Genomic DNA, 72,089 nt, shown 5'->3' with positions numbered 1-72,089 from the left:
AGTCGTGGCTGACTCTGGGGTTGTGGCGCTAATCTCACTTTATTGGCCGAGGGAGCCGGCGTACAGCTTCCGGGTCATGTGGCCAGCATGACTAAGTTGTTTTCTGAAAATCGAAAAGTATGCGTTGGATTTCACAGATAGCCAGACATGTAGATATCAGGGGGCATTCTAAGAAAATAAAATATGAGCTCCAGCAACATTTCCCCCAAATCAGCTCTGCTGTTACCACCACAGAAAGATAAGTCCAGCCATTCATACGAAACTTACTATAGACGTGAATGACGAAAGAGTTTCTTATTTCAGAACCAATGGAAACTGAATAGAATGGTTCCTATTTGACTCGATTTTTCATTCATGTCAAACAAACACCTCCAAATGTAGGACAAACTCCTTGACTGTTGCATCACACTGGAATACACTTGATTTACAACACGCCTGCCCAATTTGAATCCATACATGCTGGCTCAGTAGGGGCTTGATAAACTTCCTGTTTTTCATGTCTGCCTTGAATGGTAGAAATCCAAGTGTTTTCAAGCACCTGGTCGGCTACGCTCCATGGCTGTAAAGTCACAAGTTGTTCAGGAGCAGATTACAGTCTTTAAATTACAGTCTTTATATAAAGTTTCGCCAAACCCCTGCTCCTCTGCACTAGCTTACCAGCAGGACATTTTCCATCTCTTCTTTCCATTCATTTATACCTGTAAAGTGTGCGTGCAAAAACTGTGAATATCATGACTTGGTATTCTGATTTGAATCCACATGCTGCAAGAAAAGAGGCACAAAAACAAAGGGTTTGATAGAATGATTTTTTAAATGATATTTGTTGTTAAACATTTTGCTGCCCTGGGCTCCTTGGGAAGGAAAGGCTAGTTATAAATTATTACTATTGTTGATTAAATTTGTATACTGCCCCTATACCTGCAGGTCTCAGGGCGGCTGCAACATAAAATCGCAGTATTAAAAACACACAATACATAATAAAAAACAGAACAATCCAATAATGCCCCCCCAACACATGTTAAAAAGGCATTGGATTAATTGAAATCATCATCATTCAGCTTTCACAGGGCAGGTTATAAATTTTTAATAATAATAATAATAATAATAATAATACAGCTTTCACGTTCCAAAGATTGAAAAGTATTAAAGTAGAAAAGACACATCCCTCAACTTGTTTTTCTTTATAGCCTTTTAAAAAATGTATTTTCTCTCTCGCCACCGCTCCCCCCCCCCCCGCTATTTTCAGAGAAGGAAGAACTAAAGGGCAAATTGCTCCAAAAACAATTATAACTGAAGCATCATCAGCCTGTAAACCTACTTCAGCCTCTAACAAGACCAAGGTGCTCTCTCACCTCCGTCATGGGGAGAAACGTTCTTCATGCACCATTAGATGAGCAAGAAGCACTCAGAGCAGTTAATGAGGCACAGGTATTCTAAACTTAGAACAGGCAACTGATTATAAGCATAGGCATTGACAGTAAACAAAGAAAAGCGGAGGTCAACTGATGTTCAGAGATGAGGCTAAACACCACAGTACAAGCCTAACCATGTCTACTAAGAAGTAAGTCTTGTTGACTTTAATGGGGCTTACTCCAGTTAAGTGGTGCCTGGGTTGCAGACTCGGACTGGTTTAAAGGAATTCTTACAGGTCGGTAGCCGTGTTGGTCTGCCATAGTCAAAACAAAATACAGTGTTACCTCAGGTTACATACACTTCAGGTTACATACGCTTCAGGTTACAGATTCCACTAACCCAGAAATAGTGCTTCAGGTTAAGAACTTTGCTTCAGGATGAGAACAGAAATCATGCTCCGGCGGCGCAGCAGCAGCAGGAGGCCCCATTAGCTAAAGTGGTGCTTCAGGTTAAGAACAGTTTCAGGTTAAAGACGGACCTCTGGAACGAATTAAGTACTTAACCTGAGGTACCACTGTAAAAAAATTCCTTCCAGTAGCACCTTAAAGACCAGAATTTGGCGTATCGGTAAAAAATGATTTGGAAGAAAACACATCATCATTATTAATATTATTATTTTAAAGAAATAATCCGAATTGTTTCTCCAAACAGACAATAATAAAAACAGAAGAAATGAAACATAATTCCTTGGAAACAAAAACTAATGTGCACTGCAACTAATAAGGTAACAATGTGCTCCTCCAGTTTATTGAAGATTTGTCTGGATTTGCTTGCAACACGCATATGAGGAGGTTAGACAATGCCCAGTTTTATGGAGCATTCACTCCGATTTGCTTGCTCTCACAAACATGTGACAATGAGCATTCATCCTGAATTCATTGTGATTTGCTTACATGGTGGTTATACGTACATTTACCTATCACTTTCCTAACCACAAAAAGTCAGTCTGGGTTGTTGTTGCTTTTTGTGGATTTGTTGCATCAGAGTGCTTTAATTCACTTTAATTGCACAAACCTATGCAACTGAATCCCTCCTGCAAAATATGGGCAGTCTGGAGGCAAGCAATATGAAAAGTGTTGAACAAATTCCAGCAGCATAAACTTAACATGGAAGAGAACCAGCAAAATATACACTGCTGGGGGGATTCTTCACCAACCATTTGAAGTAGTGTGATGATATTTCAGTGTAGTGAATATATTTTTCAAAGATCAGTGGGACAACTCTCCTCTTCACTTCTCACTAGAGAGAATGCAACTACCAGTATATGAAGAAGAATTGCATTTTCTAGATGTCAGCTTATACCACAAGGTGTATCTTTTAACATAAACAATGGACAAGTTCTTTCTTCTATTAATATCACAGCGTAGTAATTTTAGAAGTGATTGCATGAACACCTTTCCCAGGATAACTAGCTTTTAAGTACATAAAAGGAAGGGACCTATACCACCTGCAATTTTTGCAACTAGAGTGACATAGTGTATCTTGTCTGATCAATTACAATTCAACCCATATGCTAGAAAAAAATTCACTTTATGGGGTAATCCAGATTTGAGGATAGGGAGCCAGCTTTTTGTAGAAGGAATGATTGTGGGATATATACATTAGATCAGCTCATAGTTCCAGATGTAATTTTTTTTGCCATTTTCCATATTGTGGTTTAAATATCATTTACCAGCGAGTGCTGAATGGCAATATTGTCAATGACAACGCCTATTACAATGTCTGTTTATGGAACACCTGCTTTGAGTGCTTCAGTATCTCCTGAATTATTTAAGTGAATTATTGGATATCCTAATAAAGCTGAAACCATGACTGCTGCTTATTCAGAGAGTTCTGGAACAGGTAATTAGAATGTGCTGTACAACCTAAACAATGGGAAATTCTTTTGGAATCTACACAGAACATTTCTCTAGAGTTGAAATGTGGGGGTGGGTATCGTTTTGTTTGTTTGTATGTTAAATATTTTTGTGTTTTTATACTGTAAAGTGACCTGTGATCCATGGATGAAGGGTGGTATATAAATTAAATGGATGGATGGATGAGATACTGATCCACCAGTCTCAATTTGAGTCCACAATGTTTGTACTGGAAGGCACTGTCTAATAATTATATGCTAAAAAGGCCTCATTGAGGCATATGATGTATCTGGAGATATATTCATCCTAGCCTGAAATTGTTACCCATATGAATTGTGTACTAGCAAAATCTTCAGTATTGCCAGATGTTCATGTACTTTTGAACTGTATTTCTACAATATGGGGATTAACAGCAGCACAACAAAAGTGGATGTTAGAATCCCTTATGGTTGACAAGAGACTTGCACTTTGAGCCTGGATGAATCAATACCCACCATCCATTATGCAATGGTCTGAGGACCTTACCACCCTTGCTGCATTTGAACATATATATTTTTAATAAATACCAATTCTGTGTGGATACCTGTTTGGAAATCTAGGGGGCTTATATTGATTTATATGTTTAATTTTAGAAGGAAAAGCTTGTGGCTATTACAGTCTCAAATGAACTCATAGTGTGTATTGTTATTGTCGGGTGTGTGTCATCCCCCCAACTTTTTTTAAAAAATCTATCTTTGTTATTTGTTGTTTCTTTGTTAAATTTGACACTTTTTAAAAAAAGGCCAGGTCTTTGCCAACCACCTGAATCAGTGTAGCGATGGGGCATGATGGAACTCGCTCAGCAACACATTTTGGCATGAGGGAAATGGCTGTTTACAACCCATATAATAACCTTGGATGCAAATAGACTACCTGACTGCTAAGAAGCAAAGTTGCTTTCACCTTCCAGTGTTTCGTGCAATGAGTGCAAAAGCACAGGTATAACTCACAACCACTAGGGCATTGTAAAACATCCCACTACATAACCTTTAAACATTTTCTTATTAAGATTTAATGCAATAACTTGAAAAATATCAAAGCCTCTGTTCTTCTGCATTAAGTCCTGTCTCCGTTGGCCTCCTCACCACAACAATATCTGCTGAAGTTAGATGATTCTGATGCATCCTAGTTGTTCTCGTAGAACTTAGGGGTCACAACTGATTGTCACAAGGTGCCACGGTTGCTGGCTTAGCGTGTTTGATTTGGAAAGAGCAGCATGTTGGTGTTCACTGCCCAGTCACCCCCACTTCATTCTTTCCCTGGTGTGATGGGGAGAAACAAACCAGGACGCCTTGGCTTCTCATGGCATCTGAATGTGGGATCCTGGTGTCTTCCTTCCAGATTTGTAAGTCATCCTGGATTGTACGGAGAAACAACCACGATCCTGGATTTATATGTCATAGGAAGCTTAACCGGCTTCCTGTTTTGTATTTCCTGTTCACGTACCATCCAACATTCCTCAGAAGAAAATAGTGGCATTTCTCACTCCCAACCCCCATTTTTTGCCATCTCACCTGCCCGCAGAGCATTTCCTATCACAAGAAGGCGATTGCCACCCCCGTTTACTCCAACAGGACACAACACACACACTGTCCGCCATCCTGAGAAAACAACTTAATCCCGATTTTATTTTATTTTATTATTTGGTAGATGTACAAAAAGGAAAACATACACCAATAAATAGATTTTAGAAAGGAGCAGGATTAGACATGAGTGCACAAAGCACTTTTTTAAAAATCGAGATGCATGATGCTCTGCTCCCCCTTTCTTCTTGCCCAGGACAGCCCTGCCCTCTGCCTCTCCCTTAGAGCTGGCATGTCAACCTTGGTGGGAGCAGCCTCTCCTCCTCCTTGCCCACGCTCCTGAAGCTGCTACAAGGTGCCCAAGGGAGGAGGAGGTCGGCAGTAACAGGACCCCTGAACGGTTAAGTTCAGTCAAAGGCAACTATGGGGTTGCAGCGCTCATCTCGCTTTCAGGCCAAGGGAGGTGGTGTTTGTCCACAGACAGCTTTCCGGGTCATGTGGCCAGCATGACTAAACCACTTCTGGTGCATTGGAACACTGTGGCGGAAACCAGAGCGCACGGAAACACCGTTTACTTTCCCACCGCAGCGGTATCTGTTTATCTACTTGCACTAGTGTGCTTTCGAACTGCTAGGTTGGCAGGAGCTGGGACCAAACAATGGGAGCTTACCCTGTTGCAGGGATTCAAACCACCGACCTTCTGATTGGCAAGCCCAAGAGGCTCAGTGGTTTAGAGCACAGCGCCACCCGCGTCCCCTTGGCCAGCAGTGGTGGCTATGGAGAGGCAATGGGATACTCAGGACAATGCCAGCTCATCCTCTTCCCTAAGCTCACTGACAGTGGTGCTGGTGAGGGGAAAAGGGATGCTCCAGGATCAAATCAAAAGCCAGGGTGGCTTTCATAATTCTGGGACTGTCCCTGGAATATTGGGACACTTGGAGGGTATGTATTCACACTAGGCAAAGTGAAAACAGGCAGCCTGCATGGGCACAATGCTCATTCTCAATAAACCATGATATGCCATTACCTCTGGTTTATCCTGATGTATAAACAATGTCAGTCTGTACAGACCTAGGAAGAAAATAGGCTTTAGATAGGAACACAGAGCACTGACTTAGACCACTGGTACATCTGACTCAGTATTGTCTACCTTTGGTCTTCCAGATGTTGCTGAACTACATCTCCAATCAGCCCCAGCAAACATGGCCAAAGGTCCTCCCCACTTCTGGTCTAAACTGACTGGCAGTGGCTCTCTACCTGGAGATGCAGAGGATTATACCTGGGACCTCCTGCATGCAAAGCAGATGTTCTACCACCAAGTTAAAACCCTTTTCCATTCCAGAGGATGGAATGGAGCAAGTGAGCAATGTGGGAGGAGGGAACACCCAGAAAAAAGGAACCATACGACAAAGTGTGGTCTGGAGTCCTGTAGTTACAGACACAGCCTCCCCTCCTTTATATTGTTGTATGCACAGCTAAAGAAATGCTGGATAGAGGTTGATGTTATTTTGAAGTTAAAAGGCCATGTTGAAATAGCAGGAAATACTAGAATTTGCCTACTTTCTGGCCTTTAATAAATGCCCATTCCCTAACATGACAACATGAAACAAGATAAATATATCCAAATCTCTGCTACTCCATGGAACTTCAGGGCCCTTTGGAATTATGTGATTCAGGATGAATCACATAACATTATTTCATACACTTAATAGGTTGAACTCTAAAAATAGGTTAAAGCTTCTGCAAGTGAAGTTTGTTTTTCTCTGAACACTCGGTTGCAGTTTGGTCTAGGTTTTCCCCAAATACTAGCAAGCAGGCAAGCTGGGCAACACAGAATCTCATCTAGGATAGCTGTGGGATCATCCTTCCACACTACCATCACGGGGGTCTGTAAAGAGCTTGTGGTTCTGCTGTCAAATTTTGGCACTTGGCTAAGGTCTGCCTCAAGACGACCTCTTCACACACCATGTAAAACGACTGAGTTGTTTGCCACACTGAACCAGTGTTAAACTGGTGTTTCCTTCAAGAGATCTAAAGCACGAAAGGCAAATGCGTGAAATATGCTGTAGAGTTGTCTGCAGAGAACTCTCACTCATCTGGGCTGCCTGACAAACCTCCTGGTGTACCAAGCCCCATCTTCAGAATGTATTTAGGCAGTATCATGCCGCTTTAAACTGTCGTGGCTTCCCCTCCCAAAGAATTCTGGGAACAGTAGTTAAGGGTGCTTAGAGTTCCTAAGAGAACCCTATTCCCAGAGATGAATTTAGGAGAATGTGACCAGTTTGGTTGCATAGGCATGGAGCCTTTGGGGCGAGGGCACCAGCGGTGCTGCAGCTATGATATAGAATGGAAGGTGAGAGGCAGGGAGAGCCAAACTTTGGTGTTTCACAGGGTGCCACTGAAATTAGAGACCCCAAGTTCTGCCATTGCTATTCCCCTCTCCTAGCTACAATTCCCAGAATAGTTGAACAGCCCATGCCTCTTCCCAGGGAATTGGGAACTGTAGCTCTGTGAGGGGATTAAGGATCACCTAGCAACTCTCAGCACACTTAACAAACTACAGTTCCCAGGATTTTTGCAGTGGGGCAGTCATGGCTGTTTAAAGTGGTATGTTGTTGCTTTAAATGTACAGGGGGCCTGTGACAAATTATGCATACAGAAGCACTGCCAGAAGCACTCATGGAACCATGGCAAACACAACTGCCATGTCAAATGGCCTACACAATTTCGGAATCACTACTCTGACGACACCACAGGAAGTAGTAATGGATTATGGCTGTGTTCTCTATATAATTGCTACATTTTCAAATACAGGATTTAAGTGGGCACCTAGCATTCTTTGAAGTTTGCTGCTCATGTCTTCATCATTATCCTATTCCGTCCCCCAGGCAAGCTTTGTGTCGCTATTTATCAATATTTACTGGTTGTTCTAGCCAATCAGTTTCCCTACCCACCTCTATACACAAAGGTATTATGTTCATTTTTACATCGCGATCACTTTTCAAAGCAACAACTGCAAGCTTGATAGTTTAATGATACTTTGTTCAAGAACTGGACACAATGCTTTAAAAAAACCATATAATTGGGATATAGTGACAGCTGCTCTGATCCTCAGAGAATATCCTAGGTCACTGCTTTGAAGTTTGTTCTACATGTCAGCACCACCAAGTTCACTCACAATGGATAAAACACTGATAAGCACTAGAATTGCAGCAACCCAGAGAGAGATATGTTGTAGGAAACAGAAGTGCTGAAATCTTTGTTGCCATGACAACAAACCCCTAATTCCATTTCCAAGGGGAAGCTATTTCCTAAATGGGGAGGGAGGAACGACTCTGCTTCTCTAAGCAAAAATAGCATGTACACATTTTGGGGGATCAATGGATCTCAGAAACAGAGGGAAAGGGGAGCCATCTATAGGCAATTTTGCCGAAAAACAAAGAGCAGTGTTATTTTTATTATTATTATTATTTTAAAAAACAAATTACTTGCTCTTATGCAAACATCCCATGTATGATTGAAGCAGAGAATCGTTTCAAGTGTGCCCAGGGGTTGCATTTCAAGAAATGTATTCAGTTCGCTAAAACTTGTTCATTATAAAACCTCAGATAGATCACCAAAGAGACAATTAAAGGAAGCACTGAAAATATTCTCTTTCTCCTCACCCCAAACTGCAGTTTTCAGAGGATCATTTCAACAGATGAAACTGTCATAAGAGCGGGGGGTGGATTGCTGTCGTCGTGGATCTGTTCTGTTCCCAAAACTTCTAGGAAAGTGCCAGTCCATGCTGGTTTCAACCAGTTCACAGTGATAGGACTGTGAATGCAGAGTTTTGCACCCTCCCACTCCTAGTGCAGGGAGGGAGGTGTCTGTATTTGTTCAGGGACACTTCATTTCTGACTGTACTGGATGGACTGCCAAAACACGACTAATCTGCCCTTAGCGCTCTAAGTCCAAAGCGATGAAACCTCGCCTGGGTTGTGTCAGCAGCGTTAACAATTGGGAAAATGACAAGCTCAAGTGTGCAGAGGCTGTTATGTGTTTATTTTGAAGAAGGAGAGGAGCAGAAATGCCAGCTGATGCCAGAGGCTGCAGCACAACCTCAATCCCTCACCCCCATTCTCCAACAAGCATAGAAAAGGGTTCCCCATGCAACTGGGAGCCCTGGCAGGAGGAAGCAAACTCCCTGCAACTGCCTCTTCACTGGCCAATAGCATACCCTCCAACATTTCTCCGATGAAATAGGGACGTCCTAAGGAAAAGCAGGACATTCCTGAATCAAATGAGAAACCGGGATGGCTTCTGTAAATTCAGGACTGTCCCTGGGAAATAGGGACACTTGTAGGTTCTATAATGGATGGAGCCAGTCTAGTCTTTCCCCTTGATGTGTGATGATCTTCTTAGGTGGCAGGAGGTACTAACTCCCAGTGGCTCCCAACTTGTGGAAGAAAGCAAAGTGTGCCCCACTCCAGCTCCGCAGTCCCAGTTCAGAGACGAAAACAGAGTTCAAGGTAAGGAGAGATAACTCAAATAAAGTTATTCCAAATTTAAAAGCACCCCGTGGAAGTGCAAGAGGAGTGGTTTTGTAAAAACAGAAATTATTTCTGCTAGAATCCCATTTCCCCCCTTGAAAGGCATCTTGATTTAGCTGATATAAGTGCCCCCCTCAACCTCCCGCCACCACTCATTCTCAGCCTTGTCTTATCCTCGGTTCTTGTTTCCAAAGTCTCCTGACCCAAACTTTCAAAAAATTCCCAAGCAGCAGTTTGAGAAAGTTGCAGAGGGTAAACACGAGACTACCCACAATGCTTCAGTCCAACTGACGTGCCCTTTTCATTCCTACTTCGGCCCATGTATGTTTCCACCTCTCTGTTGCCTTGCCCTTTTGCTCATTGGTGCCAATCAGACAAGTCCCAGAGTTGCTCATGTTGTGCAATATATATATCTTTCCGAGCACCTTGCTAATTCCTTTGGGCTTTTTGGCACCTGAAAGGAACCTCCACGAGCCATGATTTGAAGGTACTCTGGCTAATTACAAGGAGTGAAATGTGTAACACAAAAACCAGGGAAACTGTAATTTGAGGACAGAGCTGTTGTGAGTAGGCAAGCACGATGATAAAGTGTGGCACTGAGGACATCTACTGACAGTTAGAGAGAATTATTTCTTCAGTAAATAGGACTCTGGCGAGAGAAGAAAGAGCAAGCGCTTTTCCTTTGGTCATTAACTTTAGTTAAATCTCTGATAAGGGTCTTAAGTTTACAAACTGAACTCCATTGCTAAATTTGCCATTTGGCCAATCATTTTGCAGTTCAGGGCACTAATCTTTTATTATACTCATTTGTTCATTTCCCCTTTAGAGAACATAAGAAGAGCACAGCTGGATTTGCCCTCAAGGCCTGTCCAGCCCAGCAGCCAACAAGATGCCTATAGTAAGTCTGCAAGTGAAATCTAAGTGCAACAGACACAGTGAGGATGCACATTCAACTGCCTAATGGTGCCCGTGTCACACAGGAGATTGCAGCCACTGAGATAAGGAATGATGAGTCGCTCCATTGTCTGGAGAGGCCACTTCCTGTTTCACAGGGATAAGCAGTTTTCAATGAAGCCCAGTAACAGAAGCACACAGCTATAAAGGTAAAAAGTAAAGCACCCCTGGATGGTTAAGTCCAGTCAAAGGTGACTATGGGGTTGCAGTGCTCATCTCACTTTCAGGCTGAGGGTGCCGGTGTTTGTCCACAGACAGCTTTCCAGGTCATGTGGCCAGCATGACTAAACTGCTTCTGGTGCAATGGAACACCATGGGGGAAACCAGAGTGCACGGAAATGCCATTTACCTTCCTGGCGCAGTGGTACCTATTTATCTACTTGCACTTTGACGTGCTTTCAAACTGCTAGGTTGGCAGGAGCTGGGACAGAGCAATGGGAGCTCACCCCATCATGAGGATTCGAACCACTGACCTTCTGATTGGCAAGCCCAAGAGGCTCAGTGGTTTAGACTACAGCACCACCAGCGTCCCACAGCTATAAAGGTAAAAGGTAAAGGACCCCTGGATGGTTAAGTCTAGTCAAAGGTGATTATGGGTTTGCAGTGCTCATCTCACAGCTATAAAGGTAAAAGGTAAAGGAACCCTGGATAGTTAAGTCTAGTCAAAGGTGACTATGGGGTTGCACCTATATTGAGGCAGCACTGGGTGTTGTAAATTTTGCACCCCTAAAAATTCTCCACCTGGGGCAACCATCCCCTGTGCTGTCCCTCACACATACCAAACCACTGCCAGTAACTTGTATACATCCCATCAAGAGCAAAGGCTGTGTGAGGGGGAAGATCCCAATTTCATCATGCATTGTTTAAATTGATAGACGAATTAAAACTGTTGGATTCGAAGAGCTTCCTTGCTTGCAACTTTTTAATTCATTTTCAGCAGCACAAAAAGCCCGGCTGAATTATTACGTCTGCAATGTGCTCAGAAACGTGGAAGGGAGTATATCTAGCTCCTCTTTGCCCCCCCCCCCGATGTCTTGACCCTGCCTTTGCAGGAGAAGCAGCTGCAGCGTTGGTTTCCAGGTTCTCTCGCTTCTCCTGTGGTGGTAGTGGGCCACTGCTGGAATCCAGAAGCTATCACTGTGGTAAGCAAGGCTTGGGGGACGGGGACGGGTGGAGCACCTTACTGTTTTGCCTCAGGCTGCCCCTGGCGCACCTATTGAATGAATCAACCCTGCCAATAAAAACTTCGTGTTTGAAGGGCAAGTGAGGAGTCCAAGTATTGTGTGCATCCCTTCCCCAGAAGCTGATTAGCTGGCAGAGTGAAAATGATCTATTCCACATGGAGGTGTTCTTGATCAGGGAAGATGCTGGACCTTCACTGCTAACACACACACACACACACATGCATACCACATGACCACTTCATAGTATTACGCCAGCCTAAGACACAAACAGCAGAGCATATTTCTGAGCTGTACCACATACAGTGGTGGAGGAAGCCTTTTGGGCATCTGGGGTGGTGCGCCCAGGGGTGGGGCAAACCGCCTATAGGGGGAGGGCGAACCACCCATAGGGATGGGGTACGCTGTGCCACGTGGTACCCATAGGGGCTAGGGACGAGGCATGCAGCGCCATGCACATAGGGATGGGCAGAGGCAGAGCTAGCAGCAGTGGTGCGCGTCCCAGGGGTGTGTGCCGGTGGCGACATGTGTCCCAGGTGAGGGCGCCGGCGACGGGGAGCGTTCCGAGGGGGCGCCACCCATGGCAATGTCACCCCTCCCCTCAGGGATGACACCCGGGGTAGGCCTCCCTCACCCCCCCACCTTGCTCCGCCTCTGACCACATAAGGCTGGAGATGGAGGCTCATACAACTGGGGACAAGGCAATAAAACTTATCATTGGAACAGAAAGCTGACTTAAGAAATTATTTCAATATACTGCTGATTTTACATATACTGATGTGTATTATATCTGTATTTGTTTTTAAAGTTTGATTTTATCTATATTTGTTTTGAATATTTTATATTGTCGTATATAAAGAGCTTAGAGGTTTTTGCTGATTAATCCGCACGATCATATCTTACGCACATTTAACTCAGTTTAAAGAGATCCTTCTGGAGCTCTTCCCAATCCATTTTTGTTTTAACCCTGAAGAATTTAGGGCAGTCGGAAAACTTGGCTGCCTCACTGCTCACCCCCAACTCTAGATTGTTAAAGTTAAAAAGCGGTTGTCCTAAAACAAACCCTTGATGGGTACCACTTTCTACATCCTTCCATTGGGAGAACTGTCTATTTATTCCTACTCTCTGCTTCCTGCTACTTAACCAGTTCCTGATCCACAAGAGGACCTCTCCTCTTATTCTATTACTGGTAAGCCTGTTCAGGAGTTTTTGGTGGGGTACTTTTGGGAATTCAAAGAACACTATGCCAACAGCATCACCTCTGACTATATGCTTGTTGACATTCTCAAAGAACTCTTAATAGGTAAATGAGACAGGACTTTTCCTTTCAGAAGCCTTGCTGATTCTGCTTCAGCACCTACATATTCTGCAGTTTATCTTCAACCATACTCCCCATCCATTTTCCTGGAAGACACATAAAGCTAACTGTCCTTCAATTTCCAGCATCTTCACTGGATCCCTTTTCAGAAATTGGTCTCATATTCGCCACTTTCCAGTTCTCAGGTATGTTGGCTGGTCTTTGGGGTGAGTTGCTTATTTTTGTTAGAAGACATTCTTTGGAACACGAATGGACCTGATTTGAAAAGTTTATAAATATAAAATTTAACTGAAATAGTTACCCATTTCCTAAATTTTGTTAGTTTTCCCCCATCCCCCATTTCCCCCACAGTCACTTTCCCGTCAAATCACTTTAGAAGCCATTTTCGTCCAAACAGGCCTGTAATGTCTGGTTTCAATGTTACATCCTCCGTTTTGTCTAGCTCTACCCATTACTGCACCTTTGAGAACTTTAAAAGTCCTAAGCAAACAATCAGCAACACACCATCTGTTCAGGAGTAATAGAACTGGAAGCACGCAAGTCCACGCACCTGCTAAGATCTACAGTCTGAATATTTATATTTACTTTTATTTGAGTTGATTGTTCGTGTGACGTTACCCCAGTGAGATTGAGTCAATAACAACATAGAGATTTACCCAATTACTGCTTAATTATAGCTATTATAAAATCAATAACCCTTGTGTTTTGATCCTAAAATCTCACACCTGCAACAGTTATTTGCCTTGCATAGGGGCTCATTTTCTAGATGAATGGAGGCTTTCACTGTGTAAATCATTAATAATACTCTTAGTTGCTATTTAAGAGCCTCAGGCAAATCTGGAAAAAGATTGTGTGTGTGTTTTTAAGCACAAGTAGCAAACTGGAGCATACATATTTATTTTCAGAGAAAAATTATAATCCTGAAAAACAGATTGATTAAAATGATAGAATATTGTCTAGCACAATTTTCAAATAAAACATGTATTGACATTTCATGGTCTACCTACATATCAGAAATGCAGATGTATTCCTATACTTGTGCAGCAGTGATGTCATTAAAAACAAACACCCCAATCCACAGAATCATAGCATAGACACATTCCTAATTATAAAGCAGCTCACAGAACAGGTATAAGGAGCTGCTTCTTTAATTAGAAAAGTGTATAAGCTATTATTCCACAGCAGTGCAAGAAGCGATACAGGGAAGGGAGGAAAATCAGCTTCCTGAGAAGTTCAGGTTTCATTTTTTCAAAAGGTTTTCTAGCCCTCATGAGGGTAAAAACTAGTTTGAAATTATGTGGGCAACGCTTGCAGAAATCTCAAAATCCAGAGGCACAATTTACCCCTTGCCATGATTAGCTATGCAAAACCAAACAAAAGCAGAATTATAATAACTCAGTAAAATATAGAGTGGCTTACATTGGAGTGTTTATGCAGCTCACAAAAATTCATTTTATGCTATTTTTAAAAAAGAGCACATGTAGATGAGGCCATTGGCACACTCGGACCAGCTGTAAAGTATCAACCACAGGTCTTTTGTAGCTTAAATACACAAGATTCTTTTAACTGAATATATCAAGGAATGAACCTGAGACCTTACACATACAAAAAAATGTGTGCTTTATTAATGACCAAACATTATTATTATTATTGTTATTATTATTATTCTTGCAAATGATAGAATCATAGAGTTGGAAGGGACCCTGAAGATCCTCTAGTCCAACCCCCTGCACTGCAGGAGTATGCCGCTATCCCACTATGGGAATCAAACCTGCAACCCTGGCATCATCAGCACCACGTTCTAACCAACTGAGCTATGTAGGAGCTGTATGAATGCAGTAGACAAGAGTCACATGGAGAAAAGTGTGCAGACTGCTCTTTGCTGAGTTGTGGCCATCTTTTACGATTAGCTGATTTCCACAGGTAAGATCACATCAATGGATGATGTCTCTTATCCTCACCTTTAAAAATATTTATACAGAATTTTAAATGGATAAAGGTAAAGGGTAAAGGGACCCCTGACCATTAGGTCCAGTCATGACCGACTCTGGGGTTGTGGCGCTCATCTTGCTTTATTGGCCGAGGGAGCCGGCGTACAGCTTCCGGGTCATGCGGCCAGCATGATTAAGCTGCTTCTGGTGAAGCAGAGCAGCACACGGAAACACCGTTTACCTTCCCGCTGGAGTGATACCTATTTATCTACTTGCACTTTGACGTGCTTTCGAACTGCTAGGTTGGCAGGAGCAGGGAACGAGCAACGGGAGCTCACCCCGTCGCGGGGATTCGAACCCCAGACCTTCTGATCGGCAAGTCCTAGGCTCTGTGGTTTAACCCACAGCGCCACCCACGTCCCAGTTTAAATGGATATGGTGCTTAATAATCCTTACTAGAGATCTGAGGCCACAAATTTGCCTGATTATTTCAAACCAATGTGGCTCCTTCCTTTTCTCCACTGCTCCTTGCCATGTGTAGCTCTCAGACCTCCTCCTCTTCCATCTGCATAATCCTCTTTACCAGGGGGTGGCTAGCTTGCGATTGTCCAGATGTTATTGGACTACAACTCCCTGGCCATTGTTAGGAGTTCAACATCTGGAAGGAACTAGGTTCCCCATTCCTTCTCTATACGAAGCCTTTGGCAGCCAAGTACAGTGCAAGACTAGCAATTCCAGTACAGTGTTACCTCGGGTTAAGAACTTAATTTGTTCTGGAGGTCCGTTCTTAACCTGAAACTGTTCTTAACCTGAGGTACCACTTTAGCTAATTGAGCCTCCTGCTGCCGCCGCACTGGCGCTGCACGATTTCTGTTCTCATCCTGAAGCAAAGTTCTTAACCCAAGGTACTATTTCTGGGTTAGCAGAGTCTGTAACCTGAAGCGTCTGTAACCTGAAGCGTCTGTAACCCGAGGTACCACTGTACACTCCTGTCTGCTGAATCCCTCTACCATGTTAACCTGACTCAGTCAATTGAGGCTAAAAGTTCTGCCACCCACAGTGGTACTGTGGATGGGGTGCCTCTCTTGCAAGCTGCATTGTACTTAGACTTCTGGAAAGACTTAGTAAAGACGAGCTATCAGAGAAAACTTAGACTTTCATAAAAAGTCACTAAGAAATGTTGCGGGTGGGTGGGGTGGGGTGGTACACAAGCCCAGAGGAGCTTGTCTCCAGACTTCTCTGCCAACCTGTCATTTCCCTAAGCAAACTTGCTCTTGCAAAAGAGGATGTGTTGGCAATCTTGGTGGCTGGAGAAAGCAGAAGCTGCATATGGCTCATTCTCAAGGGCTCTGTCAAGGAGATGCATGGGAATTGTAAGTTCCAGTGCCTACCAGCACAACTTATGAGTGGAACTGGAAACCACAATTCCCATGCTTGTGGCAGTGGATACCCCTGGGTTTACAGGCCTACAAAGCCTTTAAAGCTGTTATTTCAAAGAGAGTATAAATGTTGAAATAAATTGGGGCATTCTGGATTGAGCATTTTGGACTCAAATGTGGGTAGTTCTGAAATATTGAAATTTGTCACCACCAGTAGTTTTCACCCATGTACTTGGTGCATATCATCATCATCATCATCAATATCAATGTGCAATTACCATTCTTTTTTAAATAATGCAGTCAACTCTGGAAAAAACTAGCTTGGGGGACAAAAGGGTGGCAAAGGAAACTTTGAAGGGAGAATGTGTTTAATCCATGAGGAATAGAACCTTCATATACTTGGGCTGAAGGATGGTGGAGCAAATAGGGGGGCAGCAAAAAAATTTACCAGCACTTATAGAATTGTAGCATTGGAAGTGACCCAAAGGATCATTTAGTCCAAGCCTCTGTAATGCAGGAATATGCAGCTGTCCCATATAGGGATTGAGCATGCAACCTTGGTGTTATCAGCACCACACTCTAACCAACTGGGCTATCCAGGCAACCTTTCACTGCCCCTTGGAATCATCCATTCACATATTAGTATACGCCTTGAGAAAGATGATTTACCAAATGCTCCTCAATTTTGGCCATTATCACAATGAACTGAAAACTTAGCTGCCCAAACCCAACAATGCTTGACATCAGGTTCTTTGTTGCAGTTGCTTGCAAAGCTGGAGTTGAATGAGATGGCTATTGGCAGCTGCTGGATAACATGTCTGCAACTAACTTATCATTTGTTACCGTTACTTTTTTTAAAAAAAAAGTGCTGTAGAAAACTCTAGGGAAGGAAAAGGGAACCAAAAATAAAATCACGTTTCCCCAAACGACCATTACCAGTAAGAGCAAATTGCTCAATCTATTCCACCTGCTCATATTCTGAAATGACTCCTTGTGTGTGTATTTTGCCCAAGGCCATCCCAAAGAGACTTGTAATGTCAGCATGGGGCTACGTGCAGACTCATTACGATAATATTGTTCCTCTGGTGGAGCTCTAGCCAGCTAATCTGCATCTTATGAGCAAAACAAAATCCCATGTGCCTTAAATTAGTGGAGCACGACCATTAACCTCTCACTTAAAAAGCACAAGTGACACACAATTATATTGATATAGTTAAGCTTAACCTAGCAATTAGACCTTAATGACCAAGACACGGGGAACTTCCTGGGGATTAATGAGTAGAATTCACCTCAGGTCAGCAATTCTCTTCAGAATGGACTAGCCTTTGAAGAAGTCATTGCAACCAGTTATTGTTGTTAGCCTCCTAAGAAGATAGATGCTTGGCCTTTTCTTCTCATTCAAGATGTGGATTCCACAAGGCAGGTGAGGAGAAACACACAACTGATTAATTTATTGTTGAAATTACAAAATACCCAATCCACTAACGGAGATACATATTTTGTAAAAGGGCCAAAGGGAGAAAGGATGCAGTTACAGCCTCTTCTGTCCACCAAAATTGCCTCCTGCTGTCCTCATACATTTATTTTTGCTGTAAGGCAAAATTAGAGCCCTGCTCACAACAGGAAGCGGGGACAAGGGTCCAGGCCTAGGGGATGAAAAGGACAGCTGTTCTACTGCCCCAGTCTCCTTCTTCACAGGTACTTCCCTGACTGAGATCTAGCAACCATAGTCAGAATTTTATTTGCTCCATAAAGAGCATATCAAGACTGATAAGTGTTGGGGGCTGAGAAGTAGGAACAACAAATGGGTACCGCTGTGCTTTCTTACTCTGAGTTGAAAAGTTACAGCCAAGCGGCTGAAAGCTTCTCGTCACTAAATGGATGGCCTTAGAAACATAGGGCTTCTCAACAGACGATGGAATGAAGTGAGTCTTGAAACTGGCTGATCCCCCAAAATCACCTCAGCTGTAAACTCAGTTTGCAGCTATAGTTACGCAATTCGCATGAGGAAGTAGAACCAATTTCACAACAACTCTCTTCCCCGGATTTTGAGCTGGCAACGTCACAGAACCTGAACAAACGAATTCAGCACAGGTAAAACTACAAGAAGCCCGCCTTTGCTTTTAAATCTTACAAGAAAGGAGCTGGGGATAATGCCTAGAGAAGCCTTTCTCCTCTGTTCTGTTAAGCCAAGGCCTTTGTTGGAGCAGTGCCTCAGATACTATTGAACTCCAGGCACATGGATTTAGGCTTTTTGTAGGATAATTACCAGGGAGCACCTATTCTAACCACCTTGTCCTAAGCTTGTTTATCATTCCTCTGTACTCAGACTCAGTTCCACACACCCCCAGCTTTGTCTATATTGCATTCATATATATTTATCGTAAGAAAAGGAAACCAACTTACGTAAGCCGGAGAAGGTGGAAAATGGGGCTTAACATTCTCAACGATTTTCTACACAAGGCTTTCTGGGAGAGGGGTTCTGACCTCTATTCACTACACCTGATCCCTGCAAGCCATGTGGGACTCAAAAAAAGGATAAAAAATAAAGTTTCTAGCAGTGGAGTCTTATGAACAGTTTCCTTATTCTATGCAGGAAAATGTTGCTTTCACATATAGCTATGAAATTCTACATGTGACCTCTCACGTGCAAGCATTTTATACATCGATATTTGGTATATTTCAACTAACTTGGGACAATTTCCTTCTTTCCTGTCTCCAGCTATCCTTTCAAATATTTCTCCATTAGAGGGAGTCAGGATCTGCAATGACTCAGAACTATTGAGCCACAAACAGAATTATGTTCCTCTCATTTGTTTTTTACAGCTCGCAAGCCCCAATATTATGAAACTACTTAGGAGCCTATAAAATTAGAAGCAAACAGTTACGATTTATGAGCTCAAGTTTAATTTCAGAATTGTAACCTGAACATGCAATTAAAAGGTTAGAAGAGCTTGAAGGTGTTGCGTGGGACGAGGCAAATCTACACTTTCTCAGGACACATTTCCAAATGTAATGAACTTGTGCAAGATTTATGATCAAGTACAAGGGGGACAAATATTGCTGTTGGAGTTCTAAGGTTGCAGGATTCTAGATGCTCCACTCCATTCCAGCTTCTCTCACAATTGCAGGGGGTTGGACTAGATGACCCTCGTGTTTTTTTCCAACTCTATGATTCTAAGTGAGAATTCTAAGCTCACTGAGCATGCTCAGTCCTCACAGGGCTACTTTTGGGGTCCTCCCCTTAAGCAGTTTTTTTCTACAAGTGTTTTATACAATGCAAACTTTGGTGTCCTCTCAAGCCCTCTTGTGCTTGACTGAGTGAATCTTCCCTCCACCCCATCTGCACATTTACTTATTTTGTATTATTTTGATTCCTTTCTTCAGCTGTAAGATCAGTAATTAAAAGCCTTTCAGTATGCTCTCGCTTCAACAGATGACTGACCTTCATGCTTTTCTCTTAATGCCATTGCCCAGTTTTGCACTGACTCTGTGCAGACAAGCATGTGTCACAGCTTTTTCTGATATTGCAAACTGGATGGGTAGCTCAAACCTAAAAAACTGAACACTTAGACGTGAATTCAGATGTCCACAAGCAGTTTTCTTAAGATTCTAAGCTGCTTCTTTATCATTTAGAAAGGATCTTTCAAATTACACCGCAAAGAACATTGTTTCAGGGCTGGGTTGTCACAGAATCTGCTAGATCCTCTTTCATTTCTTTCTTTTTTTAAAATATAATTTTCATTATTACAATTTCCAAAATGACATTGACATTCAAATATACATCTCCACTGTTAATATATTTCTTTATACAGTGGTACCTCAGGTTAAGAACTTAATTCGTTCTGGAGGTCCGTTCTTAACCTGAAACTGTTCTTAACCTGAGGTACCAATTTAGCTAATGGGGCCTCCCGCTGCCGCCACCACACGATTTCTGTTCTCATCCTGAAGCAAAGTTCTTAACCCGAGGTACTATTTCTGGGTTAGCGGAGCCTGTAACCTGAAGCGTCTGTAACCTGAAGCGTCTGTAACCTGAAGCGTCTGTAACCTGAGGTACCATTGTAATGACTTCCCTTCTTCCCCTTCCATTTGGTTCATTTTCTCCCTCTATTATTCATTATATATTATACTGCTGAATTTACCTTAATCACTTGTTTAGTTATTTTCCAAATACTCCAAAAATTTCCCACTCCTCTTTATATACTTGATCTTCTTGCTCTCTTATTTATTAGACCTGCTAACTCTACATATTCTATCATTTTTGTTTGCCAATCCTCCTTACTGGGGACCTCACTCACCCACCATTTTGGGGCTAACAAGATCTGAGCTGCTGTAGCGGCATACATAAATAATTTTTTCTGATACCTGGGTACTTCCATCTGTACCATTCCCAAAAGGAATGCCTGTGGGGGTTTTTTAACATTTAGAACCTGCTAGATCCTGAGCTGACCCTGCTGTGACACATGGCAACAACAGGCCTGATCCAGGTCTCTTTGCTGCAGCACCAGTTGCATCGTTCGATTAAGCCCTGCTGCTCTCAGCCAGCAGCTATTGGGTCATTTTCTTTGGATGAGATAGCACTGGAACTTATAGTAACTTTGTAATATTTCTCTTATTAACAAATGCAGTAGAGCATAAGTAGAGGCACTCAGATTAAATAGCAGCTCTGCTCCCTGCCCTAACAACACAAAGTAATTTTTTTTACTGCCAGTTGTTCCACCTTCAGACAACTCTGATGTGCACCTCTTTTAATGGATTGCTTTCCGCACAGTTGCTGTGTCTTCAAAATTACCTTGGTAGATTTCAGGAAACAAAGCAATGTACTTTGTGTATGTTCACCATATACAATTTCTTTATTCTTCATTATGGACTGCTCAACGAAAGCAAAGAGACTTTAAATGCTTTTTATGTGCCTCTCTCTCAATATGCCATGTCTTCTTAGCTTTCTGTTATAATGCTGCTGCTTTTTTCTGGCATTTAGTGCAACATATACCATGTGGTTTATACCACGCAGGTCTAGGGCTCATTGTTCAGGTCGGCAGTTCGAATCCCCGCGACGGGGTGAGCTCCCATTGCTTGGTCCCAGCTCCTGCAAACCTAGCAGTTTGAAAGCACATCAAAGTGCAAGTAGATAAATAGGTACCGCTTGGGCGGGAAGGTAAACTGCATTTCTGTGCGCTGCTTTGGTTCGCCAGAAGTGGCTTAGTCATGCTGGCCACATGACCCGGAAGCTGTACGCTGGCTCCCTCTGCCAGGAAAGCGAGATGAGCGTCGCAACCCCAGAGTCGTTCACGACTGGACCTAACGGTCAGGGGTCCCTTTACCTTTATACCATGATAATATGCCTTTTTGCCAATGAAAACAGCAACATTTATACATGTCAACATTCAGTTGCTTCATGTCCCTTTCAAGGTGTTGTTTTGTTGTTAGGAATATATGTAACTTAATGCTTTCACCCATGAATGAAGGATTCACAATTCTCAGGTCAGGAAATCATGAAAGTTTTATTGATAAAATCACCAGACGATCTTAGCATCAACTCCAAGTACAGGTTCAATCGTAAGTAGAGTTCCAGGATACATGGCTAGGCATAAGCAAAACTGTTGTCTCCAAACTGTTGACACATACAGTCCAATACCTAGCTGTTTCCTGCTTCTGATATATTTAATGCAGTGTTTATTGTTTATCTTTTTTGCCATTTATTTCTTACTTTCTTTCCCCTCCCACGTATTGTTACCTGCAATTCTTTCCCCTGTTACCGGAAAAATCCGAGGGCTCCCTTGGACAAAAAGTAAAGACACCAACCAGGATAACTTGGAGCAAAACAGCAGCCTGTAGGCTTGGCCTTTATTGAACTGTTGCAACAGGGTGTTCCCCTCACTTGCAAGAGAGAGGAAAGACCCAGAAAAATAGTGTGCAAGGTCTTATAAAAACTTTTTGAAATTCCCCTCCTCTAGGTCAAGCCCACCCCCAGAAACATCATGCATACATTACAGAAAGGAGGGGTTGAGGGAGGAGTTGGTGGTAACCTGAGTGTCTTGTCACCTGGCTGGTTCCTCCTTTCCCCCCTCCCCATGAGTCACTTCCAGGAGACAAAGGGGAGTTTGCAGTTTCCTGCCCCCAGAGGGAAGATCTGATCATTGTCCTTTGTTTCAGTCCATGCTGAATCCACTCCCATATGCAAGTTCTTTGTGATCTTGATTGTCTTCTGTCTGGGATCAGGGTTGGCATAGCAACTGGGCAGGGCTCCTGTGGATGTGCTGAGACGGTGAAGGGATTATGGCTGACCAGGACCAAGCCACCCCCCTTTGATAGTTCTTGTCATATGGAGTAAAATAAAATGGAACAGTGCAAATCCGATGTATGGTTGATTTTCTATGAATTTATAACAGAAATGTGGCGTGTGTGTGTGTGTGTGTGTGTGTGTGAAGTTTGTACAAACAGAATGATTGGGGTGGGGGGGGTTCCTGCTACACCCCCAGTATTACTGCTTCTTTTCATTCCCCTTGCTTGGACAAGACCTCCAGGCTCCACGGAAGCCTTCTCAACTATTACAGCTTCCCTGACTCTACTTGTAAACGACATTGACAAGCTCTTGGGTTTGTTTGCAGCTTTTCAATCAGTAGCATACATGCTAGCCAAGCTTCTGTTATTGTGGTTTTAAATAACTTCCACGCATCCTAAAGAGAATTGCCCCTCTTGACACCCTCTTTTAACCTCAATTAACTCATTTTTTATTTTTTTCCCCTACTTTGGAATTAAATGTGGCTATGCCTTCCACTTACATATTTGTTAGCACGGTGGTTACTGTTTCCAATCAGTCTGACAGCACATATATCTCACATAAGATCTTGGGCACCTCTTGGGATGCAACCCTGGACTGAATCCTATGATTAAGTGTTCCAAAGCATTCACTGTATCAAAAGGATGTGGGTCTTTCTAAGAATTCCAATGTGCACTTTCCCAGTAACTGAAAATAAAGAACCATTTCAAGATTATTCTCATAGCTTTGGTGAAGGCATGAAAATACAATTATCATACCAAATCTACCTCCCTCAGAACAAAGCAAAGCATGGCAGGTATGTTGCTGCTACAGTTCTTCCCATAGGCAGCATTCCTCCCCTTTTTCATCTATGTCATGTCACGACTTCTTGCATATTCTGCCCTATTGTTAATTATATGACCTGGAAGACTTACACCATTATTCTTTATGGAAGGATCATCCTGAACCCAATGAGTCTAAGCTCCTGATGGCTTTCAAATAGAAAAGAATTTAAAAGTTGATCTGCAAGCTTTCTGATATCAAGTGGCAGTTTTCCAGTTCCGCAGTGGTTTAACTGTAGATCATCCTACCATCTTTGCTTCAACCAAAATTTCCCCAGTACCTATGCTATATAAACCCCTTTTCCCACACCACCCCCCTGTTATCCACTGAAAGTAGCCCCGGATTTGGACATTTTTATCCCTGAAATGCTTCTTTGGAGATCCTGAATTTAAAAATCTTAGCTAAGTTTTCCTCTTCTTCTTCTTCTTCTTCTTCTTCTTCTTCTTCTTCTTCTTCTTCGACTGCAGCACTACTTTTCTCAACAGCACTGGGATCAACGTGCACCAAAGCCATGGATTTCTCTTCTGCATTTTCTAGATGGCATTCAATATCCATATCCTTCACACCTTGCAGGCAAGCCACCTTGCAGTAAGCATGCCTGTTACAGCTCCACCTCATTGCTGTTCATCATCAAATGGACCCCTTTTAAGCAACTCTTCCTCAGTATGATGCCTTCCTATCCCCAAGGCTCCATTCTCCATCACAACAGATTATATTGTGCCATAACCTTGAAGATCTCATATATAGACCTCTCTTAGCTTCTCCAGGTTAGCTACCCTAGGCTCAAAGGAACCAAGAGCCAGGAGCTCATTGTCTTAGGGACACACCAACAATTTGTTCCCTGCCAGCAGATAATCATACATGTGATGCCCTGTACATTACACAGGAAGTTACTTACTCCTGCTGGCTTTCTATCTCCATAACTGATTGATTAAACTGAGTATAAACCTGTTTTAAATTCAAGAGCAAAGGACTAAACCCAACAGAGTTAGGCATGGTTAAGCCTGCTGAAATCAGTGGGATTAAGCATCTCTCCATTGGATTTATGCCTAAGTATTTAAAGGGGCATCATGAATAATATAAATACTGTTGGCTGCAAATATATTGCATAACAAACTGACAAACTGGAACGTGTCCAGAGGAGGGCAACCAAAATGGTCAAAGGCCTGGAAACGATGCCTTATGAGGAACGGCTAAGGGAGCTGGGCATGTTTAGCCTGGAGAAGAGGAGGTTAAGGGGTGATATGATAGCCATGTTCAAATATATAAAAGGATGTCACATAGAGGAGGGAGAAAGGTTGTTTTCTGCTGCTCCAGAGAAGCGGACACGGAGCAATGGATCCAAACTACAAGAAAGAAGATTCCACCTAAACATTAGGAAGAACTTCCTGACAGTAAGAGCTGTTCAACAGTGGAATTTGCTGCCAAGGAGTGTGGTGGAGTCTCCTTCTTTGGAGGTCTTTAAGCAGAGGCTTGACAACCATATGTCAGGAGTGCTCTGATGGTGTTTCCTGCTTGGCAGGGGGTTGGACTCGATGGCCCTTGTGGTCTCTTCCAACTCTATGATTCTATAACCTAAGTATAATCAAGGAAAGAATGCCTTCTTGAGAAACGTCTTCCTGAATATCTGAAAACTTTGTAGTTTGTACCTGGAAGAATTGGGTTATTTCCTTCAACAAACACCCTGTATTCTCTTAGAAATCTACTGTGATTTGCAGGGATAAGACGGGATGGACAATCTATTGCTGGACTACAACTTCCTTCATCCCTGGCCATTGATCATGTTAGCTGGGGCTGATGGGAGTCAAACAACATTTGGAGGGCCATAGGTTATCCACTCCTGCCTTAAGACCTATGCTACAAACTTAACAGCCATAGATTCTTTCCAATGAATTTTGGAGCTAGAGTCTTTGAAATGTGGGAAGCAGACAGGAATCTAGCAGCCTTGAACACAATTTTACTATCTACAAAACTGAATTCTAACCAAAACTTTAAAAAAGAACAACCTATAGTTCTCAGATTTCACTGCAAGAAACCAAATTGATCTTAGTTAAAACAAAGTTGGCAGCATACAGATGCCTTAAGACTGAATGTGCTGTAGAGAGCAGCTGATCTCTACTGGTTGAGGGGTGACCCATGTATTTGCTTCATCTTTCAAATGTCAGGAGATATGCTGGAAGCATAGCTATATTCATGACAGCTGTGCTTTTAGAGATGACAATGGCCATAAAACGTAAGGTAGGAAGAAACACGGAAGAAGCTGGACAGAATACACGTTTTGCTGGTGTGGAGTTCTCTTTCGTAGCCCAGTTTTGATCTGATAAAAACTGTTAATGTGCTTTACGGAAAATTTGTCTCAGAAGGGGGTGGGGGAACACAAGTTGATAATTAAGAGCAGGAAATTAAGTTTGAATTCTGATTCTGAAATCTCACTTGAAATCAGCCTTTCCTACCACAAGCATTTGCCAGATGTGAAGTGTGGCTGTGAACTGAGCTGGTTTACAAACCTGGTACTAGAAGGCTATATTCCCAACCAAATTTTGGATTTCCCACTTATGTCCCAGTATTAATCACAGCTTCCGTGAACTCATCCACAGTTCACAGTCTTACATAATGCTCCTATTACTCAGCTACTTTGAGGAATACACAGCTTGAGAAGTTTTCTCGCCTTAAAGCAGTGCACATAGCCTTCCAACTAGAGGGGGGGGCAATATAGCTTTCCACAAGCAACTACATTTTTTCGAAGTTATAAAGCACATACACTTTAAAGGCATATGAATGGGGTGACTTTCACCAACCAAGCGCGAAAGTCTGTCCCTAAGCAAGCTTACTCCAGAAGAAAACAGCCACTGACTTCAGAATTGCAGCCTGAAACTACTACAAGGCAGTAGGACACAACTACTGAGTTCTCAAGCAGCTGAGAAGTCGGTGGCAAATACAGCAAGTAGGGTTGCCACTTTTGGTTGGGCAAAATATGGGGCAGGTCAGGCAAAGAAAAGGCAGGTTGTGGGGGGGGGATTGGGGGACTTAATAGTGCAAAAATGATTTCAAAGCAATCAATTACAATGATCAAATGGAAGCCAAGTTCAAACTGTAACAGCAAACATTCCAACAACAATCCTAAAAGGAAATCCTCCCCACCTACTGAATTTCTGCCTGCTGGAAGGATGAATACCCAAAAACAAAAAAAAGAGGAAGGGGGAAGGGACGAGAGAGAGAGCAACAAGTTCTGCTTCTCTTCGCCACAGAGCTTTGCCTCCAACATCGTAACAAGGTTTGCATAACCCCTCTTCGAGGTACAGTACATTTGAGAGATCGCAAGTTTTGAAGGGCAGAGAAAAGCAGCGGTGCCAACTTGAATATAAAAAAAATGGAAGGGGGGCTCCCAGGTAAGCCCCGCCCCACATAATCCATCACATGACGCGCTGCACACACACTATGTGAATGGCAATGCCCATCAAGTGGGGATGGAGGGGCTCACCCCCTTAAAAATTTGATTGGTGGGGTGAAGACCCTCTCGGCTCCTAGGAGTCGGCTCCTATGGAGAAGAGTATTTACACACGCGGGCAGCAAAAGCGAAGTGGGTTTATAAAGTGGAGTCACTGACGGCGCCCTCCCTCACCCCGCGAGCCCCGGAGCCGCAATTCCCACAGACCCCTCGTGACCACTCCACGCGCGCCACAGGCTCCCCGCTTTCTTCCCTCCCGGCAGGCCTGGCGCGGCCCTCTTCTCCTCCTTCTCCCTCCCTCCTCGCGGCCGCCGACGTCGCCGTCGTCGTCCTGCGCGAGCCGCGCCGCCCGCTTCCCTTCGCCCGTGACTCCTCCCTCCCCTTCCCGCTCTGTCCCAGGGCTGACATCACGCCCGGGGTTTCCATCGGACGAGGGGAGGGGAGGGGGGTGAAGGAAAGAGGAGGAGGAGGAGGACGCTGTACGGAGCGGCTGCGGCAGCGTGATGGCGGCGGCGGCCGGGAGGACTTAAAGCAACGGCGTCGCGCGCCCGCTCACCTCGGGGTGGTTTTTTTTAACCCGTTCTCTTCCCTCCCGCCGCGCTCTTCCCTATTAAACCGCTTCTCTCTGTTTCTGAGGGGGCTCGCGCTGCTTCTCCCTCCCTCCCTCCCGTCCTCCTCTCTTTTTTTCGGGTAGGCCAAGAGGGAGGGCCAGAGAAGCAGCAGAGGAAAGAGGAGAGAGGGAAGAGATCCCGGCAGGCCCCGGAGCGCTCCTTCCTTCCTTCCTTCCTCGAGGCCCGGCTGCAGCGCTCTCCCCCTCGCTGGCTCCTCAGGAGAGGCCCAGGCAGGCCTGGCGGTAAGTGCGGCCCGACGGAGAGCGAAGGAGGAGGGCAGGATGTGGGGATCGGAGAGAGGCACGCCATACACGGCTTGGGCGCCTTGTGTAGGCCGCGGTGGGGCAATGGAAGGGCGGAGAGGGAGGGAGCCAGCCAGCTAGAAGGGAGTTGGGAGCCGAGGCTCCGGCTTGAGGGAGGAAGGAAGGAAGGAAAGGGCCCGGCCCAGGCGGTTTTGCTCGGTTCTGTGTGGAAAGCGGGTGAGCTGAGGGGGAGAAACGCCGCTTTTGTTCAGCCGCTGCGCCTCAGGCCGGTCCGTTTGTCCGACCGCCTTCGCTTTCCCACTCTCAGCCCCCGCCCTCCACCCCCATATAGAGGCTCGCAGGAGCCGACCGCGGTGCTGCTGCTGGTTGTCTTTTTTCCCCTCCTCCGGCTTCCCCCGCCATCTCCCTTTGTTTACCAGGCGGCCGAGGAGAGGCGGTTATGCAGGACGCAGCGAGGCTTTCGCAAGCGGGGCGAGGAGGGGAAAGGCGGGAGGACCGCGGCCGGCCTAAAAAAGAAGCGGCGGCGGCGGCGGCGGCAGTAATAGTGGGAAAGGCGCCCCACGAGGAGCAGCAGGAGACACCCGCCGCGATAAGGGGGGAACCGGAGGGAGGGGAGAAAGCCCATTTGTTTTGGCACCCACTAAATCCACGAGGCCCGCTGCTCATTGGCTGACAGGCTGGCTATCAGGGACTCGGTGCGGTGCCTTCCTGCTGCTCTGATCAGTGGCCCCGCCTTTTGCTTGGGTTCCCTTAAATAAATATATATATAACTGGGTTGATTGAGACCAAGTGGATGATATTTGCTGCTGTGATATTCCCTGTTAGCTTGTATGGTGTCCAAAGGACGCTCACTTTCTAAGTAGCTAGAAATTACTCTTGTGCTGGTGGCAGTAAGAATTAGCAGCGCAAAAGTAATTCCAGCTACTTAACAGAGCTGGCCTTAGTATAGGATTTTGAAAGGGCAATGCCATAGAAATCATAGTTGGGATCTGTGATTTGTACATTTGCTGTGGGTCAGGAAAACAGTGTTGTTATAAATCAGTCTTACCTATGTTTACTTGCAGTTTCAGTTCTCAAGTAAGCAGACAGGAGACTGTAATCTTAACGGGAGTGAACAAGCTGCATTTTACTGGTGCTGCAAATTTATAAAATGGTTCATGTATGTATGTTGCTTACAACACAGTCCTATGTATGTTTACTCAGAAGTCAGATGAATTGTTATAATAGGACATGCTCTAGTGAGTTGGTTTAGGATTGCAGCTTTACTTTCAGAAGAAAAAAGTTCCAGCCTGCACCAGCACTGCTCCCTTGCTTTCCCTTGGCACTGCCACTAATGGCACTGCTAATTAGATCAATGTCAAAATGCTTCAAAAAGGATCAAATTGGGTTTTCCAGTGTTTAAGTTACTTAGCCTCTGAAGAATAATACTGACCCTGCTGTATGAACTTACAGGGTAAAGATCACTGAGAGAATCCATTATGAGTGTTCGCTGTCAAACTAGGACTGGAGAGACTCAGGTTCAAATCCCCCACTCAGCCACAAAGCAACATTGGGCCAGTCACTATCTCATGGGTTTGGTGTAATTCGAAAATGGATGGCGGATGGGAATGCAGGGTTATAAATGTAACAAATGTAACAAATATTTCAAGAATCTGATGAATTGCACATATCCAGTTTACTGCAGTATCCTCAAATAGATTACAGATTTGTAAACATTTCACATCTTTATTATTTGTGTATTCATTTTTTAGGGTAACTTGGGAAAAACAAATAACCGCTGAAGTTACATGTGAAATATCTGAAGAGCGAGGAAGACAACTCTCTTAAGTGGACATTTCATATCCAGCTTCCAAACTGGAAGAACTTTATTTATATTTTTATTTTGGTGAATATTTACAATGAATGGGCACAGTGATGAAGAAAGTGCAAGGAACAGTAGTGGAGAATCAAGGTATGTACTTAAAGATTTGTCTCTGGTAAATCTTACATTTTTGCGAAAGTGAAGTGTTTACCATAATTAAATTGTTTATTTTGAAGTATCGGACCAAGCGTTCTTATTTCAAATAAGGACTCTGGAAACTAATTGAATTTACTTAGAAATAAGAGTGCACACAAGGCTCAGGACCCAATTCTAGTGAATCCATTAGTGGTGTGCCTCAGGCAGTAATGGAATATGGTTAACTAACACTCAAATATGCATGTCTTTGCAACAACAGTATGCGCAATGGTTTAGATAGAGTGCTTAGCCCAGCCTGTCACACGTATCTGATTACACAGGACTAAGTGATCTCCATAGGATACATTTTGTGACCATATCTTAGACAGATTCCTGTTCCAGAATCATGTTCCTCACTTGCATTTCTCACTTTCTGTCTCAGTGGTATTTTATGTCCTCCTTGTGTTGTGTTTTTAGGGGTGTGAGGAGGGAGTACCACCTCCATATTTGCATGGAACCAAGGTATGGTTTCATCTAGAGTGAGTGCTGGAACTGGAGTAGCTAATTCCTGTGTTCCATATTTACCTAGTTAAATAAACTTGAATCCAATTCTATACCATCTTAAGATTTGAACCTTATTTCAGAGTAAACCCATGTGAAGTAGCACATAGTGTCTTGGGACTTGTACCAGTGAGGGTTATGTTTATTCTCCAGTGTTGCAGGCAGTATGCATTTGAATACTGGAAATCACAGGTGGGGAGGCTGCTGTTGTATTCAAATTCTCCTTGTGAGCTTCCCATAGGCATTTGGTTGGCCACTGAGGACAGGCCTTTGGCCCAGTCCAGCAGAGTTCTTATATACACTTATATACACTTGTGTGTTACCCAGTCTTGCAAATAAAGGATCCAATCCTATGCCATCTTATTTGCAAGTAAACACTGTTGAACAGAACTTAAGAATGTATATATTGAATTGTACTGAATTGTACTATAGTGAATTGAATTGTATATATCATGTAGTTTTCCTTGTATGTTCATATCTTATGTGCTGTAGGGTGTCTTGAGCAGTGGTTCTCACAAGCTAGATATCAGAACACTCCCTAGCTGAGTAGCTAGCTGTAAAATTGGACTTGCCTATGATAAGAAGGCCTGTCTTAGAAGACCACTTAATGTGTCTCTTTTTGTTCTTTAGGGGATTCCAAAAAACAAATGGATAGGTTTGTTTGTTCATGTATGTTGAAAACACTACATGTTTATAAATTGGAAGCTTTAGAGAATGTAAGAGGAGCCCTGCTCTAATCTAGCATCCTGATCACAGTGTGGCTATACAGTGGTACCTCGGGTTACAGACGCTTCAGGTTACAGACGCCACTAACCCAGAAATAGTACCTCGGGTTAAGAACTTTGCTTCAGGATGAGAACAGAAATTGCGCGGTGGCAGCGGGAGGCCCCATTAGCTAAAGTAGTACCTCAGGTTAAGAACAGTTTCAGGTTAAGAACAGACCCCTGGAATGAATTAAGTTCTTTACCCAAGGTACCACTGTATGTAGTGAATTCTTCTGGAAAACCCACCAGTAGGACATGAAAGGAATAGTCCTCTCCCCACAACCCAGTAACTGCTATTCAGTAGCATAGTGCCTCTGAACCTGCATGCACTGCTTAGCGTATATTGATGGCATGCCTCTGAATACCAATTGTTGGGGAACGCAAGTGAGAAGAATGCTGTTGTGCTCATATCTTGCTTGTGGGTTTCTCATAAGCATGTGAGAACATGATGCCAACTGCTGCTTATTCCTGTACTTCATGACTATCTAATCCTCTTTTAAAGCCATCTCGGGTAATGGCCACCACACCAAATTTCAGCAGTGAATTGCGTAAATTGTGTTGTATGGAAGATGTAGTTTGTTTTTTCTCTCGAACCTACTACCGCTCTGAACTTAAAATGTGAGGAACAGCTCAGTTATTTTCATGGTTCTTGTAGATTAAAATTATAAGGTTTCCCTTTGTCCTAACACTCCCATGAATATTCTGTATTTGGTAATGTTTTGGAACAAAAATAATGCGACCCTCCATTTATATTGTAGTATGGAAACTCAAGGGCAGCTGTCATTTGAGCCTTAGCTATTATGGCACAGACAGCTGTGTCACAAAGATGGTTGCTTGATTTGTAGATAGGTGATCCCCATCAGTACTAGTTGTGGAAGCAGCATGCAGTTACTAGTGAGGTTTGGCATTGCCTGTTTCTGCAGCCTGGTGGAATGTGGAGCAGAAGCTACCCAGAATTGCTCCCGCTTTCCATCCCAGCCTTCATCTCCTGCAGACTGCAGATTGGTAGTTTGTCATTTCTCATAATACATCTGGAAATATATTGGAGACTTGGAAGTAGTGCATGAGAGGCAGTATAATTGTGCTTATATGGATACAACTTGGGATGCAGATGAAGTTGCCAGATTATGTTCTGTTTTAAGAATTTTGCTAGTTTGAGTATGCTTTTCTATAAGTGTATTTGGTGGAATAATTCATATATTTTCCATATTAGTGGAATATAAAAGAGATTCCCAGGTCATGCTCATTGGCAGGCTAATATGAAACAAGATAAATTTGTAATCAAGCCATTCTTATCTTTTATAAAGATGCTCTCTATATGTCTGAATAATCAAGTCTGCCTGTCTACTTGCTGCTCTTAACAGCTTTGTTGCATTCGTGGGAAAGTTTTGGTCAGAAAGTTGTGGAATGCAATAGAGTGTCTTTGTGGCATCTGACTTCTCAGCTGTGGAAGTGCCCCTTCAAAATCCTCCCAAAATGCCTATTTCCCTCAGGGAACTACATTGAGTAAAATCACTTTAAGGCAGCCTGAGAAGGCTTTGTGATATTGCCAGCCACTACCTCTTCAGCCCCATGCTTTCCGTTTCTTTCAGCTATTTGTATTCTACTGAGAATGTGTATTAGATACCCAAGGATTAACTATAGCTGTGTAAGACAGGAGGAAAGATGACATGGAGAGAGGTGGGCTAAGGGCTAGTTAGCAGACAGAGGCCAGGAGGCTGAGGGAATGAGATAGGAGGAGGCTGGAACAGTGTCTGTGGAGTGGTGGGGAAACTAGAAAAGCATGACGTATATGGCTGTATGAGAAAATGAATGTAGGATGCATATACTCAGGGATGAGGGAGGGGAAATGGGTTCTGACCAGGGCCATAGCATGCGGGAGGGCTGCTGGAGTGATTGACCTGGGTGCATTTTTTCAGGGGAGGGGTGCTGCTGCTCACACCGCCCTCCCCAAGCCAGCCCTGTGCTGCTTTGTGAGGCTGGGATCATTCCAGCCTCACAAAACGGCTCAGGGCTGGTGCTGCTCCAGTGGCAGCAAGGGCTGGTCTGGTGCGCAGTGAGCTCCTTCCGCCTCCTGCACCCGCCCCCCCAGCGCATGTGCGCCCCGAGCGCTATTAAAGCATGCTCCGCTGCTGGTTTTGACTCTTGCTTACAGCATTAAAATACATGTTCCCATCTGAATGTCTCTTCTGTCATGAATTCATAAGATGGTCCCTCTGTCTTAATCCTCATTTGTGAAAGCAGGGCAATACCAACAACCTACCTTATGGGGTTTTCTTGTCTTTTTGAATAGTCTGATATGTATCTATGTATTTCAAACACTCTAGAGACTAAAGAACGGTATAAATGTGTGTGATTATTATTAGCAGTTAGCATGATGATACTACCTTTTCCCTGCTGGGTTTGCCACGCTGATCCTTAGAAGTATGCTTAATTAAAATAATGAAAAATTGTGAAATCTGGGTGTAGTATTTGATGTCTCAATTTATTGTTTAGTAAATGATCTAATCATTTGATTAATCAAAGTAGCATATTGTAAAACTATATTCAAAAGAATAGAATTTCTTGATTGGTTGACAGCCCTAGTAATAAGTAAATGTGTCCTATCCAACAAATAGTTTGTTGGGGTAGAGCCTGTTTTAGGTGTCATGGCGCATATTCTCAAAACTGATTCTAGATTCTCAGTCTCCCCTGGAATCAACAGATTGCAGCCTACTGTCTCTAGTTCTTTTGTCTGAGACAGTTTTAATTATAACTTAATTTATGAATTATAAATCAGGGTGTTGTTTTTTCTCTTGGTACACTGTCCTTTTGCCTCAACACTGCTATGATCCAAATGAGCTGTGACATCTGTAGTTACAAAACTGCTTTGAATTCAACCAATTTGATTTTCAGAGGAGCCTGGGAAGCACTGAGTACGGTACTTTTTTCAACTAATACATTGAACAGGCTTTATTAGTTTGGTAGTACTTCAATTCTTTGCAAGGCAGAACAATAAAGCTAGGCTTCAAAGGTCAGTTTAAGGTCTTTAGGAGTCAAATCTGGTCACAGAGGTCATATTGTGGGAGTTTAAAATTCTTAACTTGTGAATATTGGATAAATGTAAAATCTGTATTAAGGATTATTGAAAAGTGCCAATACATGTACAGAAAATAGTTTTGAACTTAAAAGTTCTTTTCTGAACTTAAAAGATTAACATGGCATAATTTTTAGACTGAAAATAATAAGTAGACTCTGTTGGTCTACTTATTTAATGTGCATTTGATCCTGGTCCAACTGGTACCAATTAGTTTCCGGGCCCAATTCAAAGTGTTGGTTTTGACCTATAAAGCCTTAAATGGCTCAGGACCAGAGTACCTCAAGGATCACTTCTTTCCATAGAAACCTACCTGGACCCTGAGATCATCTTCTGAGGCCCTTTTTCGTGTGCCTCCTCCTTGAGATGTCAGGAGGGTGGCAACACGAGAATGGGTCTTTTCTGCAGTGGTTCCCCGTCTGTGGAATGCTCTCCCCAGGGAAGTTCGCGTGGCGCCTTCACTATACACCTTTAGGCGGCAGGCAAAAACGTTCCTTTTTAACCAGGCCTTTGCCTGACCTGATCTACAACTTAAACCCTTTTTAAAATGCTGGCTCTTTCTAGGGTTGTTGTTTTTCCCTTTTGTTTGTATTTTGATTTTATGTATGTGATCCTCTATGTGAACCGCCATGAGACCTTCAGGTATAGGGCGGTATAGAAATAAAATTAATAATAATAATTAGGTGTTCTGCTTTTATGAGCAAAAGGTTTTTTAACGTGAGGTTTTTGAGACTTAATTTTGTTGGTGCAGCTGTTAGTATGTAAAATCATTAGCTCTTTGCTTTCAGTGCAACACTGAAATGTATCGTAACATTGTAGATCCTACTATTTTCTGAAATGGTACCATTAGTTGTACGTACTTCGTATTCATTTGAGACAATGTTACTTTAAAATGTTTTTATTTTCAAAGGCCTGTTTTCTGATCAAGCTGTGTGTTTGTTTTTAAAAATTGATAATAACAATTTGCAGCAAATCTTGGCCTCACATATTCCTCCCTTTTCCATTTGCAAGGGGAGGAGATTGAAAGATTCCATGTTAAAATACACTTGTTCAGATTCTGTGAGTTCAGATTTGAGTTTGTTTGAACTTGTTTGAAGCCAGTTTCCTGATTTTGGATATCACAGAAAACTTATGTACAGTGGTACCTCGGGTTACATACACGTCAGGTTACAGACTCTGCTAACCCCAGAATAGTACCTCGGGTTAAGAACTTTGCTTCAGGATAAGAACAAAAATTGTGCTCTGGTGGTGCGGCAGCAGCAGGAGGCCCCATTAGCTAAAGTGGTGCTTCAGGTTAAGAACAGTTTCATGTTAAGAACGGACCTCCAGAACGAATTAAGTTCTTAACCGTATTAAAAATTAAAAGTGAAAGCTTTAATATCCCACATTCACAAAGGAAGTACACATACCTAAGTCTTACCATAACTCATTTTTGTAATGCAGAACTTCGATAAATTGCCATATTTGTATTGGGGCTTTGTGTAATATCCAGTTGTTCCCCTTGTATACGTACAAAGACTTTTGATCCAATAGGATATGTCCATTCAAGGAAGATGAGAGGCCATTTTTGTTCCACTTCCCAACATCCTAGCAGTAGCAGCACCCCCAAAAAATGTTCTGAACCTCGAGTTGATGTTGAGGGTGGTATTAGGAGCTACCTAGGGAGTGGACTTGGCAAAAATCACATTGTCTCTTTTTCAGTGAGTGGCTAACCACTTCTGACACACCAGTTCTGGGAGCACTGACTGAATATCACCTATTGAAAATAGCAGAACAAACTTGAACCAAAATTGCACATAATGCTTTAGAGACAATTGAGGAGCTCGTGAGTTTTCATATTAAAGTTAAGGATTGGATATTATGATTGCTCCAACAAAGTCCATTCTTTGCTAAGTTAAAATACTGTTTCTAATCATGTATGAAGTAAATATAGCAAGATACTTGTCTTGTTTGGATGATCATATCTCAAAGGATATATGAATGAGACCTGTTCCTCCCCATTCAGCTATTTCATGTTGCATGAGCAAATGAAAAGCCAGGAAGTTTCAGTTAACTATAGTTTCTCACTATATCCAAATTGGGCACAACAGGTTAATGGTTTCTAAATATGCCATGTTATGAAACTAACTTTAAACTGTGACTTTATATCTTGACTTTTTTAGAAGTCATAGTTTTCCAGTTCAGTAGTAAAACTGATTCTGAGAATTCCTGGTTTATTTCCCAACCTGTGAGAAGGAAAGAAAAAATTGTCTATGTGTTTTTTTGTTACTAGGCCAAGATGTGATCATCTGAATGCAATCTTATACTCAAATATGAACACAATGATGTCTAATTAGTTTGTCTGAAACACTTACAAATTTAACTGATACTTACATAATTGCTTTTTATTAACTGATTAGTAAGTGAACAGGAAACTGAAAGCTCCCCAATGAGGGAGGGGGGAATGATATTTCAGTCTGGAGGCACTTGTGTAGTATGGTCAAATTGATTAAATCAACACCTTAGCTAGCTTGGGAACAGATGAATAATAATGGATCCTAGCCAATATAGAAATTGTATATGACTAACATCAAGTTTTAGTAGGGAAATTACATCCATCTAGTTAGAAAAAACATACTGAAATAATAGAAGTTGAGATGTAGCAAATAGTAATGAAAAGATTATTCTGCTACAGATGTGAAAGCTTAAAAAACACATAAAATAAAACCTTTGCATCAACGGACCTAGGGAGCTTATCAGTAGAATAGCCCCCTCCTTGACCTGAAGAAAATCATTGTTTCCAAGACTCAATGTTAATCAATTTAGTATTTGGAAATCATTGGAAATCATAAATGGAATAGTCTTATCTCAAGTACTCTGCAGACCACCTGATACTTATAAACATTACTAATGCAAGCTGTGGTGATTAGAGAGAGAGAGAGCACTCCTACTTTATTCAAACAACCATTTGGAGGACACCTCATTTCCATTGGATGAGTAGGTGTGATAATACTTATAAAAACGTAAAGAGAGCACCTGCTGAAAATAGGCCACCATCCGATTTTCCACAGTGGCATACTAGATGCCCCTTGACAACAATGGCCTTCACCCTTTAATGTTCTCCACCAACAGGTATTCAGAGCCATAGGACCAATAGCTATTGTCACTTATAATTATTGATGGAGACCTTTCTGCAGTGCTATTTTCCCATTAAAAATAGTATAAATGGAAACAGGACCAAATCAGAAAATTACTTAATGATGCTGAGCCAGAGTGGAGTACTAGAAGTTTGTTATTTCTCTTTCAAATTTACTGCATTCCTGGGAGTTTATGGCGTTTTTCTGCTAGTCAGAGGAGGAAGGGAGGAACATCCATCTCTTTCAAGACAGGCAGAGTGTGGACACTGTCAACTGCTGTTTCAGTGACCATGTTTTCTCATGAGTACAGTTCTTGATGGTACTCTGCCCACTGCTTCATCTGCTTGTTGCAGCTTGTGATGATCGCTCCCAACTAGGTTTTCAGTGGTGCAATTTTCCTGACTGTTTGTACGAGGCTTTCTTCATGCTTGCGTACATTTTGCAAGTGTTGCCACTGACAGTAGCAAGTTGAATGCTCTGACAGTAGTCATTGGCACATTGTCTGGCAATCCACTGGGCATCACTCCCTGCCTGTCTTAGTGCATCTTCTCGCAGGGTGCACACTTGTAGGTCATAAGAGCTCTCACTTTGCAAGCAATAACAGGCTCCATTTCCTTAATGTCAGCCTCAAACCAGTCGGAGATCTGTGTGTATCTCTCCGTTTGAAATATATCAACTATTGGTTGCCAAGCTCCACAACACAAGCCATTAGAAAAACTACATTTTAAACATATGAGTCTGAAGTTTAAAACACATTTTTGTCTGTCTGTTGGAGGAAGTTGCTTGTGTGCAAATGTAAGCAAAAGCATGCAGCTGCATGTCCATATGTTTAAAGCATGTGGCAAGGTCTTGATAGGGTGTTATTAACATTTGAGCAATTGTTATTTGGATGGGGAAACATTAACATTCCTGTGTCCAGCATGCAGTGTTCAGTTACCTAGCAACTAGATGTCTAAGGTCATTCCATTCTGTACTTTATCCTATGTTTTAAGTATGTGCATTCCCCCCCCCCAAAAAAAGCATATTCAAGGCCCCTTAATTCATTGACACTCCATTTGAGAGATTTATTGGGAGAACTCCCAACTTGCAGATGCAGGCATTACTGCAAAGACTGATAATCAGCTGGGCATACTGTTGAAGCAGCAACATTTACTATCTAAGGCTAATACTAAGGGGCTTTTAAATGAGGACTGCGCACCTGAATCTGTTCTTCAGCCTTCTTATAATATTTATTTTTAACTTAAAATTGCAGCCAGTCAGATGATGATTCTGGTTCAGCATCAGGTTCTGGATCTGGTTCAAGTTCTGGAAGCAGTAGCAATGGAAGTAGCAGCCAGTCGGGAAGCAGCGATTCAGACTCTGGTTCAGAGTCTGGCAGTCAATCAGAATCTGAGTCTGATACATCTAAGGAAAAGAAAGTCCAAGCTAAACCTCCAAAGGTTGATGGAGCTGAGGTAAGGTGGACTCTCTCCAAATATGAGAAACTCTATTTAAATGGTTGTTGTATTAAGTGAGCATCTGCATAAATAGTGTAAATTAGAAAGTACTTTAGTAATATGAAACATTGGAAATGCTGATGAAAATATCAGATGGCAGCAGTGCCAAACTTTCACCTTTCTAAGAAATACCCAGTGTTGACATTAACACTGCCTGGGTTATTTAACAATGTGTGTTGTATCCACTGCTGCCATTCCACTTGTGTAACAGACTTGCGCTTGCACAACTTCCCCCTCCTCTCCCATGCACCCTCAAAATCTGCTCCAGAGGATTGGGACACCCTCCAGAGCAGATCTGGTGGGTGCAAGGATTTAAGAGGAAAGAGAAGTACCACATGTGGAACTCAGTTCATGCAGCAGTGCATACATTGGATGTTTCTGCAACCCTTAAGTAAAGTCTCTTTTATGTTTAGAAGGAACTTACAAAATAATATATTAAAGAATAGTGTCTTTTGCCAGATGCAATTTTGATGATGGCATGGTATCCTTAGCATATCAATATAACTGTAACTGTTTCAGTTGTTGAATCAAGTCCCCATGCCACCCCACCTTAAAACATGCACAAATTCAGCATGGCATATTTTAGTTGGAGTGGTTTGAATTTGGTGTATCATGCTGTGATGTTTCACCTGAGCCATTCAAAATCTGCGAAGAGGGTGGCTTGCACCTGGCCACCTCCCCCTTATATAGACTAGGGCTGGACTAGGTGCAGTCCCCAAGCCTCTGCCCCTGATAGGCCCAGAAGGAGATGACTGTCCCTCACCTGGAAGGTCTGCTGCAGTCGAAGGTGAGCGGGACCAGGTGGCCATCCCCCCCCCCCTCTGACTGTCTCAGAGGGTCTCCATTGAATAGCTGCAGCCATTCTGTGCAACAAATGATGCCCATCCCAGATCAGCGGATATTTTAAAGCCCATATTAAATGTGCCTGCAACCAAACAATGGAATCAAGTTCACAGTAGACCCTCCAATATAGCATGCCTGGTGAGACAGTGTTTAAAAGTGCCAGTTGATGATGTTGCAGTTTGAAATTAATTTATTATTTCTATGTTGTCAGTGGAAGAAATGTAGATATATTTCAATGGTGTTCATTTGTTTCTTAAGGTAAGGCTTCTGAACAGTGATTAAGATAACTTTTCTTGTATTTTGGATCTACCTGTTACTTGTAAAGTTTGTGGACTTTACTGAAGAATGTATTTTATTCCTTGTGTTTTATGTGACTACATAATGTTTTTATTTGAATTCTGCTTTAGTTTTGGAAATCAAACCCAAGTATTCTGGCTGTACAGAGATCAGCAATGCTCAGGAAACAGCAGCAGCAGTCAAAAGCAGCATCTTCAAACAGTGGCTCAGAAGAGGTGAATAGTTAGCTACTATTTTAAATGTAAATGTAAACACAGATCTTTGCTAGCCGGTGCCAGTATTTTAAAAGAGAAATCAGAGTAAAGTACCTTTCAAATCATTGACTTGTATACTACTGTAGATGCCAACTGTTACCTTTCTTGGGGCCAGCACAGTATTTTTAAGACTGTATGTCATACTTGCTTTCAGTATTCACAAGATTATAATATATGTAGTTGAATTACCTTGTAAAAGAAAAAGGGTGTCGAGTTCAAATGGGTTGGAGGACCAATTCAGGGGCTAATTTGACAAGCAGCTTTAATGAGTACTTGGACTGAGGATCAACTTTTCAAATGTCCCTTGCCATCCAAACTTAATGTGCCATCCTTCCTCATCTTACCTGCAAAATTACCTCCAACTTCGGTGTTGAAATGGAATAGCAGTGTTAAGAGAATGACTGTTTGTTTACATTCTTATGGACCTTATATTTTGTTTTTCTATGCAGGACTCATCAAGTAGTGAAGATTCTGCTGATGACTCATCCAGTGAAATCAAGAGGAAGAAACATAAAGAGTAGGAAATTAAGTATTACATAGCTTGATGTAGTGTTTTAAATTTATCTGATCAGTAGAGCATATGACGTTATCAATGTTATTTTATCTCAGTGGTTGCTTAGTATCCAGTGAATAAACTACTTGCTTATCTGTATACTTGTATGGCTATCCATATAGTGACATGTTAGGATTTGCATATTTAAGATCTTTGCATGGAAACATTCTCATTTTAGAAACAGACAACTGCAACAGTATTAGGAGTTTAATTGCCCAGAACATATTTTTTTCCAAGAGGTTAAAGCCCCTTAAGCATAATCTGGTGAATGTTTTCTGTGCAATTGGCCAACCAAAATGTTTGCTTTCTATCACCCCATCATTCTCTCACTGAGGCAGATCAGGTCTCTGACATCACTCTGTTTTATATATACGCATAAAATGTCTCCAAAGCATGTTACTAGCTCAGGACAATTCCATGCCCCTTCCCTCCTGAGCTTGATACTGAAGGGAGAGAGAGTAGTCATCTCTGCAGTCCCACTGCACTTCTGAAGCTTTCAGAAGTGCATCTGATGTTGAAGGAGCTCTAACTGTCCTTTTGTATTTGGAATTTGCCCCTGCCACTTCTCCCACTGTCCTCTCTACTGAGCTTAACCTTAGAATTATCCACCCCAAGGAATTGTCCTTTGGATTATCCAAAGTTGTGCTTTACTTCTAAGGGGCTCAGAGTGCCTCCAAAAAGCAGTACAGTACAATTATAAGGATGATTCCCTACCTCCAGCTACAGACTCAGAAGGAAGGCTGAGGCTCATCAGGGTTGGGGAGAATTTGGATCATGGCCAGTGCTGCTAACATATTTGTGGACCACAGCAGGTCTCGTTAAGGTTCATATATTCAGTTCATATTTGGGTTTTTTAAGTAGCCCCTTGCTTCACTGAGATTTGCTTCATTTAAAAGCTTTTCCTAGAATTTACATATTGCTTTGTTTATTTAATATATGAAGGTTTGAGTATTGATGGCAGTGAGAAAAAGTCATTAATGTGGAAAATCTATATAGTTAGCATTTCATTTTAATGAAACTGGAATTATCCCAGATAGTTCTCCTATTGTGTGAAAGCTGTAGAGACAGAATTTTTAAAGAAAGTGGCAAATAACTACTTACTGAAATATTCACAAATTCCTGTAAATCATTAACTTCATTTTAGTCATGCAAAGTTAAAGGTTTAACCCTTTTCCTGTAACACCTTCCATCTACATTAATTGTTCTGCTAATTTCACTTGTTCAACATTGCTGTTTTCAAAATGTGTCAGGATAGTGGCTCACTCCCTTTAACATTTTATACTAAAAAAACCTTGATTTTGTAAGATTATTCTTCTTTTGATCTACATTTAGGTATATAAATGTTCTTTTTGTAATTTTAATTTGTGTAGTGAAGACTGGCAAATGTCTGGGTCAGGATCTGTCTCTGGAACTGCTTCAGATTCTGATTTGGAAGAAAGCAGAGATAAAAGTAGTTGTGAAGAGAGCGAATCTGACTATGAGCCAAAAAACAAGGTCAAGAGCAGGAAGCCTCCAAGCAGGTATGTGAAAAATATTTTTGATTGTAAAGTGTCCCCCTTGTTTGGATTAAATATATATATCCTCCCTACATGTTGCCATCTAGGAGTCCAGTAAGTAGATGAGCTAGTCTTTGTATACTGGGATGCAGAAGAAAGAAAAGTTGTCTTCTTGCTGAGGGGGTATCTCCCATTTTCTCCATATATCTACTATTTTTCTTGCCTCCACGGCAGAATGATCTGCTACCTAGTTTAGACTGCTTTAGGCCAAAGCTTGTCTTTGTTTGCGAACTAGAAAGAAAGAAGGTAGAAGTCTTTTTGAGCACTGAACCTACTTGGGCTGAGTTTCTATCTTGCAATTTTTGTGTTCCAAGGACAGGTGGAGTCACTTTTACAGCTGCCTGTCATCCTCCTTTATTGAAGATAGTTAAGAAAAATTATGATGATTATGGTAATGATTAGGGTGGTGGTTTATTACCCACTGTTGACCCTAAAGGCCCAAGGTGGGTTACAGTGCTACAAACAAACAATTTAAAACAACTTTTAAGAACAATTTATTAAATTAAAAACAATTAAAAACAACTTAAAACTTTAAAAACAAGATGTGTCCTTAAAACATACCAATGGGAGATGCTTCCTAGTTTAGCCGTCAGCTTAGTTTTTCTTCTAAAGAACTTGCTTTCTATTCTGTAGAGATATCGCCCTGTGTCTGGATCATTTTCAGATGAGACAGAAGGAGAAGGCACATATAAGCTAGTTCTCTATTTTACAGTGTTCAAATGAATTCCTGGGTCCTGTCAATATTATATTTTATTCCTTTTGATTGACTGGAGTGGCAGCAACCAGAGTACAGAAAGCGTTGGGCTGTGGCGAAGTCAACTGGTTAGAATGTGGTGACAAAGGCTTTAGAAACTAATATGTCACTCGCAATGGCCGTTCTTATTTGTATAGTGTGTAGTTGGGCCCGTTGAAGCCTTTGTCCATCTGCTTTGTTTTGCTTTTGGGGAATGTGATGACTTTTTGTTTCCCAGCGAGGCCAGGTCCAGTTAAGGCTCTTCCGTAAGAAGCTTGCAACCTCAGGCATGTTAATCCTTGCTGATGTGCTTAAATGTGGCCAGAGAAGCCACAATGCTTCTTTAGGGTGGAGCCTAGAAGCCTGACCTAGAACCCAGCTGCGAAAAGAAACCGGACCTGTTCAAGAAGTACCATCTAATAATAGAAAGCTGGAAAAGATGGGAGAAGTGGCTATTGGGAGCTCTTACCCAACCCCACCCCACCCCCAAAGAGAAAACCTTCAACCATGTGTTTCCTCCACTTGGAGCATAAAAGTAATAAAACCCAGCAGATTAATTGCGTGCGAAGCTGGTTGTTGAGAGAGAGCATTTTAGATGTTTCCCTGTTGTGGATATCGCTGTACTTCAGAATCCGTCCACAGTAAATGCTATGCCAGCAATGTCTGCGGGTTAAAAACAAAACAACCAAGGTTATAATGTGTCCTAATGCCCCAAAGGGCTATTCTTTTCACAACCTTGGCCCTTGCCTTCTGATGTGTTCAGATTCCATTGGCATGATATAAGAAACTGGCTAGACTCAACTCCTTAATGGTGTTGGGACAGTTGGATAATTTATTTGAATAGACAAACATTTAGTATAATAAAAATGTTTTTAAAACATCCAAAGGGGGGGGGGAGGAATCTGATAGTCTGCAGATTCAGAGATTTACTACAGGAAGTTAATAAAAATTGGTGCTCCAGCACAACCTACAGGGTTCTGAGCATCTTTGCCTGCCGTTTATTCTAGGGCTTTCACTGATGAGTGTTATGAAAGTCTATTTTTCTTTTATTGTTCTTCAAATGTTTAAGAATAAAGCAAAAAAGTGGAAAGAAAAGTGGAGGGCAGAAGAAAAGGCAGCTTGACTCATCAGATGATGATGATGACGACGACGATTATGATAAAAGAGGATCTCGCCGCCAGGCAACAGTAAATGTTAGTTACAAAGAAGCTGAAGAAGCAAAGACAGATTCAGATGATCTGCTGGAAGTCTGTGGAGAGGATGTCCCACAACCTGAAGAAGATGAATTTGAGACAATTGAAAAATTTATGGATAGCCGCATTGGACGAAAAGGAGGTAATATTGACTTATATTTGTAAAACTTCTCAAGCTGATGAATAATGTTTCAAATTATTTCTATTGGATGAAATATATGAGAAGTGCATGTTGTGAATGGTACAGTAACTGATATTTTAACAACCTTGTTAATCAAACTGTTAGGTTTTTTTGTATGTATTACAAAATATTTTGGTTATATATGTTGTTTCAGTGCTGTCCTATTTTTCTCTTTATTTGCTGAAGTTTTGCTGTATATGTTGGTTTCAACATATACTTCTGGCATTAATATAGTTTGTATTGAACTTTTAAATAGCACAGTGATGTACCAGCATTCTAGTACAACTTCATGGAGTGATAGATGCTTCTGTCATCTAAAACCAATCTAACAATGTTTGCTGTTCTATCTAAAGCCATTTAGTATTGCAGTTGATGCTCTTGTCATGCTCTTTTTCAGCAACTGGTGCTACAACCACTATCTATGCAGTTGAAGCTGATGGAGATCCAAATGCAGGATTTGATAAAGCAACAGAACCTGGTGACGTGCAGTACTTGATTAAATGGAAAGGTTGGTCTCACATCCATAACACTTGGGAAACGGAAGAAACCCTGAAACAGCAGAATGTTAGAGGAATGAAGAAACTGGACAACTATAAGAAAAAGGATCAAGAAACAAAACGGTGGCAAGTATTGTTTATTGTAAAAGTATAATACAAGCATCTATTGTATATTATTGAAGTATTCATTTGGCACGTGTCTTTATTCATGTGTGAACATAATTGGCAGAATGCTGAATAAGGCAGATGTAATTCATTCATAATGTTTTTTAAAAAAATTCAAAGTACTCTAGTACTGTTTATCTGCAGATTTAAGGTTCAGCATTATGCAGGATTCTTAATGGTTACTGTGTGCTGTATCCAGTTGTGGCTTTGTGCCAGCAGAAATGTTTCCACTACAACAAGGTGAGGTACCCTATTTTCACCAATCCCTCTTCTCAATTGCAGCCCTTTAAGCCATATTAAAGGGATAACCAGTGTGGTGCCCTCCAGCTGTTTTGGACTACAGCTCATATCATCCTGGGCCATGCTAGCAGCGGTGATGGGTGTTGTAGTCCACAGCACTTGGAGACCACTCCATACTGTTCCAGAAGAACCAATAGCCTTTTGGTAGGATGGAGGGGCTACATTGGGTAAGAAAGAATTAGTGAAAATATGGATTCCAATATATTTCTTCAACTGAAAACACTAATAGTAGTTACGGACTTGTCAGGGTTGCCAACAGGATTCATTGGATGTAGTTCATTGAATGCAGACTGAGCTCTCTGCATCTACACACACACACACACACACACACACACACACACACACACACACACTGCCCAATCTATTGGCAAGAACCTCTTATGTACATATATCAACTGAACCTCATTTATGTTGTGGGACTGTTGCAAAGATAAAAAGAGGAAGAGGAGAATAATAGAATGTTGCCTCCAGGTTGTGCTTTCTAACTTTATAGATTTCCAGTTTACTTACCTTCTAATCAGTCTTCCTGTATTTCTGTTGAAAGTTAGAAGAATAGTAAACTATACATTCTACAGGGTTATAATGAATACGCTGTGTCATTTCATTCCAGGTTAAAAAATGCTTCTCCAGAGGATGTGGAATATTATAACTGCCAGCAAGAACTCACAGATGATTTGCACAAACAGTATCAAATAGTAGAAAGAATAATTGGTAAGTGACAGATTTTGAAACTGGAAATAATGATGATATACCAGCATAATGCATGCATTTAAGTTTTTCTGTGTTCATGTAGTTGGAAAGAAGTTGTATCTCATCGTATTTTATAAACTATTTTAAAGATTTTCAATGTACATGTTGGTGCTCCTACAGTTATATCCATAAGTTCTTCATCTATTCATGAGTTGTTCAGCATAGTGCCTTATTTGAGCCTAATTATGTGTCAGTGTTAAATTTCATTTTAAACATATATTTCCCACAGCTCATTCAAATCAGAAGTCAGCAGCAGGTTATCCGGACTATTATTGTAAATGGCAGGGTCTCCCTTACTCAGAATGCAGCTGGGAAGATGGTGCTCTCATTGCAAAAAAATTCCAGTCACGCATTGACGAGTATTTTAGCAGAAATCAATCCAAGACAACTCCTTTTAAAGACTGTAAGGTGGGTACATTAGTGTTTCTTTTAACAATGTCTCCTTCAGTTGAAGTAGTATCTGGTGTCAGGCAAATGGCAGCTCAATTCAAAAAGAAGATGAAACCTGCATAGAATACTATTGGTTAGGAATAAGGGATTAAGCCTAACATTCTTCCCGACATCTTATTTTCTGTGTCAGAGAATTATTTTGTATAGAGGGGCATTTGACTGAATGATGCCAGGCATAGCTTTACCACTTCATCTGCTGTATGTGAAATCTAATCCAACAAGAAGAAGTATAAGATTTAATTGTTTCAACTGTTTAAGAACTATTTTTTTAAGCACGATGCTCAGGGTGGAAGTTGGTCCTTGGCTGTAGTAGATTCAGTTTTTCACTTGCATAATGATTGTTTATCATTTTTTTCTTCCAATTCAAATATAGGAAATTAATTCTCACCACCCCTCTTTTGTCAGGTTTTAAAGCAGAGGCCAAGGTTTGTGGCCCTAAAGAAACAACCATCTTACATTGGAGGGCATGAAGGTTTAGAGCTAAGAGATTATCAGTTAAATGGACTGAACTGGTTAGCTCACTCTTGGTGCAAGTAAGTACATAATAAAATGTTGCAATTATATGTTAAATACACATGCATATTTTATTTTATCTTACAAGCTTAACAGGAACACAGTCATACACATTTGCCACGTAATAAATATCTGTGTGCATGTGGCAGTTATGTTTAATGGATTGTACAAAAATAGTTATTTATAACCCATTCATATTGCCATGCAGACTTTTTTTTTTTTTAAAAAAAGCATGATCATCAAAAATTGTAAGCTAGTTAAAATCTGAAGATAGGACTTAAACTGACATGGTTCAGTTTTTATTGTTTGATATGTGTGTTTAAATGAGCGGTGTTTGTTGATTCTGTGTGTACCCTGAATTACAAGTTGAATGGGAAAAATTTGGGGAAGGTTCTCAGATCCTAGGTCAGATTGTGCCATTAACAAAGCATTTATGTCCTGTCAGTGACTACCTAAGCTTCTGAATCGCTTTGCTGCACCCGTTGTCCGATGGTACAGATGCCCATGATCTAATCCCACCAGTGACCTATGCTGAGGGGGATTTTTCCATCCACTAGACTTTCCTGAGAGTCTGGCCTTTTTTGCCACCCTTTCACACTATGCAGTGATGAAATTTTGCTATCCTGGGGGAAATAGAGGCTATATCCCCAAATTTCCTTGTGGAGAGGGAACAGAAGCCCCTCTCAAAATCCTTGGGGTAACAGGGTCTTCACTAGGCTCTGAAATGTCCCCCTCCAGTCTTTCCTGGGGAACTATTGTCTTTTTCCCACTGCCCCCCCCCCCAATGATTCCTCTTGTACCCACTGCAAAATGGTGAAATCTGCTCTTTTGGGAGAAATACTGCAACTGTCATTCTGAAATTTGCCATGTTTTATATACCTCACTTTACAGGAGCAACAGTTGCATTCTTGCAGATGAAATGGGCTTGGGCAAAACAATACAAACTATCTCCTTTCTGAATTATTTGTTTCATGAACACCAGTTATATGGACCTTTCTTGCTGGTAGTACCACTTTCCACTTTGACATCTTGGCAAAGAGAAATCCAGATATGGGCTCCCCAGATGAATGCTGTAGTTTATCTGGGGGATATTACTAGCAGAAATGTGGTAAGTGATCAAATTCTACAGTGTCACTGTATTTTTAGTAGATCCAAAATTAGTGCTTATACAGAGATGGTATTGGAAAGATTAAAATTAACCAAATTTCACATTTATTTTAAAGAGTTGCTTGTTTTTGGTAATATTTAATATTTTTGTAAGTAAAATAAAGTGTGTATTCTCCAATATTTTGATACTTTGTTGAATAACAGAGAAATATTAGCCTTTCATTTTTGCCAAATACATTGCTGCTATCTAGGAAATGGCACAGACTCTTCCATTGTCTGCTAAGTCAGAGGGAGGCCAAAAAGCAGTATTCATTCAAGCTTCAATTTACTGAACTCAAGTAGTAGTTAAAATGTAATAATTGATTACTTTCATTAGAGAGGTATTTACGGATAATAGCTTTATTCAGTAATGAAATGGAATGTAAAACATGAAACTATAGGTCTTAGCATGTTATATTTGAAATTTACATTATGCTTATTAGTTCTTTTGAATCAACTACAAATGCAACTGAAAATAATACTTCCAATCATTTTGATTTAATCTTCTTTGTTACCCATGAACTAAGCAATATTTTAACACAGTCTTTTAATTTAAAAATTTTCTTAATAAAATTCACTGACTGCTTTTTGCTGTTGCTTGTTAAAATAAACTTCCTCATCGTAGATCAAGAAGTAAAGTGTTATACTGATCAAGCATTAAGCACATTTAACTCCGGTACCTAAGGAGCTTTAATAATTTCTTGGGAACAAGGCATCAGTTTGAGCTACTTTGAAGTCAGTCTCTCTTTGATGGCAGAATGCAGGATTCAGATTGACAAGTTATTCTCAAAGTAATTTATTTGCAGGGGTGAAATGCTTTCCTGCCTCTAAAGAGAAAGAAGTGTTTGGAGCAAAAGGGAGGGGGAGAGAGAAGGAAGGAAAGCTAGGAAACAAAAAAGAACTGCAGAATAACAGTTCCATCTTTCAGTTCCTCATTTGTACAGTAAAACAGGGCAGGTGTGGGGTGGGGCAGATGACCACTCTGAGGAACAAACCATTCAGGCAAGAACATGATTAACTGTTACTCTTTATCCCTCTTTCTTCCGGGGTAAGATATATTTAGCCAGGTAGCAGTAGTGACTATAGCCGTGCCAGAAACAATCCTGTTCCACAGAACTTCTCCTGTCTGTCACTATCGTGATTGAGCCTTCAGGCAGTACTCACCTAGACTCAGAAGGACCTGTTTATAGGATCTCCCAACTCACCAGATACCCATTTTTGAACCAATGAAATGTTTTCATGTGTCTCCCTACAGATCCCTATCATGCCATAGGACCCAACTCTCCTAAAGGCCCAATAGCATAATCTGGATTAGATGTTACTGTCCGAAGAGAAGGGTGCGGTGGGAATTGCAGTTGCAGTAGTGTAGCAACTTCAGGTATCAGAGGATAAAGGGTTTTTCCAAGACCCTTTTAAGTATCTCAGTGTGCTTTCTAATCAGTGGCACTACCCTCCTCTCCTGCTTTGTAAGTGGGCAGTCATTTATAGCCTTTGCAATCTGAGAGATGACAGCATCAGATCAGTTGATCCTGGAAAATGTCAGAGAACAGTGCATGGTAGAGTGATGATACTAATCTAGAAATTGGTTTGTGCCCAGTACATGATTGAAAAGCCTTCTCAGGCACTTGTTCAAAATCAGTCATATCTTCTTCAGTTTCAAGCTTTAGAAATGGTTCCAGCCCATGAGTCATTGGGCATATTTTTTCACCATGCTGGAAATCAGTAGGAGGAAACGAGCCATTCTGACTCTGAAGTACTTCAGCAAATTGCTGGAGAAAAGGTGCTCCAAGTTGTGGGTTCTGAAGTTCACAGCAGCACAACCAAGATATTTCCTTGCTTTGTAGATACAACAGAAGTCCACTGCTGTATTCATCACCACTTGCCTGGGCAAATTGTGTTACAATTTGAATTCCATAGAATTCCTCAGAATTCATTTGAGTCAAAGTATATGTTGAGCTCTAAGCAGCGCTGTTAAGTCTCCTGGACTTTCAGTATCAGTTGGCAAATAAACAGGCGTAATTCATATAAACAGGTCTACTAACAAGGTTTATATTAGCAGGCAGTTGAGCAACAGAAACTTGTCTCATTAGGTTATTTGGCACAGTTCCTAGGTCGGCATCTTGAAAAGGTGGTGGTTGTTTTTTTACTTACGGACTTCTCATATAGTTATGAACCTTTGCTTATAATTATCTTTGTAAGCCTACACACACTTCCACAGATAGTTAGATACAGGTTTTACATAGGTAGAGATACATGGATATAAAATGTGTGTTGATAAATAGATATAATGCAGCATTTTAATACCACCAAGGAGGTCTGGGCAACCTACTTGATTCTGATCCCCATTCCAATTTTATCTTCACAACAACCTTGTTGAAAAGGTTAGGCTGATAAGTTAATAAATGACTTTTCATTCAGTGGATTTAAGAGAAAGCCCTTCCCTCATCAATCTTAATCTTGCTTCCTCTCATCCCAGAGGGAATGACTTTGCCACAGTCTGGGCTGTTAACCTTGTTCCTCAAGGGAAATAGAGATTTACAAATAAATAAAAAGACAAATATGCATTTTCTTTTGTGAAATGTGTTTGTAAATAAAAGCTAGTTCCCTGGCTTCTGCCTCTGGTTACATCATTCTTGCAGTGCAATGGATCTTTCTTCCATAAAGGCTCTTTAGAAGGACCAGAATGAGCAAGGTAATTGCTTGTGTTGTGTACTGCATGTGTGGTTACACTCAAAGTTGGATCAGTTTCTCTGTTTTGTGACAAAGCTGCAAAGGAACAGTTGCAAGACAGTTACAAAGAAACAGGTTAAGCTGCGCTGGTGCAGAAATATATTGCATTGGTTGTGCAGCACTAGCTCCTTTCTCAATGGGTAGCTATTCTAATCCTAATTCTAATTCTTACTCACTTTCATATTTATGAGCACTTAGCTTGTGTGTAAGGTAATGTTTAGAAGCTAACAGCATCAAATATCAGAATTTACAGAAATATTTCATAACCTAATTTCTCACCAACTTTGTCTGCAGATAAGAACACATGAATGGATGCATCTGCAGACCAAAAGATTGAAATTTAACATCCTTCTGACAACTTACGAAATTTTACTGAAGGATAAGGTAAGTAATTTGACCACCACTCACTTCTCAAAATGAAAGCAGAATACTGAAGGAACTAGACTTGCCTGTCAACAGTTCTTAGGTTCAATAGAAGAAGTGACTTGTGAATTTTATTACTGAAAAAGGCAGTCGTTTTCAATTTTATGGAAGGAGGTAGAAAGTTTTTAATAGATTAGTTGTTCATTTTTCTACAGCATCACTTAAATTGCCATTTTAAATGCTTAATCTCTGAAACAAAAAGTCACTCATTTTTATTTTATTTGAACAGTCATTCCTTGGTGCTCTGAACTGGGCATTTATAGGAGTAGATGAAGCCCATCGATTAAAAAATGATGATTCCCTCCTGTACAAGACGTTAATAGACTTCAAGTCCAATCATCGCCTCCTTATCACTGGAACACCTCTGCAAAACTCCCTGAAAGAGCTCTGGTCCTTGCTTCACTTCATCATGCCAGATAAGTAGGTAAACTTACTATACTAGCCATGTACAGTTAGTAGAATTATTTAATTAGCACTCCTTGAAAAATGATAGGGACTGCAGCTTTGCTGGTTTGTCTATTGCTTTGTTTTGGTGCAGAATGTCTGGAGAGTTTATTTGTTTATGTTGTTAGCCGGCTTTAAGTGACACTGGAACCATGTTAAAACAAAACAAAAAGTCCAATGCCTCTGGGAAGCTTACAGGCAGAACATAATGGTGACAGCCATCACTGGTCACCTATTTATTTTAGCTGCTCTGGCTTGTGTCCAGCTAAGTTCTGCTATTAATTTATGTATACTAATTTCAGTGGGTCTACTCTGAGTAGAATTAAGTTGAGAACAATCCTTTGTTTTGTATATTTTCAGTATAGTCTCGCAATAGAGGTAAATAATGGTCTTCTGATATACTGGCTACTTCTGTTTGTTTATGTAAACCATACGTCTTCAACATAGATTTGTTTTTAGGGTAGCAAAGCAAAATAATAAGAAACAGGAAGTTAAAATGATAGTAATGATTATTTTAATAATACAGAAAATGAATATAGCAAATAAAAAAAAACTCTCAACAGCTACAGCCAATTTAAATAAATTAAATAGAATCACTTAGACCAGTTTAATTTTAAAGGGTGCTTACATTAGCAGTTTGTAAATTTGTGTAACTACAGAAAGCTGCTGAAAAGACTCAGATTATTTGTTCACTTCTACTAACGACTATACAGATTTTTATTAAGATAGAAACCTGAGCATCATGGCTGTACTAGGAATCTTGCTGGGGATTATTGGAGAACCCTTTGAAGGCAGGGGTGGGGTTTTTTTATCCGTATGGTCTCTGCCAGTAGAATCTTTTACATCTCTCCCAATAAAGTCTTGTTTGTTCACCTTTTACTTTTCCTTCAGTATGTTGAGAGAGTGACAGCAGCCTAAATATTGCTACTTGCCCATATTTTTCTTATGCACAAGTATGAACAAAGTGGAAGGAAATTAAAATGGGGATGAACTGTCAGAAAAGAAGGGAGAATAAATTAGCAGAGCTTTTTTTGTGTGTGTGTGGCGTGTCACTCGGAAGTAAGTCCCATTGAATTCAAGTGGGACTTACTCCTAAGTAAGTGTGTATAGGAATGGGTACAGTGCTTAAGCTGCTTTAAAACTAAGTAGCATAGAACTTAGTGAAACGTTTAACAACAAGGGTCATTTATTTTTCATAATTCAGATTTTCTATTGGCTTAATAACTTGGCTGATTATACGCTTGTACAGTAAGACTACTGGCATAGCATGTATGTTTATTTTGAAAATCTGCCACAATGGTTATATTGAAAATTTGCCACAATTTAGAATGTTACATTTTATATTGGAAGGTTTTCTTCTTGGGAAGATTTTGAAGAGGAACATGGGAAAGGAAGGGAATTTGGCTACGCAAGTCTTCACAAAGAACTCGAACCATTTCTACTAAGGAGAGTTAAGAAGGACGTAGAAAAATCTCTTCCTGCCAAGGTTGAACAAATTTTAAGAATGGAGATGAGTGCATTGCAAAAGCAATATTATAAGTAAGTAATTTATTGTGGCTGTCAAAATAATTTACACAGTGAAAAGTGAGCAGGTTTCTTTCATACAGTAAAGAGTTTGCCTGTCTGCCTGCAAGAATTTTTTAAAATTTTCTGTTTTCCACAGTTTCATTACTGACAATACGCTTTTTTTTTATAATATCAGGTGGATTTTAACTAGGAATTACAAAGCCTTAAGTAAAGGTTCAAAGGGCAGTACCTCAGGCTTTCTGAATGTCATGATGGAGCTCAAAAAGTGTTGCAATCATTGCTACCTCATTAAACCACCAGATGATAATGAATTCTATATTAAACAGGAGGCCTTACAGGTAAAATTTCATGTCTTTGTAAAACTGCTCTGCATATATTGTTCTGTATATAAAACAAATTAAAATGCAATGATCAGATTACTGGGTTTTTAAATGTTAATTAAATAACCTAGGAATGATTATATCTTCTATTATTATTATTATTATTATTATTATTATTATTATTATTATTATTACCACCACCACCAAGTAAACATATCTGGGGAGGAAGTTCCACAAACGTTGTGCTGCAGCTGAGAATGTTCCCCCTGCTTTCCCACTGCCTCACCTTGTTTCATAGCAATATTCTGAATGCGTAGTGTAGCTTTTTAAATCTAAGAATTCTATGCACAGGAATAGATGTAATTGTGTTAGGCATATTCAGACTTCCTTAAATTTTTGATTTGTGGTTTCTACCTTTGGTTTCTGGTAGTTCCCACAAAATGCATTAACGTTAATGTACAGACATAATCTTCCACGCAGTCGTTGATTTTTTTATGTCTTGTGTTTTCTTTCAAGAATTTAATCCGGAGTAGTGGGAAGCTCATTCTTTTAGACAAGCTGCTGATTCGCTTACGAGAACGTGGCAGCAGAGTGCTTATATTTTCTCAAATGGTGCGGATGCTGGACATCCTTGCTGAATATTTGAAATATCGTCAGTTTCCCTTTCAGGTAAGAGCTTACTATTAAATTATATCACTGCACACATTTATTTATTGGCCTCATGCTGTTTACACACTAGCACAGTCTTAGTCTAATTGGTCTTTTTCTCTCCAGAGGCTAGATGGGTCAATAAAAGGAGAACTGAGGAAACAAGCACTGGACCATTTTAATGCAGAAGGTTCTGAGGTAATGTAAAACTTGCCTATTTTGTGTTTTGTTTTATCTTTTAAGGAACGTGTTTTGTTTCTAGCAGCAGAAAAGATTATTTGCCATCTTATAAACAAAAACCTTCATAGTGAAATCCAGGATTTTATGTTACAAAATGGAACTGTAGTACTTTGTTTAAGGTTAGCAGTTTATTTTACAACGTTGTTTGTGTTGGAGACAAATGTTTTGGTACAGTTCTGGGCAGTTTTAGAATAATTGCATTCTTAAGTAGTTTACAACAATTTTAATGTGTACAGTACTTTGAATGTCAAAATGTATCAGTTAACTCTCCTGTTAGGTATATTTTTACAGTTTTTGTTTCAGTCTTCCTGTCTCTCTTAATTCCAGGACTTCTGCTTTTTACTGTCTACCAGAGCTGGAGGTCTAGGCATAAACTTGGCATCTGCAGATACTGTTGTTATATTTGATTCTGACTGGAACCCTCAGAATGATCTGCAAGCACAGGCTAGAGCTCATAGGATTGGGCAGAAGAAACAGGTACATACGTTTTGTTTGATTTAGGTACTTGGTTGGGGACAGGAACAAATTATATGAAATCCAGTTTAGATATATACGTGTGTTTATCTGTGTTTATTCCCCCCGCCCCCCAAGTGACGTAGTTTGAATGTCTGGGTCATGTTTTATGGATGTGTTCATTTACTTGTCTTTATCAATATGTTGTTTGTTTGTTGGTGTGTGTGTGTGTTACAATTAACTAAAGAATTCAACTTTTTAATAGAAAGACAACTTTAATGTGCCCAGTTCCCAAAACTAGCAGCCTGACTCCAACAGACACAGTACTAGCATATAAATGTTTATGATAGAGTATATTTAAAAGAGTGCAAGTACACTTCGTATACCTTGGCTGCAGTCCACCAGCAGTGAACTGAATGTGCTCCCATCTCCACAGAGACAGAGGAGCTATGCTCCCCATAAACTATGCACAAAGCTTTCAGGCTAGCCATGGCATTCTGGAGATGTTCCACCACTGTGATCAGCCTGACATCTCCTTGCATCTGTGCAGTGATGATTCACAAAAGGGGAAAGTGCTGATAGCAAGGCCATAGGAAACTAGATTTGGGTTTCACAGCACCAACAGCACACATATATGAAATTTTATTTATTGCCCACCCTTCACCCAATATGAACACTAGTTATAACAACTTAGAATCACAAAAATAAGGTGGATCCTAAAAATATATACTGCAAATGTAAAAGCCAAGGTTATAAGCTGCATCTTCAGTGTTCACCAGAAGCTGTACATTGAAGGTGCCAGACACACCTCTGTGGGGAGGGAATTCTACAACTTAGGGGCTGCCACAGAGAATATCCTCTCCTGGGCCACTACCCGGTGTTGTTAGAGCGGAAATGGATTCACACTGCAGAATTGGGGGGTTGCATGGTTTCTTGTTGTAGAATTGCAGCCTCTGAAGGTAGAAACATGTCTCGTTGGAATATACTGTTCATTCAAATACCTCTAAAAGACTGTCACATAATTGCTCCAAGCACATTACACATTTAAGAGAAGTTAAAAATATGAATGCCATTTTAAATTTAATATACAGTTGTACCTTGGAAGTCGAACGGAATCCATTCTGGAAGTCCATTCAACTTCTGAAATGCTTGGAAACCAAGGCGTGGCTTCCAATTGGTTTCCTATTGCACAGGCGCGCTGGAAACAATAGCGGAAGCTGCGCCGGACGTTCAGCTTCCAAAAAACATTCGGAAACCGGAACACTCACTTCCAGTTTTCGATCATTCGGGAGGCGGAACGTTCGACTCCCAAGGCATTCGGGAGTTTTATTTGTGACTAAAACTTCACTTTATTTCCTATTACTTTAGTGATTCCCGTAAATCTTTATTTTTTGTTTGGTTGTTCACAGGTAAACATTTATCGGCTAGTCACTAAAGGATCTGTAGAGGAAGATATCCTGGAAAGAGCCAAGAAGAAAATGGTTTTAGATCACCTTGTCATTCAGAGAATGGACACTACAGGAAAGACTGTGCTGCACACAGGTTCTGCACCTTCTAGGTATACCTTTGGGGATGAACTGTAAGCATATCTAACAGACAACTTCCCAAAAATGTGCAGATAATCCTTCACAGTGTTAAGGGAGTTATGTTGACTTGTCCAAGGTTACAAAACTTGGCAATCATCTTCTTTCTCTCAGGATGTCAGGGCTAAATCTCCTGGCTCCTGAAGCTAACACATAGGCATCACCTGAGATATCACTTGCTTTCCCATCATGCAGTCCTTTCTGCCCTTCTCAAATGATAGAAGATGGCTTCAGACTGATTCCTTCCTCCCTTATTAGAGCAACGGTTCCGAAGGAGCCAAACTGAATTGACCCAGAACTTCTGAAAAATATAATAATGGAAAGATAAACATGGGGGAGGATTGAAGAAAGGAGGGCAGTAACCAAAGGAAGAGAATCCCTCTGCCTGACATTTCCCTATTGCTGTGGATTATGGTGACCTAAGAAGCTTAAGGAACCAAGACACAATTCTAGGAGAAACTCTGAATTTATGTTATTGATTGAATGTGTCAGCTCATTGTCTGTGGGCATCTAGTATCTTAGACACACACATTTTTGTGCCTTGTGCTGAGTAAAAGAGTAACATGTTCCCTTTATTTTTAGCTCTGCTCCTTTTAACAAAGAGGAGCTGTCAGCTATTTTAAAGTTTGGTGCTGAGGAACTTTTTAAGGAACTGGAAGGTGAAGAACAGGAGCCACAAGTAAGGTTAACATCCTAGCATTTGATTTTCTGGTCTATTCAAATCAACATTTCACCGGTAAGATTTTATTTTTATTTTTTTCAGGAAATGGACATAGATGAAATCTTGAAAAGGGCTGAAACACGGGAAAATGAAACTGGCCCATTAAGTGTCGGAGATGAATTGCTTTCCCAGTTTAAGGTACTATACTTTTTCATTCCATAATTATGTTAAGCAAAAATTACTAAAAGCAACTCCATTTTAGAAAAGCTTTCTGTTAAAAGGTCCAAGTTTTTCCTTGGGAAACAGTTTTTCAAAATCTGTTTAGAAGAATGTAGTCACCTCTGTCCCTTTTTAAACACTTGAATGTTGAGATTTGTTAATTTTTTTTTAAGCTCACTAAGAACTTTTGTGCCTCTTCCCTGTATGCAGACCGATAAAGGGGGAGGCAGGTACACTTGCCTCGGAAAGCTAAACTGGCAAGGGCCCCCCACCAGGGACCAGCTGATTTTTTTGTTCGAGTTTATAACTTTATTCTCGCAAGACTCCTGCCCTGGGCCTCAGACAAACTCTGCACGGTCCTACCTGTATGTACTCCAGAGAGAAAAGAGGAAAGCTTATTACTGTTGTTAGAAACTTCCTTGAGTTTCTGGAGAGGCATAGTGTGTATAAATAAATATATAATCATCTGACACTGTGGCTGCTATCCTGTGAACATACTTGAGAGTAATTACTTGGACCCGCTGGAACTTAACTTCCACATTAGCATGCATAAGATTGGTCTGTAAGTTAGCAAGCCCTCAGTAACTTTATGCTAGGGCCTCTAACACAGACGAACAGAAAAGATGACCAAAACACCTTTGGGGAAGAGTGCACAAAGGATAGGATCCCGGATTAATCATGCTTAGAGTTGACCCATTGAAGTCATGATGCTCAGGTTAGCCCTGTTTGTTGTATTTGGAGTGTGTGTGTGTGCATTTGTAATTACTTTTATCAAAACTACCATTTTAACAGGTGGCAAATTTCTCCAATATGGATGAAGATGACATTGAACTGGAGCCTGAACAAAATTCAAGGAACTGGGAAGAAATCATTCCAGAGGTCCATAGGAGAAGATTAGAAGAAGAGGAAAGGCAAAAGGAACTGGAAGAAATTTATATGTTACCCAGAATGAGAAACTGTGCAAAACAGGTAAAGATCTTTTGAGAGGCTTTTCTTCCCATTGCATTTTGTGTTAGAACAAATTGCGCTTGAAATATTGAAATTTGCTTTAGCTTCACAAATGGAACACTTAAATTTTGCACTTTTTAATAAAAAATACAGATCAGCTTCAACGGAAGCGAAGGGAGACGTTGTAGAAACAGAAGGTATTCTGGATCAGATAGTGACTCCATCTCGGAAAGAAAACGACCCAAAAAACGTGGAAGACCACGGACTATTCCACGGGAAAACATTAAAGGATTTAGTGATGCAGAGATTCGGCGGTAAGAAATGGGGAAGGGGGAAGATCTACAAGGGGAAAGTAATAGGAAAATTCTCCATTGGAAGCTTGAAATGCTTGTATGTTACGTGTCTTAAAAATCACGCTTCCTTTTCAATTAATTTGATAAATACTGTTTCACACATTACATTAAGCTATTAAATTGAGGGTACATGTTTGTTTAAATTCAAATAGAGTGGTTACATTTACAGAATTTTGGGTTTATATCGCAGTACCTGCATCTTCCCCACCCCATTCAAAGTTCTACAAGCCATTTTAGAAAGAAAATAAAATTATTTTCTTTTGGTTGGATTGCCAAATAGTATGGATTTTGGATTGAAATAAATTAATATTTATATAATCTATAATGGCAATTCAGTATAGAGAAGGTTGTAATCCAGCATCTCTTTCTCTCTGCATGGCATCTGATAGTGTATGGAAATATTAATAGTATCTATTTTGACAGATTAGACACTTTACTGTAGTAAACATGAATCTGGTTACTTTCATAATTTAATATGTATTCTTACTCTCCATTGCTATATTTTGACAACCTAAAACATCGGTTTCTGAAGTGACTTTGGTCTCAATCCCATACCCACAAAAAGCTCAGTGGAACCTGCATCTGAGTAAATGCATATAGGATCACAACATTTTTTGTATTATTTGTGGAATATAGTACAATTTTTTTCAAAGAATTTTGAATCTTAGCTTTGTATTTACACATCATATTCTCTCATAAAGATTCTTTATGGGCACGCTAACTTCAGTAGAATATCCTATATAGGTTGTCTTTATTCACTGAAGTTACCAAATATTTTCCCTTCTTAACTTTACCTAGTGTGTTTTTCTTGCATGCATATTTTACTGGTTTATCTTGAAAAAGATATGATATAAGGACAACGTAATTAACATACCGCCTTTTGTTTTTACAAAAAAGGTTTATCAAGAGTTACAAGAAATTTGGGGGACCTCTTGAAAGGTAAGCTGGCCTACTTGGAAGCTGGAAACTTTTAAAATTATAATGAAGTATTCCTGCACTGCATTTTTTAAAGGCAAAAACAGCTTTGAAGTTTCAGTGATCGTTCATTGAAATGGTGATGGATTGACTTTTCCTGTGCAAATATGATTGTAGGTATTAAAATCCATTTATTCATGGGAAAGTATAACTACAGTCATACCTCGGGTTAAAGTTGCTTCAGGTTGAGCATTTTCGGAATGCATTACTTCCTGGTTTTGCCTCTCACGCATGCGCAGATGCTCAAAATGCACAGACACGGGTTGCGTTCGCTTCAGGATGCGAACGGGGCTCCGGAACGGATCCCGTTCGCATCCAGAGGTACCACTGTATTAATACTGCTCCTTGCATGCTCAAGGAGCACAGATAAGGTGGTTTTGCTATTTTTTGGGGAGTCAGTAAACTGAGTGGTACAGTTCAAACAAACAAAACATTGCTTAGTACAAGCCTTGCCTCAAACCATTCCATCTTCTTTCTGCTTGGCCCTCCATGATAAATCAGAAAATCTATTTCTTGGTTTGAAGTTGGCTGGAGACCCTGGCTTGTTCTGAGCTTTGTGACCATAGTTGCCATGTTTGGACACAACAGGAGACTTGCACTCCAAAGATGTAAGAGGCAGCAAGCAAAGTCAGAAGCATAATTCACACCTGAGATGTTCAGTAATGTGATATTTTTCTAACACAGAGAGAGCAGGTGTGTGTTTTAGAAAGAAAGAAAAATTGTCCTAAGCTAATTTACATTACTTACTCAGCAAGGGACTATGTATAATCAAACCCCCTTTCTCTGAAATTAGCAGTGGGCTCCTACTGTGTCTGTTAGAAGTTTGGGGTGAGAGGAATCTACTCATTGCTGAGGGGAGATCAGCCGCTGCCAGAACAATGGATAAGGAATTTGCCGGTGCAGTATGCTGAGTGACCAAATAACAAGTGTGCCTTGTTAGAGCACCTGGAGAGACTAGGGTAGAACAGGTATTTTTTTAAAAAAAAAATGCATCCATTGCCTGCTGTGACCATCAGGGAGTGCTACTACAAGAGGCTATTGGGGAGGGTTGACGTCTTGAATTTCCTCATTAAGAAGGTTGTATAAATACTGTATCTAGCATTAATGCATATTCTGTTTTTCATTTCTCACATACTGATACAAGAGCTATGATACTTCTGCTCTGTTGCAGGTTAGATGCCATAGCAAGAGATGCTGAATTAGTTGATAAATCTGAGACAGACCTCAGACAGCTTGGAGAGCTGGTACATAATGGATGTATCAAGGCTTTAAAGGACATCTCATCTGGACAAGAAAGAGCAGGTACAGCTTCCAGGTGGCGGAGGCAGAGATTGCTTATAACCCATGCCAAAAACTAAAGAAGTGAGCTCCTGTGACCCTTCTTTTTCTGCCCACACAAAGGGTCCCAACCTTCCTTGGCCATGTTCCTGAGTGGACAAACACAGCTTTTGAACAGGGATATGGGCTTGGCAGTTGTTGCCATGATTGTTATGGTGCTTCTTCCTAGCTCCAAACCAGCTATACTCATAACTGTACAAAGAAATAAAAAAAATAAAATTTCCAGTAGCACCTTAGAGACCAACTAAGTTTGTTCTGGGTATAAGCTTTTGTGTGTATGCACACTTCTTCAGATGCATGCAGGAGAGAGCAGGAAATGGGATGCAGAGCCCTCCATTAACTGCCTAGAGACCAGCTCCTTCTGTTACTGAACTGTTTCCAAATCAGCCTGTTTTCATAAGCACTTTAAAAACTGGAGCCTGGTCTTGCTTCCCTGCCCCCAATCTCTCTCCCCCTTCCTTTTTCATTTTCTGTTGTGTCTGTTTAGATCAGTGGTTTTCAACCAGTGTGCCATGGCACCATGGGGTACCTTGAATGATGGTCAGGGGTGCCACGGGCAACACTGGCCTCTTTCCTTCCCTCCCTCCTCTGATGCCCTCTTGCATCTCTGCCTTCCAAAGGCTTGCACAGCTATTAGTTGCAGCAGCAGCTGCCCGGTGGTCTCCCAAGAAGAGGGGAGAGGCTGAGGGAACACTCCACAAGGGAGGGTGTTCAATAAAAGGGTGAGAGGCTGCCAGCTCTGCAGGCAAGGGGTGACATAACTGGGCTCCGGGGTGCCACAGAAAGAATGTAGTTGGTCAAGGGAGCCGTGGACTCAAAAAGGTTGAAAATCTCTGGTGTAGATTATAAACCTCACGACAGTAACTTGCTTGTTTTTTAAACTGCTCTAGGTGTCCTTTTGGCTGAAGCACAAAAGCTGGATGTTACCTATTAATGGGTTAAGTTATGTTGTGATAACTGTGTAGATGTGTGAGGTATAAGTGAGGCCGTATTCTTCACTTGACCTGAAACTCTTAGTCCATGTCAGCAGCACTCCTTGTTGCTTTTTTTCTATCTGGCACATTGTTGGTTCATGTCCTTGAAGCACATTTGTATTGATTACCTCTTCCTTCTAGTGACCTCATGTTGAAAGGGCATCTTGTTCCTTCACATTTTGGAATAGTGATGCATAAAACTGATCTAACATTTACCTGTTTTATATTCTTATTTGAAAGGGGGCAGACTTGGAAAAGTTAAAGGCCCAACGTTCCGAATATCGGGAGTGCAGGTAAATGCAAAACTAGTCATCTCTCATGAAGAAGAGCTGGAACCATTACATAAATCCATTCCTTCCGATCCAGAGGAAAGGAAGAGGTTTGTTACATTTGTTTTATTTTGATTGGGGGGTGTGTATGTTGCTAGGGAGTTCTGACCACATCCTTGTTCAGGAGTTTGAATATCTCCATTCGCATAACAGCACCCTTTGCTTTTGCCACAGCTGATCTAGCTTTTTTCCTTTTCTAGCCACTCTTATGCACAGATCTGAGGAGTGAGACCTATGAAGAGCAGAGCAAGTGTCGAATAGTGGTTAGAGTGCCTGACTGTTCAGGAACTCATGGCCTATTTGGTAGAGCCCCCTTTCTGATACTAGCATTGTTGCAACTTACCTGGGAGAGGGTTGGGCAGAGGCGTGGCGAGGTCAAGGCTATGCAGATGGACCAACAGAGTCAGTATGGCACTCTCACCAGTGTGCCTTCACAGTTTTGTCACTACGTTTCTTCCCCCCCCCCAGCCCTTCCAGGTAATTTGCAGCAGTACCAGAGGGTAGCACCATGGTTTGCCCCACACATGGGTCACTTGCTCATAGCACTGATGTAAAAATAAAATGAGAGGGAACCATAAAATGAGAGAGGAAGAGTGCCATTAAACTTCTGTTTTTGCTTCCTTTTTTAATGATTATATTGTATCTAGCTGTCAGTAGACGTAATACAAATAGCTTGTGAACTTACTGTTTTTCATTTAGATACACCGTTCCTTGTCACACTAAGGCTGCTCATTTTGATATAGACTGGGGCAGGGAAGATGACTCTAATCTTCTAATAGGCATCTATGAATATGGATATGGTAGTTGGGAAATGATCAAAATGGACCCAGATCTCAACTTGACACACAAGGTAATTCCTGCTGTCTGTCTGAACATAATGTTATTCAGGAGATAAAAAATTGCTGGTTGAATGGTTACGGTGTTAACCAAGTGGACTGTATTCTGATTTGAGACATTTAGACGAGACTGACTGTTGTATCTCATTTCTCACACTCTGCATTCCCATTTTAGTCTTTTATATTTTTAGTTTTCCCATGGTATCCCTGGAAAATTTTACAGAGGGCTTCCTTTGTTACTGGTTCATTTTTTTTGTCTTTCCTTTCTAATGGACAGGATGAAAGCCAACAAATTGAAGCTCCGTCTAGATAAGATTGCGGCACTTATTGGGCTGTTCCCTAGACAGTGTGGGTGGGAGGTTGCCTGCTCTTGATGGGGTTACACGCCTTCTGAAGAAGCAAGTATGTAGCTTGAGGGTAATTCTGGATCCATTGCTGTTGCTTAAGGCTCATGTGGCCTCTTCAGCTAATGGCCCAGCAGCACCCCTATCTGGACAGGGATAACCTAACTTCTGTTATCGATGCTCTGGTAACTTCTAGGATAGATTACTGCAATGCATTATATGTGGGGCTGCCTCTGAAGATGGTTCAGAAACTTCAACTTGTGCAGAATTCGGCAGCCAGGTTGCTCACCAGGGCAAGACAGTTTGGGTATATTACCACGATCCTGGGTCAACTGCACTGGCTGCCAATTAGCTTCCAGTACTGTTTTTTACCTATAAAGTCTTAAATGGCTCAGGACTGCAGTACCTCAAGAACCCCCTCTCTCCATATGAACTGACTCACCCTGCGATCATCAGCTGAGGCTGTTCTTTGTGTGCCTCCTCCATGAGAGGTGCATAGGGTGGCAACATGAGAACAGGCCTTTTCTGTGGTGGCTCCCTGTTTGTGGAATGCTCTCCTTAGGGAGCCTTGCCTGGCACCTTCATTAGATATCTTTAGGGATGAGGTGAAAACCAGGGCTTTTAAGAACTCTTGTGTTCCATTTTTTGTAAGAAAAAGAAAGTTGTGCTGAAAGAATCTAGATTCAGACAGCTTTTCCCAGTTTAGTGAATCTTTTCTTATCCATCAAGCTGATAAAACACTCTGTACTTGGAAAAAAAATATCTTAAATTGCCCTTTCAGATTCTACCAGATGATCCAGATAAGAAACCCCAAGCCAAACAGTTGCAGACCCGTGCAGACTACCTCATAAAATTACTCAGTAAGGATCTTGCAAGGAAGGAAGCACAAAGACTATCTGGGGCGGTAAGTTATTTTCTGTGTATTACCTTTTTAAGTGCACCTACTTGAACTTGAATAAATATCTAACATGGCACTTTTCTGATATTCAGGGAGGCTCAAAAAGAAGGAAAATGAGAACTAAGAAGAGTAAGACCATAAAAGCAGCAAAAATTAAGGAGGAGACAAAGAGTGATACATCACCACCACCTTCAGATAAGTCTGAGGAAGAAGAGGAGGAAGATAGTAAGGTGAATATCGAGAAATTTGAATTTGTTCAAAAAGTAATAATTTTTAAGCGTTAGATTTATTTGTTCGATTGGCCATTTTGAAGTTTTATCACTCAGATAGCCCACATATTTCAGCCAGGGGGCTGTACTGGAGAAAATAGTGGTTTTCCCCAGACCACAACAAATTCAGATGACATTTCATCTCGTGACTTCACCCCTCTGGTGAACTAGCTCTCTTGACTTGAACCACTAGCAGCTGAAATATGGCCAGAGTATAATTGATTGGGCAAATAACAGACAACTTGCACCTTGCATGGTAATTAGGTTCCAGGGATTGAGCGTACAGCTAAAACCGCGCATAGCCAGAACAACCCCAGAACCCCACCCCACCTTTCTGGAGCCGAGTGGGCCTTGCCTCCCACATGAGGCAGAGAGTTTCTAAGCTCTGCCTGTCTTCTTACCCAGCTCTGGGAGGCTCCTATGAGAGACCGACAGTAAGTGGAACAAAGTGAACATTGAATTTAAATTGGAAGTGGGTGCACCAGTCTGCTGAAGCTCTCTTTTCCATCTACCTCTGCTCCATTGAATGTGTAGGTGAAAAAGGAGCAGCTGTGGCAAACAAAAGTTTGGCAATAGAACTGAATGGAGGGATATGTCACCAAAAGAAATGACCAAGTACTAAATGATTCTAATATTTATATCTGAACTTCTTAAATTAGCATTTTGATGTACATGCGTGTATGTTCCAGGATGAAATGGCTGCAGTAAAACATCCAAGCAAAAAGATAAAAGCAGAAAAAGAAAATGAAGAAAAATCTGATGCAGATATTGTCCTGAAGAAGGAGGCTGACGACAAAAGAGAGGCCAAGGAAAACAAGAGGGAGCTGAAAAGGGAGAGAAAAGAAAAAGAGGACAAAAAAGAATTAAGGGAAAAAGATGCAAAAGAGAAGAAGGAAAGTAAAGCAAAAGAGTACATGCAGAGAGAGAAAGAAGTAAAAGAAGAGAAGGTAATTAAGTCGGAGCCATATTAGACCACCTTGTGCCCATAATAAGCATGCTGTGTTTTTAGTCCCTCTCCTGCAGGGGTGGGGTATGAAGGGGAGGTAGGCCTGATGCAGAAGTCAGAACCAGGTGGAACTTCCTTGCTCTCCTGTATTCTTCACATGAATTGTGATTAAGCTCTCAAAAGGAAGAGAAAAGCCTTGTATGCTTCATTTTGCTTTCTAGTAACATCATTGTGTACCCAGTCTATATATGTTATGTGTGAAATGCTGCTTTACCTTAATGTACATCACTCTGCTTCGGTGGTGGTTTTTGGTTTTTTCTCAATCAAGCAGTATATGATTTTTTAAATGAAGTGAATATTTAGCACATAACTTCAGAAATTTTGAATCTCTTAATTTCTAGATGAATGAGTCCAAATCTGAAAGCAAAGACAAAAGCAAGAAATCTCCTTCGGCAGACACTCCTGTTCATATAACCGCAAGTAGTGAGCCAGTTCCTATATCTGAAGAATCTGAAGAACTGGATCAGAAGACATTCAGTATTGTAAGACTTCTTCAGAATATTTTGTCATTTGGTCATACTAATTGGCATGAGGCATGTGATTCACTGTTAGCAGAAAAAGCGTTCATTAGGCCATCGGTTAAATATGGCTCTTGAAAGATGATGGCTACCCAGTTTGTACTCTGCAAACTGTCTTTAAAAAGTTTTAAACAATGCTTTATGTGTTCATATGGATTATTAAGTTTGATGCTCCATATAAAATTTAAATATTATTTTATTTGTACCCCGCCCATCCATCTGGTTTGCCCCAGCCACTCTGGGCAGCTTCCAACAAATACAAAAGCATAATAAAACATCAAACATTAAAAACTTCCCTATACAGGGCTGCCTTCTGATGTTTTCTAAAAGTTGCATAGTTATTTATCTCCTTAACCCCAGATGGGAGGGCAGTCCACAGGGTGGACGCTACTACCAGAAGGCTAAATTGGAGATAAATTGCATTTTCTTAGAAAACACAGTAAAAGCAAGAGTGGTGGGCAGAATCTTCATGTTATAGATGTCTAGTGTCTATAAATGTCACATTATGTTAATAGAATGTAAGATCTCTGAATATTTCTTTATTTTTACAGTGTAAAGAAAGAATGAGGCCTGTCAAAGCAGCACTGAAACAGCTGGATAGACCAGAGAAAGGTCTTTCAGAAAGGGAACAACTAGAACATACTAGACAGTGTCTTATCAAAATTGGAGATCATATTACGGAGTGTCTAAAAGAATACACAAATCCTGAACAAATAAAGCAGTGGCGAAAGTAAGTAATCTCTGAGGTAGGAAAAAATCTGTCTTCTAAGTGCCCCTGCTAGCACCTATGGGCAAAACCTCTATTTTGCAAAAAATATATTTCCCAACCTGTGGAAAAGCACTTGGAGGTGTTATCATGAGAGAGAGAAAGGCTACTTAACCTTTTGTCAGCCGTTTCTTTGATCAGGACCAGCCACTTCTCTCTGTATGAGGTGAAAAGCAGCCTTTGTAATTACGATGGTGGAGGTGGCAAAAGAGTGTCAGAGCCTGTCAAGGAGATTCCTAATAGCATCTTTAATTTACAAATTAATAAAACCTATTGAGAAGGTTCAGCATGGGTTCATACATCTGAAATTCCTGCAGTTACCGGAGAGAAGAGATCCAGAAAAACAGTCTTCTGAGAATGCTTATGTGTACAAAAGCCCCATTTGTACATAAGGTTCAACTATTCAGTTTTTATGGGTGTACTGGAAAAGCAGTATGGTTTGCTGCCTAGCTAGCTTTTTTAATGCCTAGGCACTTTGTTTTTAATTGCCTACTCTTTATGGCCACGTGGAGGGAAAAGTAGTAAATATGGATTGCAGAAAATGTATTCAGCCCATTTACAGTTTGCAAGATGACAGCTGAATTATATTTTAATTTAAAGTTATGTGAACCAGCAGAGCTACATATCTGCTATATCATAGTGCAGTCTGTATACTAACCACTAGATGGAGGCTCAATTCTGTTATATCTCTGACTAGCTTGAGGTATACTTTGCTGTGCAGATTTATATATGTGTAACTATTTCAGTTATTTATAAAATTATTTTTTGTTTTTAATATGATGCAATTCACTTCATAATAGTAAAAGCAACAACAGTGATAGTGCCATACAAGTAAAATAATTACTGTAGAACCAGGAACGTGACCTGCTAATGATCTTTTAGAAAACTAAACCACTTTTTCTCTTCCATTCTAGAAACCTGTGGATTTTTGTTTCCAAGTTTACAGAATTTGATGCCAGAAAGCTACACAAATTGTACAAACATGCAATTAAAAAACGCCAAGAAACACAGGTATTAATAGACTGCCAAGTAGTACAGAACAAATAAGCTTTTATCTGTGTTATTCTAACATTGGTATTAGTATATCATGCAAATGAGACATATTTGGAACTTTATTATTTCAGTTTAATTTGGTAATAAAAAATTTCCTTACTTTTTTCCCCAGCAGCACAATGACCAGAATATCAGCAGCAGTGTGAATACACATTTGATTAGAAATCCAGGTAAGAACCTCAGTGTTGGGATGCTAAATTTTATACAATAAACAAATAGTTCCCGTTCTAGATAGTAGGTTCGATGTAGAGAAAATTGCATGAATGGAGCTGCTAGAAACTGACTTCCCCACTCCTCACCCCAGCAGCTCTCCAAGCCACCCCACCTAAAGAATTGGGGACTGGAGGGGGGAAGGACTGAGGGGAAAGGTGTAGTCCCTGAAAGACAGGCGTGTTCTCTGAATGAAACCTGGGGGGCTGTGAGAGCTGCTTAAACATGCATATGTGTATGTGAGTGAAGCAGGGACGCGGGTGGCGCTGTGGATTAAACCACAGACCCTAGTACTTGCCGATCAGAAGGTCAGCGGTTTGAATCCCCACAACGGGGTGAGCTCCCGTTGCCCGGTCCCTGCTCCTGCCCACCTAGCAGTTTGAAAGCACGTGAAAGTGCAAGTAGATAAATAGGTACCGCTCCGACGGGAAGGTAAACGGCGTTTCCATGCGCTGCTCTGGTTCGCCAGAAGCGGCTTAGTCATGCTGGCCACATGACTCGGAAGCTGTACGCCGGCTCCCTCAGCCAATAAAGCGAGATGAGCACCGCAACCCCAGAGTCAGCCACGACTGGACCTAATGGTCAGGGTTCCCTTTACCTATGTGAGTGAAGCTAGCATAATATCAGTGTGTAGCGATGTATTGCTATCTCAGTTGGGATGTATAAATTATTTGTTTGAGCAACAAGTCTTGAGATTATCCTGCAATTTACTCAAATCATTAAAATGCATGCAAATTGGTAGTTCTCATTATGAATTTCAGTTTATTACAGCCAGCCATGAGAACATTAGGAATTGCTGAGACTTCTTTACAACTAAGGGTGTTAAGGATCAGGCTGCAAGTTTCAGTGCTTTTGAATCAGGTTTCGAATGTGTGGGAAAAGCAAAAGCCTTCTGTTTAAATGTTGTCAAATGGATTATTTAAATACATTAATTTAGTCCTTCACTTTTTCAGCCCATTTGCTGATCTCGAAAACATTCAGCTGGTAATTTATGTTGCCTATTTACAGCTAAACAAATCTCTGTACTTTCATTTAAGCAGATGTGGAACGCCTAAAAGAGAATACGAATCATGACGATAGTAGCAGAGACAGTTATTCCTCTGACAGACACTTATCACAATATCACGATCATCACAAAGACCGACTTCATGGAGATACCTACAAGAAAAGTGACTCTAGGAAAAGGCCTTATTCCAGCTTCAGCAATGGAAAAGATCATAGAGATTGGGATCACTATAAACAGGATAGCAGGTGAGTTCGTGACAGCCATCCACAGAACCCTGTTTTCCCAATTACTTCACAATTCTTGTGCAATATTTCTCACTAACGAGATGATTAAGACTTTTTGCTCAGAAACTGTTGGCTGTGTGTAGGGCAAAAACATGCATGATGATAATACATGTCTGAACGCTCTGCTATTTTTGGTTTTATATTTGGGGAAAGGGGTGGCCAGGAGTGTGAAAGGGCTGCAGTTTGTTGGTGTGCAAACCCCACAACTGATGTAGTTAGCATTTTAAAAGATCAGCAGGTTAGATGCAAAGATCTGTTTCTTGCAAGGGCCCCCAAACTAGTCCGCAAGCTTCCATTCAGGCGATCTGTCGCATGTCTGTAAAAATACGAATAAAAGTCATACATAGCACATTACAATTTCAGCAACAGGCCGATATAACATCGGCTCTCATAGCAGTTTTCAAGTGGTCCATGCTTAATGTCATCTGTGGTTTGGTTCACAGCTGCATTGCTGAGAGAGAAAAGTGATGCAATGCTACGCTGTGCTATCCTGTCCACCTCACAGAGCACACCAGGATGCTAGAATCAGTTGGTTTTTTCCCTTAGTTTTCAGGAATCTTTTATTGTTTTGTTCTTAGAAGAAGGAGTGTGTGTGTGTGTGTGTGCGCGTGCGCTTAAAAAATCCTGTTGCATTTCTACAAGGCCTACTCTTTTAAGATAGCTTCTACTAGTATTTATTTTGTGTTTCAGATACTACAGTGATGGAAAGCACCGAAAGCTAGATGACCATAGGAACAGAGATCACAGGTCCAGTCTGGAAGGAAGCTTAAAAGACAGTCGGTCACACTCCGATCATCGGATACACTTAGACCATCGATCCAGTTCAGACTACAGCCATCATAAATCTTCGAGGGACTATAGGTATCACTCGGACTGGCAAATGGACCACAGAGCTTCCAGCAGCGGTCCTAGGTCACCATTAGATCAGAGAGCTTATGACTCCAGATCTCCCTTAGGACACAGATCTCCTTTTGAACATTCATCAGATCACAAAAGTACACCAGAACATATGTGGAGTAGCCGGAAGACATAGCAAAGACTAACATTTCCTGGACTTTTTTTTTTTTTTGCCATACACAATAAACTAACACAGCAATTGCCTTACATGACTTGAAAGACATGGACCGTATGTGCTATGAGTAGCAGTATTGTTACTACTTTCCAGTATGCTAGGTCTATTATCCCAACAGAAGAGAAAATATTTTTGTATTTAAAGTTTTAATGCTGCACTGTGCTACAAATGTTGTAGCGCATTTTTTTAAAGAAAATATGTTTACTTTTTACAGGGACCTCAACACTGCCCCACTCAGACTGGATCTTAATCTGAACTCCTCCTCATCGAAGTGGTTTTATTCTGAACACAATTTAAATTATGTTTTTAGACGAGCATTTACATGTTGACCTGTGATCATATTTCAGGAAAGAATCAAGAGGTTGTTGTTGTTTTTTAAAAAAATAAAGATTCAAGGACTCTGTTCACTTTCCAAAGCTACTTGTTTACATTGTACACTGCGACCACCTTGCCGCTTTTTCATCACAAGCTTGAATATTTAAATTCTGTACCTAGAATTGTAAAATAGCCACATGTTCCCCAGTTTGATCAGTTGTAATGCCCTTTTACAAAATGGCTGTAAATTATTGTAAATTAATTAAATGAGCTTCTCCTCCCCCCTCCCCCAGACATTTCCGTTCAGACTTGGCCTACCTTCCTCAAATGTGAAAAAGTATTAATTTCTAAAATAAAATATCTGATGCGGAGTCATTGTTCAGACTAAAACTGAGAAAAAGTAACCTCTTTACCATAGCTATATAATAAGATATTTTATTTAAATTATTGGTTAGCCTTTTAAAAACTAAAATTCTGCTTCTTTGATGTTGTAGTGTGAGAACTTCGAGTGATGCTTGGATATTGTTTTTATAACATAAACAAGTCTCACTAAGTGAGCATGGATATGAAGATTGCACATGCATAGTCATTTCAATAAATTTTCATCAGTGTTTAAACACTGGCCACCACAATTTCAATTAGTTTGAGATAATTCATTTTAGCAAGACTAAGCAGTACATAGTTACTTTAGATTTCTATTTCTGCTGTTCCCTAAGGACTGAGATTGACAACTTGTTGAGTACCAAAATGCAACTTCGAAATGTATCCTGAATCAGAGGACCCTGGCTAATGTTTTTACTTTACCCTCAGTGCCAATTTATAAATATGCTCTGGTTCGATACAGCAATTTTACTGGTTGGTACAATACTGACTATATTCATACTACTTGAAGATCAACTGAACATTTAAAAGCATATGTAGTCACCATAGATGCTTACCATTATGGAGCAGGCACGTTCCAGAATTAACAGGTTGAATCAACAATGTTAATTTGGTACTTCTATACTGGAGCAACTTCTATACTGGAACAATGTTAATTTGGTACTTCTATACTGGAGCAAGGGGACGCGGGTGGCGCTGTGGGTAAAACCTCAGCGCCTAGGACTTGCCGATCGCATGGTCGGCGGTTCAAATCCCCGCGGCGGGGTGAGCTCCCGTCTTTCGGTCCCAGCTCCTGCCAACCTAGCAGTTCGAAAGCACCCCTAAGTGCAAGTAGATAAATAGGTACCGCTTTCTAGCGGGAAGGTAAATGGCGTTTCCGTGTGCGGCGCTGGTGCTGGCTCGCCAAAGCAGCTTCGTCACGCTGGCCACGTGACCCGGAAGTGTCTCCGGACAGCGCTGGCCCCCGGCCTCTTAAGTGAGATGGGCGCACAACCCTAGAGTCAGACACGACTGGCCCGTTCGGGCAGGGGTG

At 41.1% G+C, this 72,089-nt stretch overlaps 1 protein-coding gene across 4 annotated transcripts; it reads left to right on the top strand.

The window, feature by feature from the left end:
* The first annotated feature begins 26,991 nt into the window (after positions 1-26,991).
* On the top strand, positions 26,992-70,955 carry CHD1 (chromodomain helicase DNA binding protein 1). 4 transcript variants are annotated; one of them, XM_053407859.1, is made up of 37 exons: positions 26,992-27,532; positions 29,305-29,504; positions 38,259-38,460; positions 39,753-39,857; positions 40,346-40,413; positions 41,820-41,969; positions 43,808-44,073; positions 44,510-44,735; positions 45,685-45,785; positions 46,054-46,232; positions 46,680-46,807; positions 47,679-47,895; positions 50,958-51,047; positions 51,316-51,506; positions 52,881-53,069; positions 53,233-53,395; positions 53,894-54,046; positions 54,152-54,223; positions 54,593-54,742; positions 56,128-56,276; positions 56,884-56,980; positions 57,065-57,160; positions 57,974-58,150; positions 58,283-58,443; positions 59,380-59,421; positions 60,629-60,759; positions 62,010-62,148; positions 62,798-62,948; positions 64,060-64,182; positions 64,269-64,406; positions 65,135-65,392; positions 65,793-65,933; positions 66,521-66,699; positions 67,650-67,746; positions 67,904-67,958; positions 69,039-69,249; positions 69,979-70,955. In XM_053407859.1, exons 2-37 carry the CDS (start codon positions 29,452-29,454, stop codon positions 70,319-70,321), a joined length of 5,391 nt encoding a protein of 1,796 aa, XP_053263834.1. In that variant the 5' UTR covers positions 26,992-27,532; positions 29,305-29,451; the 3' UTR covers positions 70,322-70,955. The 4 variants fall into 4 exon arrangements, with proteins under 4 accessions (XP_053263834.1, XP_053263833.1, XP_053263832.1 ...); XM_053407858.1 differs by having other exon boundaries at positions 69,036-69,249; XM_053407857.1 differs by having other exon boundaries at positions 67,901-67,958.
* Positions 70,956-72,089: the final 1,134 nt, after the last annotated feature.

The sequence above is a fragment of the Podarcis raffonei genome, chromosome 11 (assembly GCF_027172205.1).
Source record: "Podarcis raffonei isolate rPodRaf1 chromosome 11, rPodRaf1.pri, whole genome shotgun sequence".
Taxonomy (NCBI): Eukaryota; Metazoa; Chordata; class Lepidosauria; order Squamata; family Lacertidae; genus Podarcis; species Podarcis raffonei.
The sequence above is the reverse complement of the archived record's forward strand: the minus strand, read 5'-3'. Positions and strand labels throughout refer to the sequence as shown.

Coding starts and splice junctions, on each gene's coding strand:
- CHD1 (XM_053407856.1), top strand. CDS start 29,452: ATGAATGGGCACAGTGATGAAGAAAGTGCAAGGAACAGTAGTGGAGAA. Junction 41,970..43,807: donor AGCAGGAAGCCTCCAAGCAG/GTATGTGAAAAA, acceptor CAAATGTTTAAG/AATAAAGCAAAAAAGTGGAA. Junction 62,949..64,059: donor ATCTCAACTTGACACACAAG/GTAATTCCTGCT, acceptor TTGCCCTTTCAG/ATTCTACCAGATGATCCAGA.